The following is a 72089-nucleotide window of genomic DNA, read 5'->3' as shown; positions in this document are numbered from 1 at the left end:
TCACATGTAAAAGTGAATTAAACTTATGATGAATGAAAACTTCCAACGTTAGCAGGGATTTGTTCCCAATGAAGATGATTGTATATTGACTGTTAATATAAATGGAGCCTAGATTTAAGAATTTTTGACTGTTTGTTATTCCCACATCTATCATATAGGGCTTAAGTTATTAACTGTGAAGACTTGGTGTTTCCGAGTTAAAGCAGGAAAATAATTTGTACTGTTTCCTTGAAAAAAACATTGAAAACAAAAATTATATTTTGTAAGCAGGTTTTACCGTTTAAAACAACCTTAACCTGCTATACAAGGTTATAAAACTGTTTATCTTTAGACAGATGGTCAGTTTCTTATTTCTTGGGTGATGTTGTTTGGTTTACAATACAAAAAATCTGGGGACATTTTTGGTTGATTCATGGGCCCCATTTCGGAATCAATTGAAACTATTTCATATCCCTAAATTTTGAAGTTTATCCTGAAAATTTCCTTCCCAATTGGTAAATTTTCTTCCCAAAATGAGAGAAAAAAGGCCCCATTAAAAATTAACAAAAAATTATCCTGGTTTAGGAGTCACTTTGATTTACTCTACAGTGTTGGTCAAAAACCATACTTGTAAATATAGTGTAGTGTTTAAAAAAAAACCCAACAATAATGTATTGCAAGACTTTTTCTACTGAGTAATAAATTTTTGAATAGCGTGCTTATTTCAGACAAACTGTACTATATTTTTCTCAATATACAGAAATATGTTTACTTTCTCTCCATTAAACTAGTCCAACGCAGTATTTTTGTTACCTAAATTTTACAACAGCCTGTTCCTTTATGAATTTGGGAAATAAATTATTATTTGTATTGAATTTGGGAATATATTCAATAGTTTTTGGTCATTTTGGGAAAATCAGGCACTTTTTAGCTAGGGGAAACAGCCTGTACTTGGCAGTAAAACTGAGCAAAAAAAGTCACTAACGGGACATTTGCTGTATACAATGTATATTTACCTTCTCTCAGCTCACCCTTTCACCACTAAACCATAATGAACTCATCCAGATCAAAGCATGGAAGAGTTTACTTAAGTTACATAGGGGTGAAAGGGTTTAACTAGTCTAACGGGACACCATTTGCTGTCTGTTTGATACCGGTATACATTTTGCACCCCTTCTTGGTTTACAGGTATGGTACCCTGAAGTGCCGTATAGCTGGTGCTGCATCCATTGTTGCCAACTGGGCCTTGGTTACGGCATCTCTGCTCGCCTTCCTCTTCCTACAACGGCGATAGATGCTGATGGTGCAATATAACAAGCTGCATGGAATAAAATTCCTTTAAGTATATGAGTAATTCAGATCTATGTAAATGAATCTTTTGAAAAATACAATTTACAATACATCTATGCAGATAAAGTTCTAAGCTTAAACATGTACATACCAGGAACTGTACCAAATCGATATAACATTTCGTGTGAAAAAATAGAATTTCTAAATACTCAAAAGTTAGTAAAAGAAGTAAGTGTGTGATTGTATGTGTGAGCTATGGATCCTTTTCCATTGAGTCAAGTATATCTTTATACTAAAGAAGACAGATCTACTATGCAAATGTGATATTTTTAATGAAAATGTACATAGTCAAATTGTTAATTCTTGTATATTTTGTGTCACAGTACTGGTTCAATGTATGTTAACCCTTTCACCCCTATGTAACTTAAGTAAACTCTTCCATGCTTTGATCTGGTGGAGTCCATTACGGTCTACAGTGGTGAAAGGGTTAACCTGAAATCGTAGCTCAAAGCAACAATTCTTTTGACTTTTTTCATGATTTTTACCTTTCATTTCATTCTACTGTACTTTTTTATATCCTTTAAACAGTTCCATGGGAAATATAATTCAATACAATTGATTAATTTCTAAAACATTCAGAATGAAAAAAAGTGTAGATATTTTTATTGGCTGTTTGAATGATCACATGCAAATCTTTTAGATATTAGCTTTTTTCTTACAAACAAAGATGCTATATTTAAGCAGGTTCACTGTTCTGCATAAGAATGTGTTGTGATGTATGGAGAGGAGAGTCTTCAAGTTTGGTGTGAATGTTGAGGAGTGATGAACAAATGAAAATGTGAGACATAGACTGGTTATAATTACAATTTATATGTATATAAAGTAAATAATTTCATTGCAAATAACATAATCATTTAATGAGTGCTGAAAAAAGATTGATTATTGAGGATAACATGTATGTGTGTAAATATTAGTCTTTCAAAGTTCATACCTGCCCTTAACATATATGTCCTTATTCTTTGAGTGATCTACCTGGGAATTAATCTGAAAATACCATAATTGAAATATAAATAATTTGTTTGTTGTTTCAATAAGTATTTTCCTATCAAATTAAGTCATTTCTTTGTCTCTTATCTGTTCTTGCCATTTTTTAATGATTGTCTGTATCATAAAAAAGTGACCTTGTCTGAAGTACGAAAGATGTGCCATATTTCACACATTTTTACATACGTAATCAAGAATTATTTGGAGATTTTCTCAAACTTTACAGTGGATAGTAAATATATCGTAAACCGGTATCTAAAATAACGCATCAGCTTATAAATGTAGGGCTAGTCATTTTACATCTAACATTGTATATAATGTGCACATCTAATTTACATTGATGTATATATATCATGCCTTTTTTTCTACAACAAATCATTAATATTTTATCATTCAAGTCTTTGAATGAGGATTATTTTTTATCAAATGATTTTAATAAAAAATAATTGTCAGCATTTTTTTGTCGGGTTATTATTTCCTTGTATGCAAAACTGATGACATGGATAAAAAATAACAAGTTATCCCCCTTTGCAGTGTTCAATCATGTTTTGTAATATTTTATACATCAAATGGGAATTGTTGGAAAACTGACTTGTATGGCTACAAATAATGTTGAAATGAGTTTTATTCAATTTTTGTCCACACAGGGTTTCCAAAGTTGAACGGCTTGGGAGTACTTCTGAACAAGATTGAAGAAAAAAACGTTCTGGTATCCAGGCCAGGCACAAAGTCTTTGTGGCTTAAAAAGTCCTGATCTTCAATTTTCATAGCCGAATCGTCTGAAATTATTTCTTTTGGCAGCAGATGATTTAAATGCCTAGAGTAACAATACGACATTTTGATATAACAATGGTTATGATAGACAGGGTTTGAACAAACTAGAACCAGATGTTCGAAAGAATGTGGTGTCGCTGAACATCACAAATTAAACAGTTAGGCAATTCTGAAAACATTATCATGGCTCTTTCGTTTCCGTTACATCATTCATTGGGTGTGTTTGTATCCGAAAAATTCATTGGCAATTTAACTTTAACAGTCAGCTGGGTTTTGATATTTAGTTATTTTTTAAATTTTAAGAGCTATGAAGTGGTGATAATGAAAGTTACAACTTTGACAAAGGACCTTTTCATATATATAGACTATACCAGTCTGGCGAATAAGATTTTTGAAATTGTCAATTTTCCATTTCGGGCCCCGCACTGCCTGCCCCTTGGGGTTGAGGTAGTATTCCCAATTTTACAATTTGATAACCTTTCCCTTAAGGATGATTTCTTCTCTTCAAGTTTGTTTTGTGCTATCATTTTTGACGATTATACCAAGGTTGTTTGGTGGAATACGTTTAATAGTACAGTAATCTTTTTTTATTGTAAAAGTGTGTACAATGTAGGTGTATTTATGATACGGATGCAAGGACTTCGAGGGTTGTGTATGAGATATGGGCCTTGAAGTCCTCTAGAGCTGTGCTTTTTGTACTGCTAATACCGGAAGGTCATTGCACTTTGTGATGATATGATGAAAAATTTAGAATTGGTATGCATCCTTGGTAGCAGAAATGTGTCTGTTGATGTCTTGTTTTGGGGTGTTGGTTTGCACATGTCACTGGTGTCAGATGCTACATGATGGATGGTGTGTGATTTTGTAGAAGATTTATAATAAGTTTGAATGAAAGCTAAGAAGTCAACAAATCTTGATGCAGAACGCACGACGCCAGAAGAAAAGTGATCAGACGAGGGCTAAGACGACAAACAATGTTACGCAGAATAAATTGTCGGTATAACATTCAGAATTGCTGACAGGAAGGTTTAGCGGATTGAAAAATGTTTGTATCTAACGCGGAACCATGAGATATCGATAGGTAATTGTATCTAAAGCGGAACCATGAGATATCGATAGATAATTGTATCTAAAGCGGAACCCTGGGATATCGAAAGATATTTGTATCTAAAGCGGAACCCTGGGATAACGAAAGATGATTGTATCTAAAGCGGAACCCTTGGAATTTAATGATGATTGCGATCGGAGGAAATGTGCAGGCGAGCAGGATTCTATTTTTCAACGACAAAAGCTTAGGATTTTAAGAGGCATTATTGTTCATATATTTATTTGCTTTACATACAGCTGTAAGGGACTCATTACCAGTAGGTTAAGTGTCTTTCGAAATGTGCCTAAAAGATGCATAGAAGGCGAGCATGGTTACTTCCAAAATTTTGACAATCAGAAAATGCACCCAAAAACTAGAGAAGTCTGTAAGTACACACAAAGAAGCTAAAATAGATGGAGTGTATCATTATTTAAATTATTGATGTTCAGTACAAGTGCAGTTGTATCTATATATAGACGGTTAACAACTCAGCGGTATCTATGGACGGAAAACAGACGGTACCACTGCAAGTTACACAACAGGACCGTTTTCGTTTATCGCGATCCAAACATTTGAACCGATGGGACCAGAGCTGTTCATTTATATATAAATGAAATAAGGTCTGACCTAGTAATCTGATGCTGCTTTCAAATGAGCCTTGACAAAGCTTTGCAAGGCCTGAATTAACATGTAAAGGTCCGCCAGGATTTATACTCGAAAATGCGAGAGGTTTTGTCGGTATACACAAACCGGCGTTATGTGTATATAGCCGTGTTACAGTACAGCTGTATCTAGATTCGAGTCATATAACTTGTTCACCCTTGCCAGTCTAATGTCACCAGACAGAATACTATGCTGGGTGCATTGGGTATGGTTATTTCAGTGAGGTAGCACTCTGAAGTCGACATCAGATCTGTGCTATCACTAGGGGCAAATACACCATCATACTGCCTCCAACACAAACACACCCATGCAAGTATACACACGGATGCACATCCTTATATGATCTCAGCTTTTAATAGGATAACAAATTAAAACCGAAACAAAATCAAATACAGCAATATTTAGACAATTATCTGACTGCCTGTACAAAGCAGATGTATCTATAGACAAGAAACAACGCTGAACTTTGGATGGATCATTTTAGCTTAGTTGCATGAAGGTTAATTTCGAACTTCTGATATTTCCTACCCTGTAAATCTTTAGACCTAAAAAAAAGACGAACACTGTTGATAACGAAGCTTCATAACGCCATCATAGGGAAAACAAGAGGCCCAGAGAGCCTGTATTGCTCACCTGAATATTTAAGCAGTCATGGCAAAATATTCTCATTGAATATTATATTGCACTACAAATGTTTCCCTCACAAACTTTGTCTGCTCCATCTGTTGAAACTACCAGCCAAATATTATTATAAGATTCTATGCTTTTTGGTTCTTCTTCAGAAGTTACTTGACATATTTTCCCCTGAGACCTTGTAAGTAGGTCAATGTCATTTTCCTTCTCATACCTTGTTTGCTCTATCCCAAAAGGCTACCAGCCAAATCTTATGAATCCATTCCTTTTGGTTATTTAGAACAGATCCTTTAAAATGTTGTTGACCACAGTGACCTTTAAGGTAAGTTGAGGTCATTTTAATTCGTAAACTTTGGTGAACTCTATCCAAGGAAGCCACCAACCAAATCCATTTTATGCCTTCGATTATTCATAAGAAGTCGTTTGATGTTTTCGACATATTTGAGACCTGTGACCTTGAAAGAAGGTCACCGTCAAGGTCATTTTCATTCTCAAACTTTGTCGAGCTCAATCCCATGAAGCCACCAGCCAAATATGAAGATTCTATACCTTTTAGTTCTTTAGAAGAAGTCGTTTGAAGTGTTTGACACATTTGACCCCTGTGACCTTGAAAGTAGGTCAAGGTCATTTTCATTCTTAACTTTGTCGGGCTCTATCTCATGAAGCCAACAGTCAAATATGAAGATTCTATACCTTTTAGTTCTTCAGAAGAAGTCGTTGAAAGATTTTGACATATTTGACGGCTGTGACCTTGAAAAGTAGGTCAAAGTCATTTTCATTCTCAAACTTTGTCGGGGTCCATCCAAGGAAGGCACCAGCCACAAGATTCTATACTTTTTAATTCTACAGAAGAAGTCGTTTGAAGGTTTTAGGGCAAGTGAGCTTATGTCCTGGTGCGGCGTCCGTCGTTCGTCGTCCGTCCGTCGTCGTCCGTCAACTTTTCCTTTAAACAACTTCTTCTGAAGAACGGACAGGCCTAGAGTCATTATATTTGGCTGAAAGCTTTGTTGTTGGGGCCCGACAAAGTTTGAGAATTAAAATGACATTGACGTACTTTCAAGGTCACAGCCTTCAAATATGTCAAACACTTCAAACGACTTCTTTTGAAGAAATGAAAGCTATAGAATCTTTATATTTGGCTGGTGGCTTCCTGGGATAGAGCCCAACAAAGTTTGAAAACGAAAATGACCTTGACCTTCTTTCAAGGTCACAAGAGTCAGATATGTCTAATGCTTAAAACCACTTTTGAAGAACTGAAGGTTATAGAACCTACATTTTTAGCTGGTAGCTTCCTGGAAAAGACCCCAACAAAGTTGGGAATGAAAATGACCTTGACCTACTTTTAAGGTCACATGAGGCAGATATGTGAAATACTTCAAACGACTTCTTCTGAAGAACTGGAGGGTATAGAACCTTAATATTTAGTTGGTTATTTCCTGGAAAAGAGCCCAAAAAGGTTTGCGAATGAAAATGACCTTGACCTACTTTCAAGATCACAGGAGTCAGATATGTCTATTGCTTAGAGCAACTTCTTCTGAAGAACTCGAAGGTATAAAACCTTAATATTTGGCTGGTTATTTCCTGGGAAAAGTTTGCGAATGAAATTGACCTCGACTTAANCCCATGAAGCCACCAGCCAAATATGAAGATTCTATACCTTTTAGTTCTTTAGAAGAAGTCGTTTGAAGTGTTTGACACATTTGACCCCTGTGACCTTGAAAGTAGGTCAAGGTCATTTTCATTCTTAACTTTGTCGGGCTCTATCTCATGAAGCCAACAGTCAAATATGAAGATTCTATACCTTTTAGTTCTTCAGAAGAAGTCGTTGAAAGATTTTGACATATTTGACGGCTGTGACCTTGAAAAGTAGGTCAAAGTCATTTTCATTCTCAAACTTTGTCGGGGTCCATCCAAGGAAGGCACCAGCCACAAGATTCTATACTTTTTAATTCTACAGAAGAAGTCGTTTGAAGGTTTTAGGGCAAGTGAGCTTATGTCCTGGTGCGGCGTCCGTCGTTCGTCGTCCGTCCGTCGTCGTCCGTCAACTTTTCCTTTAAACAACTTCTTCTGAAGAACGGACAGGCCTAGAGTCATTATATTTGGCTGAAAGCTTTGTTGTTGGGGCCCGACAAAGTTTGAGAATTAAAATGACATTGACGTACTTTCAAGGTCACAGCCTTCAAATATGTCAAACACTTCAAACGACTTCTTTTGAAGAAATGAAAGCTATAGAATCTTTATATTTGGCTGGTGGCTTCCTGGGATAGAGCCCAACAAAGTTTGAAAACGAAAATGACCTTGACCTTCTTTCAAGGTCACAAGAGTCAGATATGTCTAATGCTTAAAACCACTTTTGAAGAACTGAAGGTTATAGAACCTACATTTTTAGCTGGTAGCTTCCTGGAAAAGACCCCAACAAAGTTGGGAATGAAAATGACCTTGACCTACTTTTAAGGTCACATGAGGCAGATATGTGAAATACTTCAAACGACTTCTTCTGAGGAACTGGAGGGTATAGAACCTTAATATTTAGTTGGTTATTTCCTGGAAAAGAGCCCAACAAGGTTTGCGAATGAAAATGACCTTGACCTACTTTCAAGGTCACAGGAGTCAGATATGTCTATTGCTTAGAGTAACTTCTTCTGAAGAACTGGAAGGTATAAAACCTTAATATTTGGCTGGTTATTTCCAGGGAAAAGTTTGCGAATGAAATTGACCTTGACTTAATTTCATGGTCACAGCGTTCAAATATGTCAAACGGTTCAAACTACTTCTTCTCAAGAATTAAAAGGCATAAAATTATAATATTTGGCTGGTAGTTTCAACAGATGGAGCCAACAAAGTTTGTGAGGGAAATAATTTTAGGGCAATATGATATTTAATGAGAATATTTTGCTATAACTGCTTAAATATTCAGGTGAGCGAATCAGGCCCTCTTGGGCCTCTTGTTGACATATTTGACCCCTGTGACCTTGAAAGTAGGTCAATGTAATTTTCAAACTTTGTCAGGCTCCTACCAACGAAGCTTTCAGCCAAATATCATGACTCGAGGCCCGTCCGTTTTTCAGAAGAAGTTGTTTAAAGGAAAAGTTGACGGACGACACCGGACGACGGACCATGACATAAGCTCACTTGCCCTTCGGTCAGGTGAGCTAATAAAAACATAAGATCGTCATAACGGAAAAAATATATTACTTCAGCAACAAAAATAAGTAACTGGGTCCATAATAGGTACAGCTCTTGCAATGTGGATGAAATTTTGTAAATACTTCAATGAATGTGGAGATAAAGCATATATGAAAACTCCACAGAAATACATACTATCTTAAATATGATCAGCACATTCCTCATTGTCACATATTTTTACAATATAATTAACATAACATAGCACTTCCACGCCATGCGATCGAAGCGGAGAGGCCCTACTTCCTCCCTCCCCCCCTCCGTTATGATTATCACGTGGTCATAGTGACTAAAAACCCTTGTATCTAGTGTCCGTAATCGAAAAGTAGGTTTCCAGCACGTGATATAGACTATACTGGTCCTCATGATAGTAAAATGGTATACGTAGTACTCTGAAACCAGGAATTTTTGTCCTGCTTAATAACCTAACAAGCGTCCTGTTTGAAAGTTATTATCGATAAGCAGACGATTCAAGACTCACTGTCTGCCACCATCCCAACGATATGAAGAATTACAAGTTAGTATCCGGACCCCGTCCTATATCCTGGTGTAGATCGGTGTGAGGGGGGTGAAGGTTGGTAAACTTTTCCTGGCCACTGTGATGTTGCCCCTGTGACGGTCTTCGCTGAACTGTATAATAGTCAACATTGTTTCAATGGCTTCCCGCCTCTTTACCACACGTTTGCACTGCGCATGTCTGCACGTGGGGATGTGCGCCTTCAGTCCCTGTGCATACAGATATATCTTCCTACATTTCGGATATCCCGGACATGACATCATACTGGGCATCTTTCTTCTCCAACAAGCTCCTACAACAGGTAAACGGGAACAATGATAGTATTAAAAATACCATTGACCTTTAAACTTTCAGAATGACTTAAACAAAAATCATGATATCGAGGTCACAAAACACGTTAACATCTTTGTTCTTTGGCCCCGCCATCTTTTCGTGGATGTAGTTGGCTTGCTGTAAGACTAATAGGGCCCGAGGATCGTAGGTAATTTGGATACGTAGAGTTACGTAATAAATTGGGATACGTAGACACTGTAGTGTAGCCTGTACGTTGAAAAACGTTGGGACTGTTTGAAAGATGGCGGTTGCCAAAACAAGTAGAAGGTGAGTCCTCAGAACTTGTTAGATTTTTCTACTTGAAAACTTTTTAGCGATCAACGGATGCACTGAAGCAAAAGATAATAGATCAAGAGTGTTATAAAATGCTAAAATTCCACTCCAGAAAAGTATCTTAGTGCAGTGTTTGTAAAGTGACGGGAGCCGGCAATCGGGACGTTCAGTCACCGACGAGTTTGAATTTACTAAAAAAAGCGGGTTCAAAAATTAATTCTGAGTTTTTATGGACCCATGATATAGGTTAAGAAGCCTTTAAAGAATAATAACAATCTGAACTTGTTGCAAAAATGTCATAGAAACAAGTAGAAATATGCATTTTAAAGAGGTGACCTATATTTATATTTGTGCTTGTTTGGACACTCCGTGACTGGATGCAAAGATGTAAAATTGTACGATGGAGACTGCATATTCGCACATAGCGATTGAGTGGTTGGTAATTCCATACTTAAATGGTTTTTTTTGTGTTTAGAATTGTAGATACAAAGAGACAAAGTTTACTAATAGAGCTGCACTACTCTTACGAATGTAGCTTTGGGGATGAAAATCCGCAGAATATCAATGACAATGTTCATGCTCAATCATGGAGAAAAAAACCCATTGAAAATTCGAAGTATAAAACCTGATCCTTCTTCATTCGCCTCATTAGTCTTTGATGAAAGTGCTTCATATGTTCTTAATATTGACCCAACGCCAGCTGTACTGTCAAAGGTATCGCTTAAGGACATGTCAGCAAAGCTTGTTTCCAATTCCTCATCCTGATTGTGCGGTGACAACACAGCTTGCTTTGAGTCAATATTAAGAGCACTTAATCGATTATTTTGGGGAATGATATTACAATTATGCGTCGATTACCTATTTTTTGCTTAAGAAGGATCAAGTTTTGTACTTCGAATTTTCAATAAGGTTTTTTCCATGAATAAGCATGAACGGTCAATGATATTCTGCAGATATCATCCCCAAGACTTCATTCGTAACAGTAATGCAGCTCCAGTAGTAAACTTTGTTTTTTTGTATCTGCAATTATAAAGACAAACAAACATGTAAGTGATGGAAGTCCCAACCGCTCAATCGCTATGTGCGAATATGCAGTCCCCATCGTACAATTTTACAACTTTGCATCCAATATCACTAGCGTACACAGTCGTAAGCTACGGAGTGTCCAAACCACACAAATATAAATCTAGGTCAACTCTTAAAAATGCATATTTCTACTTGTTTATCGGATTTGTTTGCAACCAGGTTGGATTATGATTAATCTTTAAATGCTTCTTAACCTATATCTTGGGTCCATAAAAACTCAGAGTAAATTCAAACTTGTCGTCGACTGAACGTCCCGATAGCCAGCTACCGTCACCTTACAACCACTGTACTTTAATATAGATGCTTTTCTGGAGTGGAGTTTTAGTATTCTATAACACTCTTATCTAATATCTTTTGCTTCAGTGCACCCGTTGATCGCTAACAAGTTTTCAAGTAGAAAAATCGAACATGTTCTGAGGACTCACCTTCTACTTGTTTTGGCAGCCGCCATCTTTCAAACAGTCCCAACTTTTTTCAACGTACATGCTACACTACAGCGGTAGAGTAACGTAATAAATTGGGATATATTGCATATAAAGTAAATTGGAATACGCAGAAGTTCGTAGGGTATCCAATTGGAATACGTATCTAGTATATATATCGGAGTAATTGTACGATTGTACCATGTAATTGCGATATATGACACTATAATAAACAAAATTTGACTTGACTTGTAAACTAGAATACGTAAAGTATCGTAGTTAATTGGGATAGTTTCTAGAGGTACAGTAAGTTTCATGGAAAATTAGAAAACGTAAAGTAGTAATTAAGACAGATAACATACTGTTGTAAATATCGATGCGATATAATCGGAGCACGGATTCAGACACTATGCCGCATATAGGAAAGCATTATCCCGAACCAGTTATTGTTGCGACAAACAGAACAGTATACCACTTAGTACTTGATATTAGTTTTGTTGAATATCAATGAGAATATGTCCGACAACATTGCTACTGTTATATTACGATAAGGACACGTAAAAAGTTAAAGCACATACAATACAAATTATAAAAAAAACTTACCATGTTGGGTGAGTTAATAAATTAATGACTATATCCTAATAAAGCCCTGTTAATTACTGCTGTCTAGTGGCTACCGCAGTAGTACTTGGCATTATGGCCGATTAATGGCGACTAAATTATATCTTTGTTGTCAGGCTGTCGTTACCCGCATTATACCATAACGCGACATCAATTAAATATTTGGTAATTTTATATGATCATTCTAATTGATTTTAGTGATATCAAACTGTATAAAGTCAGATAAGAACTCACCCTTTGTGCTAGTCGAGGTAGGTCCTGACCCAGAGGCGTACTTTTCCAATCTAATAAACTAACGTTAACACACAAGACCGCTGATATTTATATACGCTATTCATATATATAATATACACATACATGCATACGTGTATAGATTTTTCCGTATGTCAACATGATTGTATTGATTTTCCCCCCTAATTTTTATAATTAAAATATAATCCATTGAGTGTTACAAAGGTGTGATATCGATAAAGGCTGGTTGTGAATGGTTGTTTAAAATACCGTGTTGTGCTGGTTGGTTAGTTTTAAATGCGTCTCTACAACGCGTTAAATATGGGCGGGTACAAAGTGTCGACTGGAGTCGTAACAAATTCACAGTCACATCTGATTAGGAGCAAATGTGTACACTGACCAAACGACTTGGAAACAGTAAGGCCCCACAAAACAAATATTAAACATACATAAATATATGTGTTTCAGTATATTGACAGAGAAGTAATAACGACAGTGCAGACAAAGATATTTGTCAAATGTTCAGGGCGATCCGCCCCTTTATGAAGACAGGAAGATGAAAATATATATCAGTTTAATGTTTGTGCAATTTTTCAGTATATTGATATACGCATTCCTCATATTTCTACTACTGAATTACCTCTTTTCATCCCATTTCTTCCTCCCTGTTACAACCAGGAGCAGTAATGAAAGTAAACTACTTTTTAAACCGATATTGTGAAATGGTGACAAATCATACAGATCGTCTCACCGCTAACTAGAATGCCGTTAGTTTTAGGTTTAATTCCGTCAAGTGGTGACCCTCAAAAAAACCCTGAGGTGGTCAGCAAGCAATCCTAAGGGAGTCTCTACCATAGAAAAAGAACTTAATTTTGCGTTTTTGCTATGTTTCAATAAGCTTGAGCTCGATGCAACAGATGTGTTACTAGCCCCCATGGAAGGTCAGTACCAGACCATGCAATTACTACTAGCGACCACCATTCGTTGTTCGACTTTCATGCTCCAAGTTTATATCGGTAAACATAACTGTTTATCACAACTACTTGATATATCATAATATATTTAATACAGGTATGTATGTACGTATGTACTCGCTCACTGACCAGGTTAACTCAATATTCTATGTAAACAATGTGACCTGGTAAACTAATTAAACATTATATAGGGAAGCTTTATCTCTACCGAAATAATATTACAGTATGATCGATAATCGACTTCCGCTGTTTTTGGGTCCAATTTCCGTTTATATTAAAACCTGTCTTATTGGTCACCTGTCTATATCGACCGTTTTGTTATACTGGATCAGCGACCGGTCCATTTCTCCTGAAATCGGTCTAAAAGCGACAACTGTTTCTGCTAAAACTAATTCTGTTAAATTAACTTATAATATACAATATACGGTTGTTTATTATGCACGATAAGTTTAGATTTGTTAACAGGTTTATTCATCTTAACGATGATTGCTGGTATTTATCTGCAATTTTTATAACGAACAACGTTTTCTTCAGTGGAACCTCGTTAATCCGGCCTGGGACAAACCGAAAAGAATTCCTTTTCCGGATGTTCATATCTATTTTAGAGTGACATAGAAAACGAAACCGACTATTGTACAAATTTGTGTATAATCACAGTGTTTTGTACAATCTTCCGACAACTACATTTATTCAAACAAAACGGTCATTGCTGATGATTGCTGTCCGGAAACCAGTTTACGGACAAAACAATTTCTTTTGTAACATTAGTATTTTAATTCTATTTAATCAATTTATGTGTTTCTCCTTCGTATCGGGTAGGATATTATATTTAATAACAATCACATTGAGGTGGGTAGAATTAATTACATGTGTCATAACTCGTAAATATTCACTTCAAATGGACAAATTAAGTCATTGTTAAATAAAACTAGCATTTGTATCCATTGGCCTTATTCTCAAATCGACACTTGCATATAAATTATATGTTATCGCTAGGTCTGATACACACGTATTGAAATGTATGATCCGTTATTGTAACTTATCTCGGGTTCTGTCAGACCAAGCAAGAACTAGTAGTCTAAACGCTTCTGTTTACCAGCCCAGCACGTAATCCACGGATTATCGTTTAGTTAGGTCAAGATAAACCCGAACGATGGTCTTATTGCCAATTTCAATACGTACTTATAAGGAAGCAAAATTTATACGCGTAAGTGATCTTATAAATATATTTAATTCGCATTTGATAACGACGAGGTTGATTAAACATCACCTGCTCGGGCCGATCGACAGAGGACGGCCAGACCCTGGTCGATTGATCAAAGTTTAAGATATACCCCTGTCTCATACGGTACTAGCGTTAAAAGTCCCCCGTACCAATACACAGTTTGTATACAGGCTTACAAGTTTAAATTGAAACAGGCGATATTTTGTTGCAGATAAAGAAGCCAAGTTTAAACAAATAATATTGAAATACTGTGAACACATTAAATTTGTGTGGATAGTTGGAATCTGATTTTCTGTCATGTGTTCCCACGGAATTACACAAACAAGTACATCTTAATGACATTGATTTCCCGGAGGATTAAAAGTCAACTGATATTTCCACAAGATAATATAAAATAACAGCATTATTTCTGCTAAATGGTATTTAACATGAACAAATATCTTCGTAGTTCACACGAAAACCTCTTATGCAGTTTACACGAAAACCTCTATGTAGTTTACACGAAAACCTATGCAATTTACACGAAAACCTCTATGTGTGTTCAATTTATTTTCCTCTGAGTATTGTTTTCACTTGTGAGCAACTCAATAACATCGTACCCCAGCTCCAAACACCATTCATACTCCTCGGTGATTTTAATGGTCATAATAGCCTGTGGGGCTCTCCGAACACAGACAAGAGAGGAAGACGTATTGAGGATTTTATAGATAAAAACAACTTGTGCCTTTTTAACAACAATACCCCTACCTATTTACACCATGCTACAGGCTCTCGTACCCACATTGATCTGCCATTATGCCATCCTTTAATTCTACTTGATTATGAGTGGAAGGTGAATAATGTTCTTTGTGGGAGTGACCACTTCTCAATTGTTCTTAAGAATATTGGGTCTCCTCTTGATGATCTTCTACCTCTATGGAATATGCACAAAGCAGATTGGGCCCAATTCCAACACATGTGCAACGAGAAGCTTACCACAGAAAAAAATACTAACCTCGACGACCCAATCAAAACTTTTACCGAAACACTGACTTCTATTACCAAAAAGACAATTCCAAAATACGCTCCAAAACCTACGAAGTTCCTTTTATCAGATGAATCTTTTAAATCACGCAGTAATCGGGCAGCTGCTCCAAGACGCTACTTGAATTGCCCAACTGCTTCAAACTACAGTGATTTTAAAATTTGGCGGGCAAAGGCTCGGTGATCAATTAAAATTGACAAGAGAAACAGTTGGAGAAAATATGTATCCAAGGTATCATCAAACACGTCCTCCAAAAGAGTATGGGATATGATTCGGAAAATAATTCGGGAAAAAGAAAAAGTGAACATCCTCTCACCTCATTAATACAAACAACATGTTTTCGTCTAAGTCTGAAATTGTGATGCATTTGTCATTCAAGAATAAAAGGAAGAAAAGAAACGGCTAAATTTCAAATCATCGAACAAAGAATGTTACAATAAACCATTTACCCTACCAGAACTTGTTGATTCGCTTGGAAAATCATATTCCTATGCTATCCAGATGATATTCCATATCAATTTCTCAAACACCTACCGGACTCGTCACTAAGATGCTTTCTTTACATATTCAACCAAGTTTACGCTTCCGGAAAGATTCCCGATTCGTGGAAGAACTCCACAATTATACCTATCCCAAAACCGGAAACGGATGCCACTGACACAAACAACTATCGTCCTATTTCTCTGACTAGTTGTGTATGTAAAACTTTAGAACGAATGATAAACACAAGACTAGTTTGGTTTCTTGAGGCCAACGAGATAATATCCCCTCTTCAAAGTGGTTTTAGAAACAGAATAGGGACAAATGGCCATCTCATCAGACTCGAGACATTCATTCAAGAGGCTTTCGCCAAGAAGGAACACTTTGTTGCCGTGTTCTTTGATCTTGAGAAGGCCTATGATACGACATGGCAGTATGGCATCATGAACGATCTTCACGACCTTGGCGTACGTGCAAACCTCTCCAATTTTATATCTAATTACCTATCAGATAGACACTTCAAAGTCCGTGTTGGTTCAACTTTTTCTGAAACGTCTAACCAGGAACTGGGAGTCACACAGGGTGGAATCCTACCAGTCACCTTGTTTGGTCTTAAAATCAATGATATAGTCAAATGTCTTGGTCAGTCAACAGAAGGGTCGTTATTCGTGGATGGCTTCTTGATATGTTACAGATCTAAGAACATGAACACGATAGAACGAAAACTTCAACAGAATTTAAACAAACTACAAAATTGGGCAGACGAAAACGGCTTCAAATTCTCTAAATCCAAAACTGTGTGCATGCATTTCTGTCAAAAACGAAAAGCACACTATGACCCAAATCCTACACTCGATGGCACTAGAATTCCTGTTGTTGAACAGACTAAATTTATCAGATTTGTTTTGATTCGAAACTCTTTCATACCACATACATGTATAAAGTATCTGAATAATAAGTGTTCCAATGAGTTAAACATTATACGAGTCCTTTCTCATACTGATTGGGGAGCGGACCGTGAAATGCTTTTGCGCCTATACATATCACTTATTCGAACAAAACTTCTGGATTATGGTTCTATGGTATACGGGTCGGCGCGCAGTTCTTACCTGCAGATGCTAGACCCAATCCATAACCAAGGGCTAGAGCTTTTCGAACAACACCTGTACGTGGAAGCGAACCATCCCTTTATGACAGAAGGAAAAAACTTGCATTACAGTTTGCATCTAAATTAAAATCAAACCCTAAAAATCCTGTTTTTTACCAAGTATTCAACCCAAAATACCAAAACATATTTACGCAAAACCCAAAACTTCTGCCAACATTTGGTATCCGAATTTCAAATTTCCTGCAAGAACTCAACATAAAGTTGACCGTCATAGCTGAATTTAACATATCTGATGTTCCTCCATGGACCATACAAACACCTGATTTTCACTTCACATTACACGAGCGAGGGAAATCCAGTGTGATACCCGAAGAACACAAATCCTTCTTTCGGGAATGAATTTCGGATTTCCCTTCTCATACACAACTTTACACCGATGGTTCCAAAGAAGGTGTGAAAGTGGCAGCAGCCTGCTGTACTGCTAATTCTTGCACTTCAGTTCGACTACCAGACGGTGCCTCCATCTTTTCTGCCGAAGCATGAGCCATTGGTTTGGCCCTCGACCATATCGATGAACACCGCATTAAAAAGGCAATCATTTGTTCAGACTCTCTATCTGTCCTACAGAGTTTACAGTTACGAGATCCTAAAAACACACTCGTACAAAACCTTGCTTTTCGAATATCTCGTATCTTAAAAAAATCTAAAATAACTTTATTTGGATTCCGAGCCATGTCGGAATTAAAGTCAACGAATTTGTTGACAGGGAAGCATAAAATGCGTTAAATCTCGAACAAACAAATATCAAACTACCATATACATATTATAAACCGGCAACACACTTTTTGAAGTACAACCGAAACTTAAATCATCTGTTCCCAGTCGGAAAGATCGTAGAGAGGAAGTTGTTCTCTCTCGGCTACGTACTGGGCACACATATCCTACTCATTCGTACCAGATCCACCTTCATACCACTACATTTACAGTGGAACATATTTTGATATAATGTTCCGATTTCAAAAACATTCGTGATAACTACTTTCGAGTCCCGGATATGAAAACTCTTTTCAGTTCCGTGGACTCGAAGGCATTATTTAACTATTTGAAAAACATGGGTCTATTCTATAGACTCTGATGTCTTTTAACCCACCTTACCCCCTTTGACGTTATATATATCACATAGTCCATATCATCTATTCGTTATCTCTTGTTATTCTAACCCCCTTTTTATTTTAATTATCTACACATACAATGCGAATACTTTTAAAAATGAACATTTTTTTCTGATTTTATCTTCGCCACTCACATGTTTGTTTAAAAAAAAAATCAACATGGCCCTCAATGACCAAAGCAGTCGATGGGCCGTTAAACACAAACAAAAGTCGTTTTGAATAATACTTACTCCCACTTAGGTTTCATTGAAGCAGGTGTCTCTCAGGGTTCGATTCTTGGACCTCTTTTTTTTTTTATCTATTTTAATGATATTGCTTGTTAATGATATATGTTTATGAGTCAACCGCTCGTCTTTTTGCAGACGATACTTCCTTGTTATAATCATCCTCTTCGTGTCTAGAAATCCAAACGGTTCTGAATAGAGATCTCGAGTCTCTTAATGCATAGGTCCCAAACTTGGTTAGTAATATTCAATCCAGAAAAAAACTTAGGTAATTTTTGTTTCAAACTCGGTTGAAATTAATGAAGATTTAGATTTAGAATTTAATGGCGAATGTTTAAATTTTACTGATCATCATAAACATTCAGGTGTTATTTTTAATTCAATGGCAAAATGGGGGGATCATATTCGTGCAATATATACTGCAGTTATGAAAAAAAGTCATCGTCTTACGTAGACTCAAATACTTATTGAATCGAGATAATCTTTTAAAGATTTATAAATCCTTTATTTTACCAGTTTTAGAAAATGCTTGTGAATTGTGGGATGGTCGTACAACTTATGAAACAGAAATGTTAGAGAAAGCCCAAAGAGAAGCTATTCGTAGATTTACTTTTTGAATCTGGTCTAGAAACTCTTTCGAATCGAAGAAAACGCAGGAAACTCCAACTTTTGTATAAGATGCACAATAAATTAACTCCGGACTATTTAAATGATCTATTGCCGTCTACCATTGCAGAAAATAACCGTTACACCCTTAGAAACAATAAAGATTATAGAATTCTTCCTTTCAGGCTTTCTCTAACAAATTCATCTTTTATACCTTCAACTCTTCGCATTTGGAATTCATTTGACCTTTCAGTACGATCATTGACTTCTTTTAAAAACTTGTTAACTTCAAACGTACTATCTCCTCCGCCAATCTACTTTGATTTCGGTGAACGTAAATTAAATATTTTGCATACAAAACTTAGATATCAGTGTAGTCCACTGAAATAAGATCTTTATAGGGTACATCTTCTTGATAGGCCAGTTTGTAATTGTGGCCATCCCTGTGAAAATGCCTTTCACTTTTTTGTGAGTGCTTACTTTTTAACGACGAAAGACGCATCCTGTTCCAAAATTTGAATGCCTTGCATGTTGATTTTGATTTAGAATTACTTTTGTTTAGTAATACTCAACTTTCGGTAGAATTAAGTACAAAAGTTTTTAGACAAGTGCATCATTACATCAAATCCAGCGATAGGTTTTGATAATTATAATCATCATTCCTTATTTTTATTTGTAAGTTGTTATATATGTTTATGAAATTGCATTTCATTATTTTGCCTGATCTCTTTGTTACATTGATCTTGTTCATTATAAAATTACTATACTCGGCTGCATGTCATGAAATTTTGTATAATTTATTCAAAAGCGGATTCTTTTCACAGTTTACACGATTTCTTTTCTAGGTAACCCCCCAAATTCCCCCCCCCCCCTCCACACCCTTCCTCCTCCATCCTATCCTCCTCCCGTTCCCCCAAAACATATACATTGTATTAACCATATGTATCTAGGAGAGGACTTTATTTATAACATGTTGTCCAATCTATTTGTATGTACAATAAAATATGTTTAAACTTAAACACAAACAAACAAACAAATATGTAGTTAACACGAAAACCTTTGTAGTTTACACGGAAACTATGTAGATTCCACGAACACATCTATGTAGTTTACACGAAAATCTCTGTGTAGTTTATACGAACAAAATCTGGATTCCATACTCTCTCAATAACTCATAAACTTCTCAGTGTATTTCACGTGAAAACTACCTAGTAGTTCACACAAACTAAACCCACCTAGTTCATACGAAACCCCTGAGAATCTGGAAGTGATTTAGGGTCCGGTGTTTAGTTATGAACACCCATCGGAAAGATAAGGAAACCAAAGACAATGCTATACAGAAAAATCATATTATTGCCCAAGATAACTCCAATTAAAGTACTGGATAGAGAGAGAAACATTTGTTCAAGTGTCGCATAAAGGAAGCAGTATGGATACGCCCCAGCGGACCTGCTCTGAATCGAGACGAGGGGGCTCGTAGACGCACTGGCAATTCGTATGATGAAAGTGACAGAGTACATTACTTTAAAACCAACATGTACTTGACATTCTTTAAACTACACAAGGCAGATACGAAAAGGAAACGGTCAATCTGGAGAGTACCAGCGACACTTGATCAATAAAGTCCTACAAAGACCAATGTAGACAGGATGCAATGAAGGCTTTACACACTCTAATGTTAAATTGATTGCTTTACACACACCAATGTCACATGATCAAATTGTAGTCTAATACATGCCAATGTCAAAATATCAAATGATAAGTCAAACAGGCTAATGTCATATGATCAAATTGAAGTCTAATATACGCCAATGTCACATGATCAAATTGTAGTCCAATACATGCCAATGTCACATGATCAAATTGTAGTCTTACACACGCCAATGTCACAAGATCAAATTGTAGTCTTACACACGCCAATGTTACAAGATCAAATGATAGTCAAACACGCCAATGTCATGTGATCAAATTAAAGTATTATACACGCCAATGTCACATGATCAAGTTTAAGTCTTATACACGTCGATGTCACAAGATCAAATTGTAGTCTTGCACACGCCAATGTCACAAGGTCAAATTGTTGTCTTAAACACGCCAATGTCATGTGATCAAATTAAAGTATTATACACGCCAATGTCACATGATCAAGTTTAAGTCTTATACACGTCGATGTCACAAGATCAAATTGTAGTCTTGCACACGCCAATGTCACAAGGTCAAATTGTTGTCTTAAACACGCCAATGTCATGTGATCAAATTAAAGTATTATACACGCCAATGTCACATGATCAAGTTTAAGTCTTATACACGTCGATGTCACAAGATCAAATTGTAGTCTTGCACACGCCAATGTCACAAGGTCAAATTGTTGTCTTACACACGCCAATGTCACAAGATCAAATGTTAGTCAAACACGCCAATGTCACATGATCAAATTAAAGAATTATACATGCCAATGTCACATGTTCAAATTAAAGAATCATACACGCCAATGTCACGTGATCAAATTCAAGTATTATACACGTCAATGTCACATGATCAAATTGAAGTCCAATATACGCCAATGTCACATGATCAAATTGAAATCTTACACACGCCAATGTCACATGATCAAATAGTAGTCTTACACATGCCCAAATTGTAGTCTTACCCATGCCAGGTTTATATTGTAGTTGAAATGAATAGCCATTCAACTGATATGTCCATTGAAACTGTTACAATTTAATCTTTTTCATTTACCGGCAAGCTTATTGTAATATAGCAGAATGATTGTAACTGCAGAACTTCCAGGAAGTTGTTTATGGGATGAATGCCATGAAGAATGCAAAGTATACAGAGTTAAACTGCCTTTAAAATTGAAAATCTCAGATGATAAACATATATTTGACAGCATGCCAATGTGAATGTTATAATCAGTTAAAGTAATGTTCACATGATCAAAGAAAACAAAATCTGTTTTGTATGTATTCTGTTGGATTTAATGTATTTGGAGACTTAACATTTTGTAAACTGTATACAACATACACACCCACAGTAGCATCGACTCCTGGATATGACAGAAAAGTGTTACATAATGTGCATTACTTTACCTGCACTGTAATGATGTACAGTGGAGAATTAATTTACTCTGCATAGAATACTTTTGTCAGCATAAACTTTGTTGCCATATTCTACTGGCAATAGACCCTCAGTTGTTGTGCCTCAAGGTAGTGAAAGCGGTATGGGCACTATCACATATTTAACCTGAATACAAAGATATTTCGGGATGTATATCATAATCCTTGAAAATTTTGTAGTCTCTTTTATCCAGCAACATTAAAGCTCGAGAAAGGTCTCATCAACAGTCAAATATAGCAGCAGATGCTAACAAAATATTATTATCAGATAACAGTGGCAGATAAAGGTGAAATTCAAAGGCTTAAGGGAATGCCCACAGCCTGTCAGTTTCCTTTAAAACACATGTTTTTTGCACATTTTTCTCATTAGGTAACCTTGCAGGCTTCTTTTAAAACCCCACGGTCAATAATCTCTTTAATAGTACAGCATAATGAATGACTTCACAGGTGTTAAGTTTTCGCCAATATTCACATTCTGATTAAAATCAGCTTTATCATCAACACCAGTAAGTCTAACACAGGAGCTGAAAGAAAAGTCTGAGACACAAAGTAGCCTGGAAAATACTTTTGCAAAATAACATAAAAAACTGAGTTTAGTTGATCCAGTCTCATATAGCACTAAATGTACCGGTAATTGAAATGATTTTATGTTAACCACATAAGTAAGTCAAAGATGAGTCGCCAGGATTAAAGAATTGCATTAAAACATCTATTATTCCTCAATCAAATAAATATATAAACCATAAACAAGAACAAATGGAATAACCTCTATTAGATCACGTCCTCCTATAGAACATCGTATATAAACATCACACACGAGATTACACTCACATTCCATATAAAGGATCACGTGTCACAGAATTTATAGATGATCCCACACAGGATATTAACTATGCAATCTGCCTCACTTTATACTGTATACCAGGACATTTTCGCCTTTCGACCGTAAAATCCATTATTGCCCAATATTAAATTTGTCCATCACATTTGATTACTGTGTATGTTGTTTACAAATGTTCGCTATAATAATATGTTCACCTTCATTACAGAGGGAGAAAAGGTGAACATTTTTCGATATACAGTAATGCTTTTACCTGCATAAATAGCACAATTTATTCCCCACTGTTTTAACTTGTCCGCGGTTAGCTCCCTTTGTTTACCTCTATTGCAACCTTGCTTCACTGAAATGGGTGAGAGCATTATAAGTCCAACACATCAGCTTACACAGTAGCCAATATACTGGTAAAGATTCTATCACGTCTATCTAACAGATATTATAGTAAATGGGTTAAAATCTTCAGTGATTTCAAAACACTCTGTTCCAGCTTTTAAAATCTTATTCTTTGTGAGATAATCATGTTTTGGGGTTCCGATTCATTACTTGGACGGCGAGGTTGTCATGGGGTCACAACCACGTACTATATAGTCTGCTGGAGGCTGGTTGTAAATCTGATTGTATAGATAATCTCCAGAAAGTTCTGTGTCATTCTTAGCTAGTTCTGCTGCGGCTTCCACTTCTTTGCGTACCTCAGTATCTATTTTCTGTAAAAGCAAAATGATATACTTAATATAAACTTTATTTATTTTACAACAATTATGAAACAAGTTTTTACAACTTCTACTAATCACTCTTTTTGGCCCAGATGCAAGTACGGAGGGTCTTACTGTGAGAGGAAACCAGAGTACCCGGATAAAACCCACGTGGTCGGGCAGGTGACCCCATACCTTTTCACGTCCAATCAGGGAATCGAACCCTGGCCACTTTGGTGAGAGGCAAATGCGCTATCTGACCACCCTATACTCATAAAATTACTAGACATTTACAAGACATTTACAACATCAGCTTTACTGCTTTGGGTTTTCAAAACTCAGATTAATATCTGATAACACATTTCTCCTGGCACTGACAACCTGAAAAGTTGTAGGAGTGTCTTACTGAATCAAAATCTCACATGATTTATCAATGGTTATGTTTCTTAACTAACTTTCTGATAAAGTTTCCTTCCTTGTTTACCTTAAGTTCATCAGCAGTAGCCAGGTTGGATGATAGTAGCTTTTCCTTGAATGTGGTGATGGGGTCTTTCTTCTCGCGTACTTCTTTCACCTCCTCTCGACTACGGTAGCTGTGAAGGAGACAACATGTTATAATATCGGTACACTGTTCTGTCAACATGTAGTTGGAACCATAGGGTTATATCTGCCACTATGCTGTTCTGATCATATTACTACATGTATATCTGCAACCATGTAGAAAGGACTACGTTACTGTATTTGTGATTAAGTAGTTAGGACCATGTTAATACTATCTGCAACCATGTACATGTATATGAAAAGGAGTTAGGACCATGTTAATACCATCTGCAACCCTGTACATGTATATGAAAAGGAGTTAGGACCATGTTAATACCATCTGCAACCCTGTACATGTATATGAAAAGGAGTTAGGACCATGTTAATACCATCTGCAACCCTGTACATGTATATGAAAAGGAGTTAGCAGTGGCGGATCCAGAGGGGTTTTCTGGGCTTCAGGAAACCCCCCCCCCCTGAGAATTTTCTTTAAAAATCATGTATTTTCACCATTTTCCTCAATTTTTCCCCATGTGGAAACCCCCCCAGGAAATTTGGAAACCCCCCCAGATAGGTCTCTGGATCCGCCACTGGTTAGGACCATGTTAATACTATCTGCAACCCTGTACATGAATATGAAAAGGAGTTAGGACCATGTTAATACTATCTGCAGCCATGTACATGTATATGAAAAGGAGTTAGGACCATGTTAATACCATCTGCAACCCTGTACATGTATATGAAAAGGAGTTAGCAGTGGCGGATCCAGAGGGGTTTTCTGGGCTTCAGGAAACCCCCCCACCCCGAGAATTTTCTTTAAAAATCATGTATTTTCACCATTTTCCTCAATTTTTCCCCATGTGGAAACCCCCCCAGGAAATTTGGAAACCCCCCCAGATAGGTCTCTGGATCCGCCACTGGTTAGGACCATGTTAATACTATCTGCAACCCTGTACATGTATATGAAATGGAGTTAGGACCATGTTAATACTATCTGCAACCATGTGCATGTATATGAAAAGGAGTTAGGACCATGTTAATACTATCTGCAACGATGTACATGTATATGAAAAGGAGTTAGGACCATGCTAATACTATCTGCAACCATGTACATGTATATGACAAGGAGTTAGGACCATGTTAATATTATCTGCAACCATGTACATGTATATGAACAGGAGTTAGGACCATGTTAATACTATCTGACATCATGTAGCTATGACCATGTTACTATATCCCACATCATGGATTTACGACCATGCAACTTTTTTTTATCACCATATAGCTATTATAGGTTAAAACATTTGAATATCTCTCCCTTCATGTCATCACGACAGTTTTGAAGCCTCACCCTCCCACCCTCACCTTCTTTTGAAAAATTCCTGGATCCACCTGATTCATGTCAACAACTTAACCATAGAACTGGGTTTCTCTCTAAATTATAATATAACATAATTAGATCAAAATATGTGTTGGTAAAATATATTTATGATCTGTTTACAAATACTGTAGATCAATTTTCTATGGGTACCTCCAGACTTCCATTAAAACAGGAGAAACAGAACCCAAGCACTGATTTCAACAGCAATTATTTCAAGCAAAAGTTGCTAAGATTAACAAATGAACAAGTCCTGACTCCGTGCCCCCAACTTGCGTTGTCCTCGAACCTACCTTGTGCCTGGGTCGCTCATACTGTGACCACTGTATCTGTATGTGGCTACTTCCAGTAGGATAGGGCCGTTCTTCAATACGTAGTCCTTACAGAACTTCATTGCCTCACGAACAGCAAGCACATCCATACCGTCGCACTGAATGTCACAAAAACATTACTTTCAAATGTTGTTTTTTAACAAACTAAAATCAATAAATCTAGTATGTATTAACATTTAATACCTGAACTACAGTCATTTTGAAATGCAAACAGACTTCTGAAAATCACTGTAGCAAAATCTGTATTTCTATGTAGGATAATATAATGAAAAATGACTGTATGCAAACTTACAAAATACTGACTGCTGTCGTTTTAATATTACCTGCCTTTGAGATTAAACTCACAGGAAAGGTTGGAGGAGTTATCTCCCATGACTCAACTTCAAACAGAAAAATACCAATTCTACTGTAGTTGTCTCCCTTGAGATTAATTACAGCGAAGTTCAGGATAGAAGAGTTATCATTCATAGTCAACCACATGAGAAATCGGTTAAAATATTGTCCACTTGAAAGGTATGGTTTCTATAGAAATCGTTATGGAATACATTAATCCTTAGAATACTCTGACAGGCTCTTCTGTAATACTTTGTCCTTTCCCATCCAATTTTCACACCCACCTTTATGCCCGGTACGTAGTCGCCGCGGGTGTAGTAATCGATGCTGGCCGAGGCTCGTTCAGCACTGGTGCCCATGCCATAGCCATTGTTCTCACACACAAACACACATGGCAGGTTCCACAGTTTGGCCATGTTGAATGTTTCAAAGAGCTGTCCTTGATTGGCTGCTCCGTCTCCATACAGAGTCACACATATGTTCTTCTCTTTTCGGTACTTCATTGCAAAGGCAATTCCCGCACCAAGTGGAACCTAAATATACAAAAATTATGGAATGCCAGTCGAGTATCTTCTGGGATGGATTTACAAATACAATTGACCAAAGGATAGAATTGTGAATGCTGCAATATCTGACGGTTGGCAATGACAAATATCTACAATAAAGGCTAAAGTATGATTTTATTTATTACAGATCAGACGCATCACTTGGTACAACATCACCATCATACATACAAAATTTCTTCAGATTTTTTACCCAGACATAAACTACAAACATACACAAAATTAATTGACTGTTTCACCAGAGAATTCCTGTTTTATGATTGATTTCTCCCAAGAAATCACATCAATAACAAAAGAGAACTGTCCGAACCCCTCACAGATTTTATTTCAAAATAATGTGATACCTGTAAGTACTTTTTGAAAATTTAAAGATGTTGTACACATGATGTAATTTGGCATATATTTCAGTACTGTTTCATTTATTTTATTACCAGTAAATCCTTGTTGTAATATACTGCACCCATGTGTTCATAGACATTTTGGCACTATAGAGAGGTTTGACTATAAATTGAAGGAAGCTTATAAGGGAGTTCTTAATAAAAAGAGAAAAAGGGACCTTGAAATATGTTGGCAATAAATGACAAAGCAAATGCAACGAGTGGCGTTATAACGAGTTTTAATGTATGCAAATTTATACCTGTTAACCATTATCTGAAGAAGAGAATGAGATATTTTTTCTTGTTTTATGATGGACATTTTTACCATATTTAAGCCAAAGATCTGTTTTTTTGAACAAAATATGTCTGTTTTATTTATATGCATATTTGTTGGGACTTATTTAACCTTTAACCCAGAGGTGAAGGTCACAGTGACATTAAGTACACCCTCAGTGAGTGACATAGGTTTACTTCCAAGTTTTAATCAAGATATCTTCAACAGTTAAACAATCTACTGCCTAGACAAGATTTAACATAAAATACTCCCCTCTTATCTGTTAAATATTTGTATGAAAGATATTCTCACCTGAGCACCAACAATTCCATTTCCTCCGTAGAAGTTTTTACCATACATGTGCATTGATCCTCCTTTACCCATGGAACAGCCAGACTTCTTGCCTGAAACACAGGATGTAAGCAGTAAATGTATATATATATCTTAGTGTGAGTTGCACTATAGGGGACATGCATACTCTGGTGAAAAGGTCAACCAGAGGTAAGCATTTTGTCAAAGTGTATGATCGATAAATTCGGACTGAAATGGCTGAAATTTCACATCCTTCATCAAATGGAAATCTACTGACTTGTATCCCTCCGGTTAGATATACATTCCGACCAATAGAAAATGATAAACTGCACAAATCACAGAGATCAAAATTAATATTTTAAATAATTAAAAAGAATTGAAATTAAGAAATTTACATCATATGTTAACAGATTATGGAAAGCTCTTTACGCTATAGGGTCTCAATCATCCAGCCTACTTTTATTCCAGCTTTAAGTGTCTGGATAGTGGATAGTGAAACAGCCTGACTGGGGTAGAATAGAAGAACAAATTGTTAACTTATTCACCCCTAAAGACACATTTGAAATCTTCCATTTTAAAGGTTGGAATAGTGCATTATGACATTTCAGGGGTAAATGAGTTAAAATGGTAGCATTTAATGGATCAGAAGTCACACTATTATAGAGCTTGGACTGTGAAGCGTTGCCCTATATTGAGTGTCCTACCAGTGAGCTCTGCCAGGACTCCCAGTATTGATACACCACGAATGTATGACCACCCGTGAGCTCTGTAAGCCGTGATGACTGCATCTTCAGGAGTCATGGACGCTTCCATACCAACACAGCATGCCTCCTGTAACAAACATTATTTCAATCAGAAACCAAGCAAGAGCACTGCATTGGAGTATTTTACACCCGCTATCACATGTTGTGGAGATTTGGGTTTACTAATATCAAAGAAAGTATGAACAATGAAAATTTAATTGAACACACCATACAAATGGTCTGTTTCACAACAGCTGCTCATGTGACATGTAAATAAATGTCCCCTTGTTCATAAAATCACTTATGTTGGAAAATCTAGATTTAATCTACAATATCAGTTTCACATGTTTACATGGGGCCTGTTAGTTTATGCGGAACAAACCAGTTTGTCTATTTTCAAATGTTACGTTATCGGGTATAAATCCTGGTGGACATGCAAATGTTTAAATAAAATGCAGGCCTTGCAATGCTTTATAAGGCTGGTCTGAAAGCAGCATCCGATTACTAGGTCCGATCTTCTATCATGAATGAACAACTCTGGACAAACTTGTTCATCTGTTTGGATCATGATAAACAAAAGTGTATATATACATCTGCCTGTCCAGTGTAGATCAAGTACTTGACCCTCCAAGCATATCTACTTGAAATAGACACATGTTTATATCTAGCTGTCCAGAGTTGAGGGGACATGTTTAAACCAGTAGATACCTGTCCAGAGTTAAGGGGACATGTTTAAACCAGTAGATACCTGTCCAGAGTAGAGGTGACAGAAGCCACGGACTTGCTTGGCTTTGTACATATTGCCTGCTGTTGTCTCCATTCTCCGGATGGTCTGCATCTCCCTATAAAACTGAATGGCTTCCTCCCTGGTGGTGGAAACCTCTGTGGCTGGACCCATGTCCAGTTTGTGTAGGTCAAAATCCTGTAACAGAAAATAAACATGAATTCACTGTCACTCACATCTTACTATCATGATTGTCACACCATGGACCTTGGGTAAAGATTACTGTTATGGCATTGCTTGTGTGTCAAGTACAGTTTTAATTGTTTTTTTTTGCACATGTTTTAGTTTAGTTAAGGGATGTATTGGGGCAAGAACCAAAATTGTATAAAAATTGGACCTTTAATTTGAAGCTTTTGAAAAGTATATGCTTAAAGTTGAAACATACTGGTCTCAAAATGACCATAATTATATAAACATCTACATTTCATGCTGTAACTTTTATATGTAATAATATAAATAATATGAAAGATTGAGCAAAAACATCTAGATTTCAGTCATTTAGTGATCTAGTTGTAGTTACACCATCTTTCCTATTCTTCGTGCTGATCTTCCTTGATGCAGCATTAGTGAATGCAGTTGGGTATCCATGGTAGATTCCTACTACAATCCACGTTGGTTCTCCCCTTCTCCGCTCGGAGACCTGATTTTTTATAATACAGTGGATTCCTGTCCCACTGAACTACGTTTTTTTGTATTAACAGTAACATCCCCTTACTTTCATTTGGATATAACTGTAGCGCAGTTGGATCAGGACACACTTCCATTGACCAGATAGCTCAATTGGTTAGAGCGATAGTATAACAATCTAAAGTCCAGTGTTCAAACAATGTTCTTTCGCGGGATTTGTTTTAATTTTTATGTTTATTTCATCTTTATTATTTTTCAAATAGTCCCACAAGGTATAATTTTATTTTCAGAAATAACTTTTCAAAGCAATAGCTATGCTGGAAAAATCAGTTTTGGATGGGTAGTGACAATTTCTGGGAGTGGTGTGGGGATCCTTAATCTCACTTCTCATTTGTCAGATACTAAGTAGAACCTGACAAAAAAAGAAGAAGATGTGTCTTCCTGATGTTTTTCAGCTGTTAAAACCAGGAGGAGACCATATTCAAATGTCCACGTGAAGTGGTTCAACGAAAAACATTGTTTAATGAAGATACTTTGTGACTGATTATGTTTGTTTCTTTATCGACAATGAAATAATCACATTTTATTCATAAGTTTTAATAAGATTCACAACTAAAACAACTGATGAATATCAGCAGTGCCTTTAGAAGGAACCTTTTTTTCCTGGTCGATCAAGCAAGTACCCTGGGTAATCATATTTAGATTCAGTCATTCAGCACTTGCTGTTGTTTTAGAATAACAAAAATATTTGACAAAGGAAATTCATCCGAAATACACATTTTTTAAGAAAACATTTAACGCTGTTAACTGGATTCTTTGTTAGTAAAAATTTAAACCTGGAAACCAACCTTTGTTGTAAATGTTGCAGAGGCTGCTGTTGAATATTTGCCATTGCACAGGGCTGCACCACACTTCCACTGTAAAACAAAGAACTGGATTAAAACACATCTATCAGGAGAATAGTGTATTTCAAACTTTATGGTTTTATCCTGTAACATCAGCATATTAAATCTTTTTCATAATTGTTGTAACAGTATTCTATATATATGATGTCAGAAATTTTAAAAGTAGGTTCTGGTCTCTGCCTCACCATCTGACCTTTATTTGATATCTATTATGTTTTGTTTAGAACGTTTCTGGTGTAATGTTCATTAATACTAATATTAGATATATAATATTAGATAGGTCGGAAAAGGTTTGCATGTTTTTCTTAAAATTTAACGACAGCAGCAAGACATTAATATAATGCTGTCTGGAAATCGCAACAAAACAGTACTGTTACCTATAATATGAATATTATATCCTTTTAATTCTTTGTCTCAAAATAGAAATACATTAATGGTGCTTCTAACTCAACACTTCCTTTCTGTTAGCTACCCTTGTTATGATCGTATCGAGGTACACATTTTTGATCTTAAGGATCTGAAAGATACATTTATAAATACTGATAACTAGCTAAAACAAAATGCAAACAACAAATTTTGCTTGGCAGACCTATTGTTTGACTTTTTTATTCATGCAATAACATCCATAATTTTCTACAAAATAAAAGAAGAACAATGAAATTGACAATCTTTTCATCATTAATAATAAAATTAAAAAAAGAGAAGTGACAAGCACAACAAATAATATAATGTTCATTATATTTCAAAGAATAAATTTTGAAATGCTATCAAGATCAGAACAGTGCAACAGTGTTTGAAAGATATATAAAAAAGGGATTTTGAAAATGGCAGCAGATAATAGCAGCAATATCACAGCCATGAAAAGATGCCAGCAGATTTAACTGAATAAAGCAACTGGAAATGTAGTCATATAGCGACTGAAATAGATGCAACTTTTAAGGCCAAAAATAAATTAAGAAAACCCAATACATGTTTCTCATTCATACGTAGTCCCAACATTTTTTGAGCTGTCCCTGCAGTTTTTATTGACATTTTCTGGGAAATTAGTCATAGACAAATTTGTTTTCACATGTGGGTGAGGGATCATATCACCATAAGGGTACTGTAAACTGCTAACTGGACTATACAAAATTGTGTTTTTTTTAGCAAATTCAGTATGCCATTACAGGTTCCCAAATATTTGAAATGTCTTGAATATTAGATGCCATGTCCAAAAGGCCCATGGTTAATGTACTTTCTAATCCCTTAAGTTGTACGGTTCCAAGTGTGTATCCTTCCTCTCAATACTAATTTCCGTGATCTGCAAACCGTGAAACCTTGTACAATGTACTATGTAATCGTAAGAATGATGAGAGAATTTACTCGGACAAATACTGAAAGTAACATTGTTTTCATAGCAAAGTCTGAACAGATTGATAATACTATCCTCTTATCAAAAATTGGCCTGACCCATTTAATTTTTCTGTGCTGTTACACAGCTCCCCCATTGCAATATTTAAATTTATATTGATAAAATAAGGCATGTCATGTACTATATACCATTGACAGGGATGCTACATTTCCAGTTACATATTTAACATAAAAAGCAACCGAGGATAGTTTTACAACATCTACATATGTGATGTATTGATGTTCTCACAATCCTTTGTAATAGGGAGGTCTGTTTATTTTTCATTCCAATATTTGTCTGAACCAATGTTGACCTGTTCCGATCCACATCTGTCCCAATTGCCTGGGAAGTTTTAAGTGTCTGATCACCCTTGGTAGGCTTAATGGTGTTACCCGGCCTGAGAGAGTAACTCATAAAACTGACAGATGCCCCATGATGTGTCACAAAAAGTGTGTACCTTATCTGAAATTGACAATGTCATACGAAAGGTGACGTTAAAATGAAGGTTGAAGAAACATTGATTAAATACAAGAAAATCAATATGCAACAAGACATAATAATGATAATAACACCAGTTATAACACCTGTGTTAGTCTGCAATGATGTCTATGAACGAAACATCCATTTGCCAGGTGTATATACCGTCTGCAATATACACGAAAAACAATAAGATCCATCAACGCATCACACAAACATGAGCCAAAAAGTGTACAAAAAAGGTTTGTCTTACTGCTTTAGTAACCGCTGACGGGGAAAGGGTCCCCAACGATCTAAATGGTAGCATGGTTTGACAGAGGTCAATGAAAATATCGTCAAACGGAAGTCAAATGGACGAACTGGGAAGATAACTCTTGATAACGGTAAAATTTACATTTAGGTAGCACTCTAGTAAGCCGATACATCTATTTTACAGAGGCCTGGCATTTACTTCATTATTAGTTACAGGGTGAATATTTGAACGCATCATGTTGATCAGGGAGTATACTAAGACGTTTAAGGGGTTTAGATCAAACTTGCTAAAATACCACTGACCCGAAATTGTGACTAAGAGAGCGATTCTATTTAAACTGAAATCGCCATACCGGTTGTAGGAGAGACCGGGGCAAGTTCGGCCTCGGAGTAAGTCCAGCAACCCCTGATATTTGAGCAAATATTTACAACTTTGAGGATCTTAACAGTTCATGTATCGGGGCGAGTCATTCAAGCCAAAAGTGAGGAAAACTCCATCATAAAATTACTAAAACGGAGAAATTAAGTTACTTTTGCGCGGATAGAAAAGAAATCTTTCCAGAAACTAGTTTTGCAAACTTTCTGTTAACTGAATCGCTACTTATTTATATGTCATACTTGTAGCACACTGACAGCTTCACATGAAGGTATAACATGAAAACCGTGTTTTGGTTCCGATACCGGGACAGGTTCCGTCAGCGAATGCATGTCGTGGAAAGTCGTAAAATTGGCGGGAAAATATGACGTTGCATGTTTTCTGACGTAATAATTATGGTGATTCCAATGGGGCCGGACTTACCCAGACTGCCTGTCCACGATTTGTCGCCAAAAGTGGCGGATGCTCGGTCTTAAAATCTTCCGACATAAAACGTTAAGTAATTCTTCAAATACGGATGTGCTTGCTCTTCTATTATTATCTTATTAAAGGCATGGACTCTGCCTTCCAAATAGTTAAACAAACAATTCAACAAATGGACAGAACGTGCTCCGGTTTCCTGTTTGCAACTTAGACTTAACTTGGTCTAGGTGGTGACTTGGTTAATTGAGACACATTACAACACACACTGGAACGAGTGTCAACATCTTACAGGAACATCAGGAAATAATTTGAACATGCTAAATTAGAGATAACTTAACGTGCTTCATTGTGAAGTTCAAAAGATTTATTATTCTGCTAGCCTATTATTTTTGTAAAAAGCAAAGATGATGCAAAAAGTGACTTGAACAACTTGTCCAGATTCTGCCTACAACACGTGTGATGTATTTATCCCACCCAGGGTCAAATGGTTACCGATAAGGAAGTTATTATCCCGAAAAAATCAGATTACGCTTCCGACGCTAGTGAAGGCTTGGCTAAGAGCTTTCCTATCCAAATGAGACTAGTTATGATCCTCGACACAAGACTAAAAATATTAATGTACATTTAATAATACAATGCTCATATGTCTTACCACATCTCTAGCTGATAAATGATGAATTTCAAATTTATAATTATGCAAAAGTTCCTGTGGAGCTCAATGATGATCCAATTGATTTAAATTTGGCGAAGTCTTTGCACTCTCTCGTAAATTATTCCATATATTCACTACTCGTTGCGAGAAGCACTTTTATCTGAGACAAATCCTTGCCCGACCGTTGTGGATTTTTTTTCGAGTTTCCTCTTTCCAACTATCCCATGGCTTTAGTATGCTGTTGTTTCCCGATCCGTTTCCCGGACACCTTCCAGCATTCTTATGTCCTTGAATTTGAATTGTGACCAAACATAGCTGGCAAAGTCCAGGTGGGACCCCCTGCAGAATCGGGGATTCGTTTTTGCGCCCTCTACTTAGGGACACAAAAGCGACCAAAATAAATCTGCTGCACCCATTGCAACATTTGGGATATTCATCTTTCTTTCTACTTCTAACTACCTTTTCCCCCCTAGCGCCTAGGTTGGCAATACTTAACTTCTGGCTTTAACATCGAGGAAGCCAATGGGTTCTACCCCCAGGCCGGGACATACCAAAGCCCTTAAAAATGGTAGTTGTTATTCCCTTCTTAACGATCAGCATTGAGGGTAATGGCAACAACCGGTTCACCCGTTGTCAGTATAACGTGACCGGGCGGAATGCTGTGCTTGATGCCTTCGGTATGGTATTTCAGTGATATAGCACTATAAAGTCGGCATCATATCCGCGCTATTACAAGGAGGCAAGTACCCCAACATACCATGTCTCCAGCATACATACACACTTGCACGCTTACACAACACACATGGAGACACGTCCTTAAATGACCTTAGATGTTAATAGGACGTTAAACAAAATAAAACCAAACCAAACCAATCCTTACCAATGCTAATTATAAACTGGCAAACATATGTTTGCATCCATGTACTTGAATCTCCTCAGCATGGCAAACATGGAACCGACCTTTAGTTTATTTGATAATAATAATAAACTTTATTTATTGAGGATAAACAACCTGTTTAGCAAAGCTAATCTTCCACAGGGTCCTCTGTTAGTAAAAGGGTTAGTTAATATCATGATATAATAGAAAACAAATGAGCATTCAAATTATTATCAGAGTAAGCATAGGCATAAAAGTAGTTGAGCTTATTAAATTACTATAATTTGACTAAATATATATACAATTAAAGGGTCATTTACACTTTTCATTAAAATTATCACAGAAGCAAAGATACACTATTCTAAGCTGAACCAATATGGTATTCAGTAAAAGACCAAATGTCTAAATTACATATATGCTAATGTGGCGAAAACTAAAAATTGACAGCATACACGCATACACGTTGATGATCTTCAACTGAGAGGTTAGACTCTAATATGTGACGCCGATACCTTTCACCGATTCTGTTTGTGACAAGATTACTCTATTGATGGAATATGATTTTGATTCTTCCTTCGTAGATTTTCCAATATGCATGCGCTTGCACTTTTTGTGGGTGTGGTTCTTCCATACTGTCCAAATCATGTGTAGCATTGACTAGTTCTCTTCCTTCTCAATGATTTTGAATATTCAGATTCAGATCTGACGCCCAAGACACCAAGTGCAGTATTCAATCCGATCCCGTTATACTAAGAACGGGTTAACCAGAGGTTCGATCAGCCGAAGTAGTGAACGTTTAGTAGGGAATAATTATGTAGGCAAAATGGCCATATGTTGCAGTCAACGTTTACGTTTTTTCTACATCTACCTGATACTTTTTAATGTGAAGCTTTCTTACTTCATATTTTTGTAGTGATTATTGAAATACGTAACGAAATGGATACCTCTGCTGGTATATGGCGGACAATCAGTCTCCGAGGTTGGACCAAAGGTACTAGCCTCGTCTGTCAATACACCCATACTATTATCAGTTTATATTATAGATGTATTGACAGACGAGGCTAGTACCTGTGTTTGGACATAAGCTGTATCTGGAATCATTCTGACTGGGTTTACATCAAGCATGAGATTTCTGCGTTAACTTGTTTGTTTTATATTCCGTCTTTGCGTATTGCAGAGTTATCTTCTCTTGGGAACAGGTATTGATTGTTACGTCATTGGTTTGTGCGAGAAAATAACGTCGTTTTCTCAAATGTTGATGACGTTACTTTCACCAACAAGTGACGTAACAATCAATACCTGCTCTCAAGAGAAGATAACTCTGCAATACGCCAAGACGGAATATGTGCCTCCTAATGCACTGTATTTTAGTGATTATATTTTGAGTTGGTTTATTTTTATGTTGTAGTTTGTACTGTATAACATAGTTATCTCTCTTAACATGTATGGTTCATGTACACTCATCTGCATATTTTTTATACATAGTGACATACCATTAATATAAAGATAATCAACATGAAAGAGTGAAGTACAGGTCTTTGTGATATCCCAGATTTTATAGGTTCGGTAGAGGAGATATTGCTGGATTTCACTTTCTTAGCTATATCATATCGGATTTTAAACTAATGCAGGTATGGCGACGATCAGAAAAAATGTAGTACACGTGTTTAAAACACAAATACATACGTATGTGATAAAAGGGAATTAAATTCGTCTTCGTTTCATATAAGATTATCAAACTTGTCCCAAAATAAACTGATGGTTTCTTTATACTGGTAATCTCATACCAAATGAAGATCATTATGGATCTATGTTTGTAAAATCTTACACAAATTAAATATGTATCCTTTGTGATTTCGTTTAGTTTTATTGGGGTTTAGCGTCTTATCAACTAAGGTCCATTTAAGGACGCGTCCCGATGTGTGTAAATGCATGTACATGTATGTGTACCGTTATGTTAGCGCATATGCCTCCCTGAGATGCCTCCGGATCTGACACCAAAAGCACCCAGTGCAGTATTTCACCCTATCGTATCACAATTACAGCAGGCTAACCAGTTCGATTACCCTGAATAGTGAACGATTAGCAGGGAATAACAACCAGCATTATTAAGGACTTTGGTATGTCCCGAACTGGGGACAGAATCCATTGACTTGATTGCAAATCGTGTATTTTTGTTCTTCTTCCTGCCAATGACAAGTCTTCAAAATTGAGGTTTTAATGACATACGCTGGTTAAAAATGGTGGAATTGAACTTTTTGGTTAATTTCTCGGGTTAAAAATATGTACAGGGATAACAGAGTTTACAGCAAGGTTTGGAGCGTGCTTACTAGGATGGCTGATAGAAATTCATCCACAGTATTGGCCGAGACAATAGAGGCAGGTAGAGAATCCCATTCGGTAACTGTGCATTGGAAAAATGAGTATTTATAGGAGTCTTCTAACAAAGACGAAGCGTTTATTTTCAGTGTGTAATGTTCGTGTTATGCAACATACATGTAAGTAGTTTACTTAAAAAAGAAATGAAGATACCAATACTATATATCTTCACTGCATTTATACGAAATGTTTTATCTTAACACGTGAAGATATCACTTTTAGCATTGTCCAATCAGAACGGTTCTTTTTATTTACTGTACAGATTTTCAGTTTCACCTTCAGATGAAGCGACGGCAGAATAAGTGGTGTTTTGGTTCACCTTTGCAACATTCAGCATGATATTTACATAACTACAGAAGTGACATCGTTTTTGTTTGGAAATCCTACCAGATAATAGGAGCAAAACTGCAGAGTTACGGTGAATAGTCCACTCTAGTCCACTCAAAATGGCACTCGGCTTGTTGTCAAGTTTGACGTTATTAGAACTTGGCGTCAAATATTGCCCTTCAAATTCCCGCTTTTCTTTGATGCAGCAATATTTGCATAGTGTTACTTTAAAAAAATGTAATCAATATTAAAATAGATAAAAATTTCCCGTTGAATGCATATTTTTTTTCACTTGTATGGCGATATTTTCATTCTTGCTTCGATTTTGCACTTGTGAAATATATATACATGTATATTCTGCCATACTTATGAAATATATATCGTATTCAACGGTGAACCATTGGATCTTCTCCCTCTCTATGTTTATTGTATACCTTATTAGTTAAAGTGATTTCTTGACGAGACGAGCGCGTACCCCTTCTCGTAGTTTGCTGTTGTTACTCTCTGTAAGATATTATAAGATATACCTTTGTATAAGTCATTTTACCTCCAAACATTACACAATATTCACGTTTGGTTCTGGCACTCAATCAGTTGGACGTATACTTATTTTTTGCGTGGGTGCACACCGTCGATACACGCGATACATTTTCAATGCATTCTCTGTAGCACATATAGGAAGTATCCTTCTGCTTGATAGATGTGGAATCACAAAATTGCAACCGGAATACATGCACAGTAGTGGAATATTAAAATAAAGTAGTTTGTTAGTTTAATTTAATACTAATTCATTTCTCTAATCAGGTTCAAACGATCGTACACCTAATGTTTGATGAAGGATAAATATCTTATTTAGCAATTTATAAATAAATCAAACCTTTCTGAGTTTTTAACATGATTTAAAGACGTTTTTGCAAGTTAAACAGTAATATCCAAGCGATCATTATTTTGTTGTGTAATTGTCACAAACACACGCAAACCTTGTTCTTACAAATGCAGAAAAAAACCTTAGATTCCAAGATAGTATATGATCAATTATATCTCTAAATGGTCGATGTATCAGATGGACGCCTGGCGTGGGGATGAATACGTTAAACTGATGTAACAAATATATCTTGGCAGAAACCGGATACAAAAATCAATTGCGAAAAGATGTCGCCTATTTAGTCATTGTAAAACGTTATGACTCATTATCTAAAGTTGAAAAGCTGAATGATTCGTAATTGTGTGTACAATATAATATTTAGAAACAATATGTTGAACTATAGGTAAAACAGGTGTTTTGTCTAAGCAGAGTAATAAAATACACGCACCTCAACAAAGTAAAGGTAACATTTAAATAGCTGAAGCTTGATACAGTCAGTCCCAGATGTTACCTACTTTTATATCAACCCGCATCGTTTAGAGGTAATAGTGTAGGTCAATGATGAGTATATAAAGTATATACATGAAATTGAACTAACTGTAAAAAAATTCATTGATACCACTCATGCAAAACTTTCCTTCTTCCTGTTGGTAAACCTTGCTATGTGTAAGTCTTAGCTTTCAGATATACAGACTGATTTTATTGATACAAAGAATCGATATATACATTCTGAGATGACTTACTTATACATATACCATACTTTAAGTCACGTGACCGGTCGTCAGTGTTGGCTACAACAGGAAGTAAACCATACGTATGTGTGTGTATATATATGCTTGTGTACATAGGTTTATTGCATTAGCTGTATAGCATCGGACCTACATACCAGTGTACATTCGGAAAAGTACATATAGCATTAACAGTTGATTCAACATGCCAGGCCAAAACGGACAACTGGATTTACACAACAAACAAGGTAAGCAAATCATCAATGTTTTCAGATGGTATTATATTGTTTTCTCTAATTTACAGCAAGTACACAAGGTTCATACATACACATGTTTTATATTTTGTTTATGAAACTGAACAATTTGCAGATCTATTTTTCTAAACATATATTACTCCAAACAAAATATGTAAACAATAAATAATATTAGCCATAACAACAGGCATAATAAACACATCCTCCGTTGCATTTTACAGAGTTGCAGATGTTCGATATTTGAGTACTTGAAAAGTGTCTCAAAGAAGAGATATTCTAAACATACCTGTACCTTAAAGTTTTCTGTTTTAAGGTAGTATACAATGCTTTGTATTGTGTTTGTGACACTGAACAATTTGCATATTTATTTTTCTAAACACATACTACTCCTAACAAAATATGCAAACAATAATTTGTTTTTAATTTTTATTTTGAGAATAGCAATGTGATGTTTATTTAGATTTATGAGTTATGAAGATTTTATACTATAGAAAAGTTTTCATCCTGAAAATTAAAAAAAAGTGTTTTCTTACAAATTACAACCGTTTATAACATGGAAACCCAATTTATTATTTTTGAGCCTCCTATCAGTGGAAAAACTACTGATAGTTACTGAAACATCGCTAGGTATTTGTCGTCCACTGGCTGCTACGCTGTGTTATACACTTGTTGCTTCACTTCGCATCACCTGTCAAAATGTCATTGATGGGGTGTGACCTGCATATGTGTTAGTGAATCGTCACGTTAGCTTATAATATCAAATAAAACATACAATACAATTGACATTGACGTGCTCTCTCAAGTCTCCGTATGCTCCACTTGGGCGATGAAGCAGGGTTACGATACATACCCTGACATTCCTGGGTAGCTGTGATAGTATATAGTGTTTACTTTTGTTCCTACGGCTGTAGTAACGATTTTAGTCTTATTTGGATTGTAACTGGAGACGATAATTGTAACCTAGTTCCTCTGGATTGTAAGTAACGTCCTTTCTAGAAGTGAGCTAATAACTCGGGAAGATAATGAATTCATTTCAAGGTAAGTTTGGGTTGTAAACATTTGGCAACTTAAAACGAAAACATCAAAATATAATTATAAATAACATGTGTCTACAGAATAGCTTATATTATATTTCAACATATTTGGTGATCAATAAGCAGGTTTGAACAACAGGCATATCTAAGTAATCTGCAGTTTGTTGGAAAACAATCGATACCAGTTCACTTGATATGAATTATATTGTAATTGACAGAATGATCTTATTATAATATTACAATGTCACAAAGTTGGACAAAATTATAATATATACATAAGCTTTAACATACATCTGTATTATATATTCGGGAAGAACACATCAGAAGGTATTGAACCTGCATGAGTATAATGTGTTACCGTCTGAAAGTCGATTTACCCTGTACGCGTCTTGCCTATGAAAGCACATTCCATAAACATCACTGTCAAAAACATAAGAAATATACACTGCGAGGTGTGTAATCGATTGGACGTGTCAATCACTCTGCGCCCATAACAAGGCCAGGACACCAATCACCTGTCTACCTGTCACTGAGCTAATGGACATATGACCAGTCCACAACACTGGTCAAACCTTGTCGTGGTCAGAAACGTCAGTTAGACACCTATAACGGTGATAGGTCATCCCCTACTTAGTAGAGAGACTGGGATGTTATTGTATTAAGTCAGAAGTCCGTTTAGTTTTTTTAGCAGTGTTGACAGTTTGTAAATTCCCACAGTCATCACCGGTATTGAGGTATCGATTACAATGTAGGCCAATCTAAAGTAGTGTCGTGCATGGGTATGTCTCTTGACAGCCAGCAACGCTAAATTTAACGAAAATCCCTATATTTCTACCTAACTTGAAATAAGCTCAGCTCACTTTCAATAGGAGCTATGTTAAATCTGTGCCTTGTTAAGTTAAATATGAATTCATTTATTCCTGACAGAGACGACTTTGAGCAGATGTTAAAAAGAAGAATCTATTATACATTCAGTAAAAAGCAGACAGCTTAAAATACACATGTCTTTTAGTGCGTGTGACATCTGTAATAAGCCTTGTGTATTTCAACAACAGTGATATAATTGTTATCCCTACCACTCAATGGGGAAACCCACTTTCTAATCTGTATACCTGTATTTTCCCCTGGGGAGATTTAGAGTTGTAAACATGATTTACACACATGTAACGGGGTTTTAAAAAATTACTCTGGGGAAATCTCTACAAGGAAGCTATATTGTATATACTTAAGGAAACATGACAAAGGCTTGCTTTCAGGTGTAAAATAAATAACTTTTTGCTTTCATACAGTTATACAAATACAGGTAACTCTAGCAGTCATTATGTAATTGATATCAGTAAGGAAGTAGATATATACGTATTTGTTCTCATGCGAAATAATTCTTATTTAATAAAAAGATTTGACAACTGGAACTACAAAATCCCTTCTCATAGTAGAGTACTTTGTTGTTTCGTTGATGTTAATATTGATACAAAGAAATATCTTTGCAGTGCCGATAACGATAATTTGACATAAATGTAACGAAACCATGACCTTGCTCCGGATATCATGAATTCCGTGATAATTGTTCACTGCTAACGGACAAAAGTACAACACAGGGTTTTCAAAGATGCATGTTGATGAAGACTATGGACATGGTTTATGTTCGCCATCAGGATCTTGCAGGTTAATATGCTATGTCTTTATGTGATATGAAGGTCGAGGCTTTTGACTATACTCATTAGAGTGCCTTGTGGTTTTGTTGTCAATACTCGAGGTCTCGATGTGAGGATGTGACATTACTTGGATTTGGCCTAGAATCATGTGGCAGGTGCCGTCGATGAAGCAGAAGACGCCTACCCTTCTGGAACGCCTGGTCTGGTTCTCATTGTGATTTCAAGGGTCTTTATTTAATTCCTTCCTTTGCTCATATTTTGTCCTAATTTTATCGATTTAGAGTTCTAATTATGTTTTATTTTATATTTCGATATTCTCCTGTATCAGTGACTTTCGTTCTAAATACATTTACTCTTCGCGTTGTTACGGATAACGCCAAACTTAAGGTTACTTATTCAGATAACTTCAAGTTAATATCTGTCATTTTCTATGGCTATTTTCCATCCAAAATATAGATATTAGGCATTATAATCGGCATAATAAACACATACTCCGTTGCATTTTACCGAATTGCAGTTGTTCGATATTCGAGTACCTGATAAGTGTCTCAAAATAGAGGTAGTGTAAACAGAATTGTATCTTAAAGATTTCTCTGTTTCCAGATATGTAGTTGTTTCCAGTTGGTAACTAAGAAAGGCCTTTTGGTAGATCATGTCAATAATATGTACGTTATGTACACTAGAGACAGGTACAAGGTGTAGTAAAGCTCTAATGGAGGCCCCCGGGACACCTCAGGAACACTTCGAGAGTAACGAGTTTTCACTTCACCTGGTATGACGTTATTCCGGTATCAGATTATGGACCAAAGAAAAACAATAATGGTTTAAACTTCCTTTTAACTCGGTTCTCATATATGTGTAGCTAAGATTATGTAGATCATTGGAATTTCGTTTGATCATTTAAGTGTTCCTAAAGAAAACATTAAAATGTTTCCTTCATTATTTAAGCATCACGTAAGTCAATGTCTTCAGCGCGGTTCGACCAAGTAATTCAACACCATGCACTTTAGTCAAATGGAGCTTGTGAGATCGAAAAGGTTGAGTGGACACTAGCCTCGAGTCCGTTTTTTCCATAAGAACGACTTGACTGCGAGGTTAATTATCGTGTCTTGTTATCGCGGGTGAACTTCTCCTTAGGGCATTGGGGCATTGAAGATTGATACACATCTGCCTAAATAATGGGCAAATGTTTAAACTAACACAGGTAGTTTCACTTTCTTATAGCCCAGGTCATCAAGTGAATTGTTCGGAGGTCAGTTACGATTTACACCTCTTTTCCTTTACATTACTTATCCCGGGCACTTCCGATGGTCACATCGTCGTTTAAACGGAAATAAGCTCATTAGAAATCAAGCTCGAGAACTTCTACTTAAGGCGATGCTCTAAGTGACCGACTGTACCGGAAACGTCCCTCTACATTATTTGTTTATTTATCATACGGCGACTACTTTCCTAACTATGAAATAATGATAAAAAGAAAAAACAGAAGAAGAGAATAACGAAGTGTCAATAAAACTGTTACTAGTATTCGAACTCGAAATAATAAAACTTGGATAGCATTTAAAATTGAATAGAAATATTTTCACGGAGACTGTTGATGGAATAAGGAGAATAACGAGTTCCAGAAGGGTAATCGTCCTCTGCTTTATCGACGACACCTGCCACGTAAGTCTAGGTCAATTAGGTCACGCCCTCATAGCGAGAATCGGGGCTTAGGTAATATAACAAAAAAGTCACACTTATGAGGAGGATAACGTATCGATCACCATATCACTAAAAGAATTAACAATGAGAAAAAAGTTGGTGACCACAAAATCTGCCCACACTTTTCATCAACCTGCCTCTCTGGTTACTCTGTTGTAAGTTTTTCCTTCAACAGTTAATATCTAACATAGAAATCATGATGTGGAGCAAGTTCTTTAACTAAGAAACATGGATTTTGTTTTTATAAATGATAAGTTTGATTTTGTTACAAAGTTGATTTTACACATTTCAAACGTATAGATATGTTTTGAATACCACTCACTAAGCTCCGATAAGCTTGACAATGTTTATCAAAATAATATTCAATCAGGTAAATCAAACACACATTCCCTGTGTATTCGTAAGGCAGCATTTATCACTAACTCGCTGATATCCTACATTGTAGCAATCTATATTAAGATTATGTAAAATGCAAGATACGTTAAAGTCTGCATCATTAGTGGGGTAGAAGTATCGTCCCTAGAGCAAATATCTATTTTGACGCTAAACCTTGAACAAAACATAACATACACTGTACAGTTGTGGTACGTGTTGTTTCTCTGTTTCTCCGACTCCGACAAAGGCTACATTATTCAAATTACTCAACGCACTAATTGTTCTGCAAGAAAGATATAGGCTACGCCAATCTGTACAATACAGCAAGGTTCGATTCCTTTCAAAAACCACATAATAATTCGCTGTAGCTTGCTATTCAGACGAACAATAAGGAATATTCTTTCTTTTAAATGGTAATAACACATTGTCGATATTTGTAGATAATCTCACCTCGTCTAATTTAAAACCTCATTCACATGCAGATTTGTTTGAATGACTGTGAGGTCTTTGAAATCGATATTTGAATCCGGACAGGTTTCAATCCCCATCCACATCCACTTATCCATTGTTGACAGATAGCGATGCGGTAAACACCCCTTTGATGTCGATGGACTATGAACTGTATAAAGTACAGACTTTTACTATATGACTTAGGAAGCGTGCAATGGAATGCTGAACGATGTCATGTATGACCAAATTAGCAGATATTTATCACTTCCATCACGACATGTCAGAGAAAGATGCCTCTTGTTATGTATCCTTGGATTATTACATTCTTAGGGGTAACAACTTAATATAAATACAATGATGCCATGGTCATAATATCTACCGGATGGGTTTGAAAGACGAACAGAAGACACACGCGTGACATGGTATACGATACAGTCCAAATAATTGAACCACTATGCACCATACAGCTGTTTCGTCCTTAAAGGACTCATCGGTGATTTTAAGGGCTGAAAATGTGGATACATGTATCAAATGATATCCTAAACGTTATTCTAGGGATTCCAATTTTTTGCGACTTTATGATAAACATTTCTTTTCCGTGAAATAAACAGCATCTCTGTCCGCAAAATAAACAGCATTTATAATTAATCCATACCGTAGCGCTGTGTGTCATGACAATAGACCTGGAACAACACGTTTCACCATTTGATAAATTGTGCAAAAATAGCCACCGCGGAGAAACGATTTTGCAGTCATTATAGAACTTAATGTAAGAAATATAAAAGCAAAAGATGAAAATAAGTTACCTCTATAAGTCATGTCAATTGGGTTGTGCAAGTTATTTGTATTTTGAAATTAGATGATCAATAACCAATTTTGCTAATTTTTCAAGAAGTAACTACGTTTTATACTTGAAATTTTGCATTTTCGCTGTTATATGTACTTATGTTAGGAATATGTGCGAGTCTTGATATTTATGGCAAAGATATACATGATGTGTACCACTACATGTATACATGTTTTATGGATATAACTTTGTACCTGAGTTCAAGTAAGTTACACACATGCTATTTTACCTTGGGGGCAGTTTTGATAAAGTGATCCTGTCAAAATCGGCTTCCTATATATACAATTTTTGCACAGTATATGCTGTGTGACCCGTTAAGACCATACATTTATATTTAGTAACTTCTATCTGAATATGATGCATTAACTTATATTGGACAATTCTGAAAGTAAAAAAGCTTTAATTTATTACATGTTAAACGTAGCATACGATTTTAAGTCATATCTAAGCTACACATGCATCCATTACAAGACCATGCTTTGTAACAGAGACGATGGTTGTTAGAGCTACTTCCGTATCGCCAGTGGTAGATCCACAAATATCCACCTGATCTCATCACACATGCATTATATCTGTAATGCGTCTCCATCTCAAATGTAAGCATTTGCCGGGAATGTCATTTAAATAACTGCATATACAAGACTTTATTTCGCTTGATTTTTTTTCTTCTGTAAAGCTAACTAGAAATATTTTACAGTCTCATCGTGCGTATAGCTAATTCACCTCTACATATTAACACTGGACTTGCGCAGTCTTTTATTTGGTAAAGTTCAAATGTGACTTTAAGGATGAAGGGGTTAAAGAATACGCCGTTAGGAAATACACTTATAGTATTAAATCATAAGCTATTTGTTAAAGAGTTCCACGTTTAAAATACTGTATACCGGGAAACTTTCGCCCCGTCAAACTTATGCCGTTTGCCATTAAAATCAATATTCCTCCCGTGTTTTTTCATACAAAAATCGAGATAAACTGTCCGTTTTCTTTCTAGGCGGTGAACTACTTTCTGACCTTTAATATTGAATGCGTCAACGTAGTAACATGCGACTTTTCCCCCCATATATGTGTATACAAACGACATTTATATAGCTCCTTCTCGTCGAGAGAAGGAGAGTACTGATATAGGCGTAGCCTGTTATTTAATCCCATTTACTTTCGTCTTGAATAAAATTTATTGAACTGAAATAAAACACCTTTCATAATTTACAAACATACGACACTACAAAAATTTAATTTAGAGTATTATAGATATGTTTATTATAGAAAAAAAACCCACACAAAACCGTCTATGGTATTGGTCACGTACAATACAAATTAATATAAATGTCGGCGGAAAATATGAATGAAACAACGACCAGCTTCCGACACAATGGAACTAGATATATCCGGCATTATTTCTGTCGACTGAGTCACGGCTGAGTGAATAATAGCCAGTGTTGTTTGTCATGTACATCGCTTCGCATGCCTTATATGGACAGAGGTTGACTAATACAAGGATGTGTCCGGACCGGAGTCACATTTTAGATTGGTCAGGCACGAATTTATTTTCCTTCGTGTGTTACTATCACGATATAACACATCATTATATCACTGAATCAGGAAAACGATTCAAGTACAAAAAATGCAAACTTACAAAATGTATGGTCCCCAAAACGTTTAAATTTTCCTGTTAAACTTGAGCAAATAAATACGACTTGGAAGCAACATGTTGACAGTTTTCATACAACACTGTGTGTCTCCATATTCCTTTTTTTCGTATTGCAGAGTTATCTGCTCTTGTGAGCAGGTATTGATTGTTACGTCATTTGTTTGTGAGAGTAACGTCATCAATGTTTGAGAAAACGAAGTAATTTTCTCACACAAACCATGACGTAACAATCAATACCTGCTCACAAGAGAAGATAACTCTGCAATACGTAAAGACGGAATAGTCACATCATTTAGATGATTCCCTGCCAAAACTGTATGTATTTACTGTGTAATCAAAGGCTAAATCATTACGAGGTTTTCCGTGTATGGAAATACATAATAGTGCATTTTTTTAAACTTTGAATTTTATAAGTATTTGATAAATTTGCGACATGCTCTCATTTCAGAAAGAAACTCGTTAAATGGCTTTAAAATCACCAACATTAACAAATAAACCAGATTTTAACTGTAATATAAAACAGAAGTTGGTATTTTGTTACTTAATGTGAATATTTTAGCATCGAATCAACATTTATATAAAGGTACAATGTACTGTGTGTTTCATCGAATTGAAATAATACAATAACATTGGGATGAACACAAAGTTGCACGGCATGTTATGTGTGAAAGCTACACACTTAATCGTTTCTGATTAAAAGAATAAAAACATGATTTTTATTATCTATTTAGTATTGAATAACGAACAAGGTGGCGATCAACCGATTCCTAGTAATCAATAAAAGCCTACGATAGAATAAAGTAACCCAACATCAATTTGTAATTATACAACACAAATCCGTAGACTATATAGTGTTATTTTAAGTGAGTCAAACAATAGCGTCCCTTATGATGTCGTTAGCCATAACATGACAAGCATATATATTTCTTACGGAGCTGTAAACTACCGTCACTTTTATATCTTATCAATCACATTGACTTGCTTGTAATAAAATACAACATATGGGTTACTTTGTCAATCACAGCTGATTATTGAGACATGAGATGACACCATGGTGTTCCCGACAGTTTTATGGTCGTCTTTTGTCGTCTGCTGTGTTTTATGTTAGGGCAGCGTTACGCTGACCGGGTCACGTGTTATATCATAGCGTTGTCATTTTGAACGAATCTTGTTACTTTTTCGCCTTCTTATTTAAACACATTATTTTACAGAATCAAATAATTATTACCAGCATATGCGATAATTGTCTCATTTGAGAATGGTTTCATTATATTAATATTATTCATACAATTTATACTATACATATTCTTTATCTTTTTATATTTACAGGTGGGAAATTATTTGGACAACTTAAAAGCAAGCAAGATGAGGAACTAACATCGATAAATCAGGTGTGGTGACTAAGACTACTGCTGTTAGTTTACATCTAACGAAACCTGCACCAATTCTCAAAAATGATTGTCACATCACAGTTGTCTGTTATGTCTCTGATCAGTTGGGCATCATATTCCTCTTTCAAAATATCTGCTAGACGCCTGGAACCGTATTCATGAAACCGTTTTCATGCTCAAGCATGGATTCTGTGCTCAACCAACTTTCTTGTAACTTACTTAAATCATGTCAAATGATCAAAAAGTCAAATGTAAACATTGAAAACAGTATAAGGCTTTAAGTCTCTTCACCCCCCCCCCCCCCAAATCATTTACAAAGTAAGATTTAATTATTAATTTAAAACCGGAACAAGTGTCAAGAATTCGGGCCTTGATTTTGAAATTAATATCACTGCATCTCCACATAAGGTTATAACTGAAATCCAGCTCAAACTTGAAAACGGAGACAACAAAATGTCAGCAAAATTAAATACTTTACATGGAATTTCTAAATATTTCTTTAACAACGAAAATGGATGTCACAACAATAGAAAAAACATTCCTCTTTACAAAAACAATATGATGCACAGAGTATTTTCAATTTATTTAAATACGTATATTTATTATTTTCCAATATTATATTAACACGAAGAGAGCTTTTTGAGAAGCATCTAATGCTATTCGTTTACCTATTCGTTTACCTAAATACAAGCAGTACAAGGCGATTTATGTAAGCAATTGTTCGAATGTACCATTTGCCATTTACAGCGCGTTTAACAAAATAGCTGAAACTAAGTAGTTTATTTCGTACTTTCAGACCTACCTAGATGATGATGCGTTACAGGAGATAGAAGAGTTACCTGAACAACTCAACAAGTACAAAGGTAACACTTAACCATCATGTGACGTCATATCAGTAACAATATGCTGTAATGTTTTATGTTCGAGATTAAAACTCATGGAAATATTAAAAGCAAACAAGTACACGTAGTCCTGCGAAAATAAAGGTCTTTGTGGGGCCCAAATTTCGTGTTTTCCCGACAAAACACCATTTCTTAGATACATGAATTTGTAGACTATGAGTACCCACTCAAACGTAGAATTGCTTTATATCGAACTTGTAACTACTTCGTTGACCTCTGAACTAAGGAATGAAGATTACCTACGAAATAAACGAAATTACAAACCCCACGAAAATTAGAGATTTCTCAGTTATCTATGGTAGACAAATACTAATATGGGAAGTATTAAACACAGAACATACGATTGATGTGATAGATCAAACTTGTCTGAAAAGAAAAGAAAGTACTTTGTTATCGGCTAAAAGTACACAGATTAACAGTAACTAGAACTGAGGAGGATGGTCATCTGTTATATAAAATCTGTTTTACATGGTATTGTGTATTATAATTTTTATTTATAATGTTCATAATAAATCAAATTACTATGTATTGATTAATATATATATAAAATTGAAATTGGATTATAACACAATTGCCATTCAGCTATTTAAGCAAAGGCGGTATAACATAAAGAGGATCTCACAAGTTGCTAACGAATTTTTTGGCAATTTTATAAATATCTTTCCAAAAGGCGTATATTTATATTCATTATGCGTACGGATTTATTCGACAGATCAATTCATGGAGTTTGATTTGGACAACTCTGGCGATATTGGTAAGTATCAAACAGAAATTTAAGCATCAACTTTATTTCATTATAAATAAAAGCATATCAGTTTAAAGCGCGTTCGTTTGTAACTGGTTGATACAAGTTGTACATAATAAAACAATTGTTAACTGTGTCATTGCAGTCGATCTATGTATTTTGTGTAGTATTTCATAATATCTATAGTTTCTAGTGTCTGTAGTTTCAATAATAATTCCAAGCGTAGATTTTTCTACCTAGATATTACTATAATTTTGTATATTTTGGTGTATGAATGGCCAAACAATGCATAATAAATATGATATTTAATTTTATTTGAAAAAATCTTAATAATTGTTAATGAATGATAACTTGTGTGCTGTATCAATAAATTGCATTTTATGGAATCCAACTAAGGATGCTCTGTATATCTATAAACTTGTTTAACTTGTTTAAACTTTGGATACACGCAGGTTTGATGGTATATATTGCTATCTATTAATTTCATTAATGATAATTAGACATTATGGAGCTGAAGCAGATGATGGAGAAGCTGAATTGCGCTAAGACTCATCTGGAGCTGAAGAAGATGATAGCAGAGGTGGACACGACTGGATCAGGAACTATTTCGTACAAAGAGTTCCTCGATATGATGTTGGGTACAAAATCAACTGTCCTCAAACTGTAAGTCGGTTGTTGATCATAACAGTTATCCTGTTAGAGCCGAACGTGAGTTTTGATCGTATAAAAACACCCTGGTGAACATTATGTCTCCATTTCTATCTACAATATCTCCTTATTTAATTGATATGCCACCATCCATCATTTTAAACTTAAATGATGATCAATTATTTCCGTTAAAACTGGCATGGAGAGATATACTCGTATGAAATAACACTTAGTTTGTTAAAAAATAAAACACCGAGGGTATATTTACTACAATTTCTGTTGTTTTCATACTGAATTGACCAATAAAAGTGAAGGGTTTAGAGTGGAAAATAACAATAAAAGGACATTGTGACCTCACTGATTCCGGGATGTTTTCTTATTGTGACGTCACAATACTGATTTACTTGGCAGTTAATCTGTTCAATGATGTCATTATCATCATTGAGAAAAAACTTAAGAAACTAGATATTTGTTTCTTGATGAAAAATAGTTTTATTCACTCGTAGTTTGAATATTTCTTTTGTTATATTTCTTACTCGTTCTATACTCGTGAAAAATAAAAAAAAACTTTGAATAGAACTGTAATTAATAAAAAATAGATTATTCTCTATATATGTCATTATGTAACTATTTGACGGGTTTTTTTGAGTGGGGAATGTGATGATATTTCTTCTTTGTTCTGATGTATCCCTAGTTGTATTATTGATTAGTGTTAAGATTATAAATTTATATAGTGTTATTCAGTTGCTAATTTTTTCGTTTGTAACGGAACATTTTTAAAGACTATAAATCAGTATGTACTGAAAAAAATGGTTCTAAGATATAATTTTATTTTTGTTTTTAACATGCATGTTTACACATAATCATGATCACAAAATTAATTATGTATGTGTTAGTGGCCATTTTTCCCGGGAAATTGTAAGATTTCGACAAAAGGCTATTTAAATATAAGTCGTCCTAGCCAGGAAAACATTACAAATGTTCAAACAATAAATGTGGATACATATCACAGTAAAAGTAATCCAAGGGGAATAACTTCCCTTTTTATTAAGGCACTCAATAAGTCCATTGTTCAAGCGCGAAAGAGATTTAAAAAGCGACGGCATATTATTGTTAGAAATGTAATATTTATATACTGCATAAAGTAAAATTTCGATGCAGTTTAATTTTCGCCCTTTTCGCCCTCCGTTATTAGGGCAAATTTATCAAAATAGCGAATATAACGAAACAGCATAATAAACAAAATAATATAATGTGAAGGGCGAACATTGATTTAACAGGCAAAAGAAAAAAGCTTTACTGGGTGAAAATCTCCAGGTATACGGTATATATTTTTATTTGCAGCATTTTGAAATTCGAAGAAAAGATGCGCGAGAAGGAAAGGCCTAAAGGACTACCTCCCAAACGTGATCTGAGCAGTCTGCCATGAACATACCATCATACTGAGTTAAAACTGATATAGATGGGGACTTTTTGGAACGTAATGGTCGAAGTTGTGTCAGACAGTGTGTGAGGTTGTGTAACTAGTTAAATGAAAGCTAGTAGAGGATGAATTAGAGATAAAAGGATGACTCCGGCATGAATGACGGCGCGTTTTCTTTTTTATTTGTTCCTTTCATTGTTTAACAACTAAAAATGCCATATATGTATTTGTATCACAATATTATACATGTATTTGTCCATTTGAAATGAAGGCCTTTAAATAAGTAGCTCTTTAACGTCTTCCAAGATATAAAGGAAATAAGGCCACAGAGATTTGATATATTGTCAATTGAAACTGTGATGTCTATCATTTTTTTGGTGGGAAAAAATAGTTCTTGTTCATAGTGTACAATTATCAATTAATCGTCATATATAACAAATGGTACAGTTTGTTAATTGAGCAAGACATTAACTTTACATTCCAGTAAGTAAGTCACAGTTACAGACCAGTACTTAGAGTGTTAATTGTTTTTACTATCATTGTCCGATTCTTTCATCACCTCCGTTAAACACTTGCATTCATAATCATTGTTAATTTTATGTTCGATATAGCTATGCAATGACTTATTAAAGTGCAATTACTACATCGGATTGTTACATTTGTTGTATTTCTTAATCGATTTTATAGTGGTTTCGAATAGACAATCAAGGATGCGAAAAAGAAATGCATGAAATAATGTTCCTTTATATATTGTTGAAATGAACGATTTCAAGATTTAATATACGTTGCCACCAAAAGAATGAATAATACGAATTACACTCTCATTACACGACAAAATTTAAAAACAATTTCATAGGTTGTGATTGAGATATATTATATGGTGCCGACATGTTTCTAAATTCTACGAACAGGAAAAAATAAATAAACAGAAGCAGCATATCAGAGCATTATTTTCATCCTCATTGTTTATTATTTTAAAATATTTGTTTTCCACTCAATTTTGATATTTCGGAGCAAGATTGACTTACTTTCCTTATCGTTTTGATTAAAGTATGTCTAACATTCGTCACAAAAGTACGATATGTACGGCTATAGTATTGCACTTCTACAAAAGCCCATTCCGCCCGATGAATTCTAAGCTGTACTAGAGCCAAGCACGTTTATGTTTGACGAGTCTGCTGTTTATTAACGGGTCTATATATTACACGAACAGTGTTGTTTATAGACTTTACACTCGTGAACAAATTACACTTTACATTTAATTATCGAACCGATTACTCGTAGATGTATATAGACTGGTAGGTGAAAGTTGTTGCACTAGGTGTTAAATTCATGGTAGCGTCTGCGATTGGCACATGTTAAAATTAAAATTTGTTGGTTTAGTATTATGGTATTTATCTTAAAATATTATTTTACTACTGATAGTATGCCTCAAAACTGATTGAAAATAAGACCATAACGCTATATATATGTTTCAAACAGAAAATGTTGCAGCGGGACCAATGGTTAACAAACCATTTTTTTTTTATTAAGATTAGGTAAAACAGAAAATCACAAAAAACGAAAGCGTCAAAACACAAATAAAAAATTAGATTTCAGAGCCAAATATGAATAGTCCACAGGCTCTTCATCACGGTCATCAGGGCCTTGGTGTTCGAATGTTTAAGGCGTCTGACCGTCAACGATAAGTAGTCCTACACCTCTGGGTCACCAGTTCGTGGACTACGTGAGGCACTCGTCAAGTACTAATCGCAGGTCTGATTATTTTTGCCGGGTACTCCGGTTTCCTCCACTACCAAAATCTGACTCGTCCATACATGACCATAGCTGTTAATAGGACGTAAAGCCCAAACAAACCAAACCAATTACAGTTATAAAACAAAATAAAAGTTTAACTAATGCCGTGACTAAACTATTTACAAAGTACGCTAGTAAAACAATATGCACGAATATCGTTTTTGATGGTATTTAAAATATTGCTTTCTATTAAGACCGTCGCGTTGTACTGATTCAGCATTAAAAACGTTTTTAATATTTTACCCGGATATATGAAGACCCATCAATGCAAATATGCACCAAGCTAAAATTAATAAAACGCATAAATAATTCCGTTGGAAAGCAATAAATTAACATATTTACTTTGTTTGGTGGTGGTCTATTTAGAATTTCAGTTAGAACGCGATAATTGAAATAAGGTCAATTCATTTTTAAACGGAAGTGGTACAGAAAAGATTCTTACGACAGGATTCTTGAATAATTATCCAGGACATTGCTTCAATGTAAATAAAAACACAGAAATTCTGTATAAAAATATAGAAATTTTATTCGCAATAACCATGTTTAAATTAACAGTTGAGTCATTATAAAACATAAACATATATAATCCAGACAATATCAAGTGAAAAAGTAATCCAATTTGAGTCATGAATTTGTAATCTATTTATGTAGACAAGTTAACCATTTAATTATTTCACAATAGCATTTGCAAACTAGCATGCACGTTCGGTAAAAACACCGAAAAAACATGATGATGATGGGCACATCAGGATATTCAAATGACATAAAGCTAAGTAGTGATTTGTGTATCAGATTGTTCGGATGATGACATCTTGTCATCTGTCATTCCTGTTAAGTTATGAGCAACTCTACGCTACAAGTACAACACAATAAATTATAAAAAACGAGAAAAATGAATAAATAAAGCTGATCAACAGCTGAAAAAATTAAGTTATGGATTTCTAAGAAATACTACTAAATATGATATCATTCACTCGTACTCGTTACAAAAAAAGCGGTTTAAGTTTTGTACATTTTAAATACTGATCCTTGATAATTAATATTTAATGGGTGATAAAGTCTCTGTTGCTACTTATTTAAGCCGGAGACAGTTGGTTATCGGATCTTCGGGGTTCCATATGACAATCGCACGGGTCTATCTTGCAGTAACCTTGGTGACACATACGTTCACACCATTCCTTATATCCTGCCACACGTCGGTAAAGACCTCGCACTTCACACACGGGTACAAGGACTTCTGTGTCTGGATCAATACACCTGCATGTATCGATTGGACAGAATCCCCTGTAACCGTTGGCAATGCAATATTGATCTACCTTCTCTGCAATTTCCTCTTTTTTGAAGTCGAACCGACCGTGATAACGACAGTTGAAACATAATTTCGGCTCATCCATTGGCATAGACGCTGTGGTCGTTTCCGGAGAAGTTATGAATGGGTTCAGTGTAGAAGTTGTAATGTCTTCCGTGGTTGTTGACCTTTCAGTTGTTGTACTTTGTCCAGTTGTCATTGTCTGGTCGGTTTTTATTGATTCTACAGTTGTTGTAGCTTGTTCGGTTGTGGAAACGTCTTTTGTAGTCATTGGCTGTTCGGTTGTGGTATGTTTTTCGGTTGTGGTAGCTTCTTCCGATATTGTTTTCTCAGATGTAGAAGCAGGTTCAGTGGTTGTAGCTTCTTCCGATGTTGTTTTCTCAGTTGTAGAAGCAGGTTCAGTGGTTGTAGATTCTGCCGTTGTTGTTTTCTTAGATGTAGAAGCAGGTTCAGTGGTTGTAGCTTCTTCCGATGTTGTTTTCTCAGTTGTAGGAGCAGGTTCAGTGGTTGTAGATTCTGCCGTTGTTGTTTTCTCAGATGTAGGAGCAGGTTCAGTGGTTGTAACTTCTGCCGATGTTGTTTTCTCAGTTGTAGGAGCAGGTTCGGTTGTTGTCCATTCGGTGGTCATATCTTCAACAACTGAAATAATAAAGACGTTGATTTAAAACATGAATGACTGATAAATGAACAAATAAACAAAAAAACAACATAAATAAAGCAAACGATACAATCCGCTTATAGATGATTATGTTAAAAACAAAAAAATTAGGTGTGATTGTCAACTTATTGTATTATAACTATATTGAGAAATATGAAATATTGTTATAACATTATAATCTTTCAACATACCTGGTGGAAGAGTGATTTCATCTAGAAGACAGGCAAAGAATCTCCTTGTTGGCTCTATCACATTGCTCATATATCTGAGGACCGACACAGCTTGTTCGCGTGAACAGTGGTTACTAGCGGCGTTAACGAAACAATATGTGGTAGTCTGCAGCAAGCTGAAATAACAAAAGGACTATATAGGTATTGCCAGGAACATATTTTAAAAGAAAATCGATGTGATCGATAACTTGGATTGTCTGTGCTAATCTATATCAACAAAGACAATAAACATGTTTTTGGAAATCAACGTATGTATACATACCTGCACAGTCGTTGGGATTCCAGGAATAAATCCGGACTAAATGCTATTATTGAAACGAGGGAGCTGATTTCCTGTGTTGGTTCCATGAGGCATGCTTGTGTGTTAGTGACAATATCGGGTTCGGCGAAACATTCAGCCGTTTGCAGGAAGGCTATAAAAACATAAAGGAAAGGTTCTCATACATGCAAATTTAACACCCCTACTTAATTTACATAGATTGTTTTCCAGTAATATCATTAATAAATCCAGTGGTGTTATGACTCATATTTGAGACTATTTATAACGATCAAAACTATAGAATTATATACTCAAATTGAATGTCAGTCTTTTGTAGTTTTATTGAAAGGGGTTACTGTTACTGCGGGTTGTACACGGGTGAACTACAACAGGCAAGGTATTTTGTGTAATTTTCATTTTATATTAAATTGTTATGTAAACTTAATCGAACGCCTATGTTTATATTATAATTAAGTATTGTTGAGTGTACAAATAAAGGTTACCTTGTTTTCCTGATCCACAGACATAGTTAAAAGTATGTCGCAGGGAGGTGTATTGTAATAAGTGTGCTCCAGTGCAACCTTGGGTTTCTACCTCCAGACAAGTGTCTAACGCGCCAACTGACCTGTAGAACAAGAACAAGACTCTGCATAAGCAATCTGTATACAGGATAAAGGATTGTAATAGTTTGATTTCCTGCAAACAAAGACACAGTAAACATTTATATTGTGGCTTTAAAAGATCTTTGAGACAGAGACAAACTAATACTTACATGCACAACTCCTCCAGTTCAATAGAAGATAGCTGGGGAAACACTCCAGTGGTTGACGCTTCCAGCATCTGAGAGTAGAAAGGCGACGCCCCTATAGAGTTAACAATACACTGAGCAATAACGGTATTATCACAACTGATTTCGGATCCTATATCCATCTCAAAAGTTGTTGGTTCCATGATTGAACTGGTCGTTGACTCCATGGTTGTGCTGGTTATGGGTTCCATGGTTGTGCTTTTCGTGGGTTTCATGGTTGAAGTGGTTGTGGGTTCCATGGTTGTGCTGGGTGTTTGTTCCATGGTTGTGCTTGTCGTAGGTTCCATAGTTGTGCTGGTCGATGGTTCAAATGTTGTGTTAGTTGCGGGTTCCATAGTTGTGCTGGTCGATGGTTCAACGGTTGTGCTGGTTGTGTGTTCCAAAGTTGCGCTGGTTGTGAGTTCCATGGTTGTGCTGGTCGAGGGTTCCATGGTTGTGGATTCCATGGTTGTTGGTTCCATGGTTGTTGGTTCCATGGTTGTTGGCTCCATGGTTGTTGGTTCCATGGTTGTTGGCTCCATGGTTGTTGGTTCCATAGTTGTTGGTTCCATGGTTGTTGGTTCCATAGTTGTTGGCTCCATGGTTGTTGGTTCCATGGTTGTTGGTTCCATGGTTGTTGGCTCCGTGGTTGTTGGTTCCATGGTTGTTGGTTCCATGGTTGTTGGTTCCTTGGTTGTGGTAGTTGTGGGTTCCATGGTTGTGCTTGTCGTGAGTTTCAAGGTTGAAGTGGTTTTCGGTTCCATGGTTGTGCTGGTTTTTGATTCCATGGTCGGTTCCATAGTTGTACTGGTCCTTGGTTCCATGGTAAAACTGGTAGTTGGTGTTTCACTGGCAACACTAGTTGTCAGTTCCATACTAGAACTAGTGGCTGATTCCATGGCGGAGCTAGTTGCTACTTTCATAGGAGCATTAGTTGTTAGTTCTGTTGTGGTACTAGTTGTGGTTAACTCAGCAGAATTTTCCTGAGCAGTGGAGAATGTTGATGCAATAATCTTTGGTGTTGTTACATCTGTGGACGATCCGACTATGGGTGCAGTAGATGGTTCAAAGACGGTTGTAGTTGTTTCTGTGAAACTAGTACCAAATACAACTGGTGTCGTCTCCGGAAATGATGCAGACTCCGGCTCAGATTCTGGTGTCGTGTTCCTGGATTCTGGTTCAGAGGGGACGATTGACTGATTTAGAGTAGGTTTCGAAGACACAGTGGGCAGAGTGTTAGGTTCAGTAGGTATACCTGCTACTTGAGAAGGAGTTGTCTGGGATTCTCTGACTGGCGGTTGCTCTGAGGTTAAAAAAGGATAATTCACAACCTTTTTTTTTTCATCACCTTACACTTTCAGTTAACGCTTTCTTTGTTGGATATGTTATTCATGATTTAGTTACGCATGTCGGTTTTGTTACTTTATAAACCCTATATCAATATTTGGAGATTTTTTGTGGAACAATGTGACTATGGATACATGCATATAAACATGCTTATTTCATACTGTTGGTCAATTTACAAGTAAGGCTTTATTGTTTGGTATATCACTCTGTGTCTCATCCGGTGACATTGTAAGATATGGATAATCTGTTTTTTAGATTTTACAATTATTAAGTTACCTGTCAATATTTGTTGAGTCTGACAGCTGAGAAGATCCTGTACCGGTCCTGTCAGTGTCGTCATGTATGCCGTCATATACTCACTGGCCCGTGAACCACAATTCGCAGCCGCGGAACTGGTCACACATGGCTGGACACCACCCAGAAGGCTAAATTTCCAGAAAACTTTGTTAGATTGAATGTTAACAAATATGAGTGAGAAGATAAAAATACCTGATTAAGATACTTTCGTCTTAGCAGTATTCAAACAGTTTTTTTCATCTTATATCATCTTCATCAATAGGAAAAACACTTTTACCTTTTTCATACCATGCTTTTTTATTTACTTTATAAATTAAGTACATCTATCAAGTTATAAAATGATTGAAATGGAAAAAAGAGGAAATGGCATGAAATGGCATTATGGCTCAGGAATTAGTGCATTTGACCATTTGGGCAATGAAGTGGATTGAGTGCGTATCGATGCAAATAACTGCAACATACAATAACTAATGCCCATCACATTATATAACGAGTTCTTAGAAATCTTACCTGCATGTTTCTGATATCCTTTCACTACTCTGTAGAGTCTCAGAAATAGAAAAGTCATAAAGGTCCAAACAGGATATCGTCTCGCTCATGAAGGATGGGTCAGATAGACACAGGTTGTTCGCGAAAAACTCTGAAGATTGAATTCATTTAGATGTTAATGCACGCCATTTGTATCCCAAGCTGTTTGTCATGTCGAACTGTCTTAAATGAATGAGAGCGTATAAATAGCAGATAATCGAAAGAAAACACTTTTACCTTTTTCCTATCATTCTAATGTTTAAACATTTAATCAATAAAAAATATCGGAGTTTGTTTCAGTTGTAATTTAACATAATGACTATCCTAATTGTTATAAATTAATAAGAAACTATAGCTTACCATCTTTGGTATTGCATATGAAAGCTGTGGAAGACATTATCAACTCGAACGGGAGAGCTTGCTCTCTGGGACAATCTGCAAGGCCGTTTCCAACACATTCACCAAGTTCAGTGGTTATACTGCAAATAAATTGAAACAACTTAGATTATATTTAATGCGTAACGAAGCGTATAAATATCAAAAAAAGTATCTCTTGAGTTTGATTTTAATGTTAATTTAACCGAGTATACGAATTTGTCCATTTTAGTTATTGAAAATTGAAAATGTAACAAAAAAACTATTAAATATTTTATTAATATATTCTATACAAACATTATTTATATTTTTATGAAAACATTAAAGAAATAATGTGCAATGCATGAATTTAATTTTGAGAAAAGACGGGTAATTTTTTAGTTACAAAGATAACTACTTACTTGCAGAGTGTTGCTAACTCGTCTGACGTAACATTGGGTAGTTGACCTCGTGATGAATGGTTAATAAAATCGTGAAATGAAGGCCATTCCGTTAAAGCAGATTGAAGACAAGTGCCAAGTAATTGTAAATCACATGCTTGACCGAAAGCTGTTACTGAAGTATAAAAAGAAACAAAAATCGTTATTTCAGAGAAAACTGACTGGAAATCTTTCTGAAGTTAATGAAAACTGATAACATTCTTTTGAATTTGAATTAATTATTTACATTTTTACAATAAGCTTAAGAATTAAAAAGACTTACAAGATTTTGATGTGAAAATCATTTTATTTCCTATTCATTTTGTATCTAATGGACCCTTTTTAAAAAATAAAACACGCAATAAATTGTATACGGCAAAAACTGTAATTACAGTTTGTAGTTGACAAATAATGTTTAAAGTACGACGATCAGCAATTAATTTAAATTTTAACTCGCTATAATTTCAACAATAATTATAATTAAAAACAATATCTATACTCACTAACTCAACGTGCCAACGTTAAATCGTTTAAACAAACAATAAACCTAAACTATATTTAGATATTATTATAGCAAGCAATTCACATTTTCTCAATCTTGATATAGTAGGAACAAGAAATAATCAAATTCTCTATTTCAGAAACTTACCTATGAGTGTAGCAGAAACAACGATACTTAGTATAACCTTCATTTTCCCCTCACTGTTTGTTTGCTGTCTTTCGTTTGACTGAATTTCTAAAAACTAGATTGTCTTATATACACTTCGAGACCGTGTTAGGGCATGGCAGGTGACATAATTAATTATTCCACAAACACCACTTAACCCACCTACGAAGGTATGATGTCACGTATTAAGGTGCTCGTCTCTCTAGGCACGGAACCGCCCCCTCCCTGTCTTAGGTCCAACACCTTGCTTTGTTTGTGTAAAATCACGTGATACATGACGAGGACACTAAAACAATGTCCTCAGTGACACCGCTGATCTATCATTGTAAAAAAACAAAATTTATTATCTGTTAGGTAACATGTTTTGTAATAGTTGATATGAATTAACTCAGTTCTTATTCCGCGTCCTAGCGTAGAGAAAATACAACACATAGGAACGGGTAATATACTAATGGAGGTACTTCATCATAGACTTAGTTAAATTCATTCATAAATAATACGTGATTATAATTCATAAGCAGGGAGCTCGATTAAAAGTATTTCAGAAAACAGAGTCAGCGTTCTTTTTAACAGTGAAATGTCTCAAAACCAAGAAAGCATAACCTGGCCGTAAACTATACTAATGAGACAAAAAGATCAATAAAAAGTGTACTTTTGTACATGTAAACATCAAAACATATATGTTTTTGTAATAAAACAACGATATATGTGTTTTTTTTGTAATTAAACATACATCAATAGATCTTTTGTTGACGATTTCATAAAATGATCGATGTTCAATCAAATAAAAAATTGACACAGATACATGAACTTTCAATCATTCTCAATCAAATACTATGTTTTTTTTTTTTATATATTTCGAAGTTGACATTGACAACAACAATTTGCAAGTTCAATATAATGTTTCTTTCTAACAGTGATTAATTTCTCTAATCTGTTTTGTTACACGAGAGATTTGGTAATGGATTGAAACATTGTAGTTCAAGTATTGATAATTGAGATAAACAATGATATAGATGCTAGATAAGAAAAAATGATATAAAACTGAACAATAGAAAAACGTTTTTTGCACAAAAATATTACTAATATTTGTGTTAAATATTAAGTACGAAACCTATCGAATGAAGATTGGAGGTGAAGATCTTAAGTGCATACGTAATATGATATTTGGCAAATTTGTAGATATTCAAACAAATATTTACTTATAGAAACAAAGGAACCTTTCAATTCTCCTTATTTCACACGTTTGAGGTAGGAAAATGTGAAAATGAAATACGAAAGTAAAGTGGTTTGGAGAGGGTACCCGAATAAAAAATACTTGTTGTTCAAAGTAAAAAATATTGTTAAATATCCCAAAATAAAATTGATATTAAGTTAACGCCATCTTGAAAGGATGGTTTAGTACATATGCTGGAACTGAATTTGGTGACTTTTTATTTTATTTTGTTATGGTCATCATATTTGTTTATAAGGCGTTTTCATATGATTTAATTTATTTTCATATGATATTAACATCAATCAATTTCCTTTCAATTTTTTTTTTTTTTTTTTTTTTTGGGGGGGGGGGGGGGGGGGGAATTGAGACAAACGCGAGTACAGTGCTTATCTCTGTCACGTGAGAGATTCTGAAAAAATTGGATTCTTATCATTGGAGAGATAAGGCACTGGACTTTGACTTGTGAAGACTTCGGACTGAAACAATGATAAATGATTTATGATGAAAAGAAAGAAAGAAAGAGATACAAAAAAACGAACAAATCAGATTTTTTTCATAGGAAATTTTGTGTGCTTTTTTCAATATTTCCAAAGTCAATTCATGTTAAAATGAAATGAAACATGATCGTAAAGCGGTTATTGGTGTGATTGTTAATGAATGTAACAGAATAGGAAAGCACAGCACCTGAACGAATTTCGAAAGAGGCGAAAACCCTGAGTAAAGGTCTATTTGTTATTTGACTACAGACTTTATTGACAAAAGAAACACCCTGCATAGCATTTTATTGTCTTCATCAAGCTTTGGAAAGGATAAACATTGTTAAAAAAGCAGATAAAGTAAATTTGGTTTTAGTTATATGAAATTAACGTTGGGTAGGTCCTTTTGAAACATGTTTTGTTAAAAAGTGTACTTATTGCTTTAACACAAAGTGTATTGGAAAGATTCGGATATTATGTTAAATGTAAATTCTTCACGTAAAATTGAAAAAAAAAATCCACTAGCATCATTTTGAAAAACAAAATCTTCATTAAATTGAATGAATTGCGGGAAATTTCACAACGGTGCTTAGTCCACATTTGAAGATTGACACTGACAAAATGTATCTATTAAACTTAATGTAGGTAAAGCTACCTTTTTATATTAACATACGAACTATATTTTTCTTATTGAGTATTCATATTGATTAGACGAAGCTAAGACACATACACGGGACTGCGCTTTTAAATTTGGGAAAAGGTACTGCATACACAAAAAACAATTACACTGCACCATACAGTAGTTTCGTCCTTCTAGGACTCATCGGTGATGCTAGGGATCAAACGGTAGACAGCCAATTTGGTCTAAACTATTGTTGGAACAGATCTAGAAGGGGTAGTGTTTTAACCCCTTTAATTATATGAATTTCAAAAACTAGAGTAATTATGGTTAATATCAAAATTAATAACGGGTAAATAGTGTATATAATATTAAGAACCGTTTCACCACTCAAATGTGCTAACTGTGGCCATCAAACCTTGGGGACTAAACAATCAACCATTCAAGACAGCCAACCTGTATCTAGGGAGATGAACCCAATACATACACATGGGACTGCGCCTTTAGAATTTGGTTTTAGAAACAGCATGTCAAAAAATTAGTTACATTATACCATATAGCTGTTTCGTTCACCAAGGTATTCTAGTGTAAATGCATGAAATCCATGGCCGATATAGATTATTTGTTGCAAAAATGTGTCACGTTTTATGGACTTTTTTGCAAAAATCTTCATTCTTATTATCTTTATACCATACTAATGAATGACCTCAGTATGAAGGATTTTGTTGCAATTACTCTGTTGGTGAAAATATGCATTACTTTGTCCATATATTTGATCGGTATATATTTTCTTCTTTATCGCTTATTATAAGGACTATATAATATGTAATATTTGACAAAAAAAAACAATATATAATGGGTACAAACTTATTATACTTAGAATTTTATTTTTGTTAAAATTGACGGGATCGATTCCTTATGACAAATGCACAGTACAATACATAAAAAAGTGTTTTTCTCGATTTTTCATATTTAAATCCATTAAATAACTGTTTACCCGATAGATCAAGACATGTCTGAATGATAATATATCACTTCTGTGAATCTTGTGGTGTGCCGTTTGGTTTAATGACGTACTGCATTAATCTGCTAGTCACACTCCTTAAGTCCAAATGCACGTAAAAGATGCACAAGTCAGTTTTGCTTGACAAGGTTGTTATTTTGTTGTTGTTGCAATTAAATAAGTAATGAATCAATGGAAAACAAAAATCATATCAGCTCAAAAATAATAACGTCCCCGTTTATTTTCTATTCAAATGAGGTCCTTTAGACATTAAGTCCTACATAATTGAAAGAAAAATAACATCAAAATATGACCTCTCCCCTCTCAAATTTTCGACATGTTTTCTTTTTATACAAATTCAACGTTTTTCTTGAAATCAATTGAATCGTTAAGCAAAAAAATAACTTAATAACTGTGAAACTAATAAAACAAAATGCCTTATTTGGGTAATGTTTTTGTTTGCCTTACGATTCAATGAACATGGGTTTGCGTTAGTGTAAGCTATGCTATAAATGACAGCCTATCTGGCATGCAACAATGTTTATTAGGTTGACCTAGTTTTGACTACTACAGACGGCACCTACACAGCACAGACAACAAATTATACAGATTATGGCTGACGTCATGTTAACGTCCAAGCTCGTCCAGCCAATACACGAACGGTAAAGAATAAACAATTTTTTATGTGGTTCAAATGTAAAAAAAAATGCATACGTACCAATGACCAAGTATTTCAGAATATACACATTTATATTATGACATGTAATTAAAGAGAGTAACTGTCACCGGGTCGGCTTGTTAATATGATCCAAATCACACGTGGACAAGAAGGGGACTGACACGAGCGTTCTATTGTTTTGTTAAGAGTATTAGGGATAGGTCAAATATGTCTTGATCTCATTAATGTATTACCATAGTGATGTTAGTCTATAGTTTTTTTAACAAAAATATTTGATACATTCTTGTGCTTCGATATGATCTCGAAAATAAATTCTTTCTTTCTTTCTTTCCTATTCAATATAGTAAGTGCGGTCAAATGTGACAAACTAAGTCTATAATAGAATTTCTTTATAATTTGTTTGTCAACGCAAGAATAAATCCATCACAGATAGCAAAAAAGGCTTTGCTTCTTTAAAGGTGAGCGTCTCTTGCTTCTTTAAAGGTGAGCGTGTCTTGCTTCTTTAAAGGTGAGCGTGCGTCTCTTGCTTCTTTAAAGGTGAGCGTCTCTTGCTTGTTGCAGCTAAGACCACGGTGTCTTCTTGTAATTCAATTACATGTGCATCAATCGTCACAACGAAGACACGGGATTAAAACATTTTGTTCGCTCACGTAGATAAGAGAAAAAAACAGAACAAAAAATATAAAAAAATATTGTGCTGCAGTAACCACAGCATATGTAGCTTGTGTTCTTCAGTGTTCCTTATAAGCACAGAAGAAAATCACTGATTCTCCAAGGGCGTCATTTAGGTCGCCTCATATGATCATGTAGTGATATAGAGAACATGTCTAGTATTTTCCCGAACATGCAGCAGTTCAACCTTCAGATGCCAAGGACAAATTCGAACTGCAAAAACCCTTCCATTTTCTGAAGTTAGTGTGTAAAGAATTACCTCTTATAAATTTGGGAAAAGATACAGTATGCCAAAAATGAGTTACACAGTCCCAAAACATAAAGTTTGAAACCTTAATTGTTCTAGATACTTTAAAAAACTCCAGGTGAGGTGAAACCCTTAACTTTATGAATTTCTAAAATCAAAGGAGTACTGGTTAATTTGTAATAATTGGATAATGAGTAAAGTATCTATATCATGAATCCCGCCACTACTCATAAATATATTTCTGTGGCTACCAATGTTACGGCAAATCTCGGGGACTAAAATATCCACTAGCAGTGTCTACCACCTTGTATCTTGTAAGATGAATGTAAGATACCAACACACATGTGATTGTACCTTCCATTGTTTGAAATTACATGAACTGAGTGTTGAGGTTCATGCATATATACTTGAACTGGGTGGACGTGTATATATAGGAACTGTTCATTGCTACAGGGTTATATTCTGTAGTTTGATTAATTTTGTCAACAAAATAGTGGAACTTTTGAGTTTTGTTTATGCTTGTATAGTTGTGAGACTTTGGCTGATTATTGGAGCCATTCATGGATTTGTGTCATTAGCCACACTCTGATTTAGTGATGGTGTTGTCTGATGACATTTAAATGTACTTATATATTTATTACATTTATACATAATATGTAAATAAATTTGTTGAATGTGATTGAATTGTTTTATCATGGATGCGGATACAGCCCATTCGAATACTTCGTTTCTTGACACTATTAGTTTAATACTTCGTCTCTTGACACTATTAGTTTAATATTATTCAGAAATAGAAACAGCAGAAGGAATAAAATACATTTTTGTGCAAACCATATTTCAAAATATATTATAATGCAATTATGGAAAAATGATTCAACCATAAGTTTATTGATCGAATGACAAATTAGGTATTACAATTCGTGCCTCTTGAAACAGACAAGCCTTTGTTTATGCATGGTTTACATGTTTACTCATTGTGGTTTTCATGGAAGGTGATATCGAGGATTTCCTGTGAGTCAGGTTGTTTAATCAGTTCAATTGTTTTCAGGATGTCCAGTGCAAATACACTGGAACGGCATACAGCTTTCAATGATAAACGAGTGTTTTTTTTTTTTTTTTTTTACATGTTGTTAGTATAATACACAGGCGAAAAATCTGAGCATGTATCTGATACTTATTAATAAATATTGGTCAATCACAGCGAATTAAAAAATAACATGACACAATGAAATATCAAGTATCCATATTTATTAGTAATAGATATACGGGGTAAGGAAGAAGATTTTAATACAAACAATTTTCATTGTAATTTAATTAACTTGCAATGTATGCAAACTACAATGCAGTGTTAACCGCTTCATATTCCATAAATTGCATACTTTACTTGAAATCACTTAATTAATTGTAAGCCATTTGATTAACTCCAATCACAGAAATTACTGGATTTTTTTTTACTGCAAATCACGTTATTTATTATATAACTTACCTAATTTACCTACTGTAAATAACTTGATTACATTATTTTGCCTCAAACGAACTATTCGCTGAGAAATGAATTAGCCAAAGTTTTAATTTCATCTTGCTTAATTAGATCTCAATTAATGTTTAAGATATATTCGAATCGCAAATTGACGCAAAATATATATTTTTTCGTAATTCAAGTCACACAAAGGCGATACAGTCACAACTGACCGTCTATACGGGAAAACCAACCACAGATAGGAAACATTCTTGTAGGCACAGAGGTGTCAGGACTAGGTGTTGAAATATATAGTTATATTTGCATTGTAATATTAAAGTGATGAACACCTCCACAGAATTACTATTATTAATCCTTTTTTCATATGTATTTCCCACTCTGATCTCAATAATCGTGCGTTACTCCTTAAAATGAGATTTTTTTTCTGTCTGGCAATTAATTTATCTCTCCTTAATGATTAAGCGTGAGTATATGTAAATAATATTTCCGTTTAATCATTTGCATATTTATGCAAATTCTACATATATGCAAATGTATAAGGATATAAATATATATATATAAAATGATAAAAGCTGAAGCAACCTTTTTCCAGGTAACAAAAGATTTAGGAGTAATTAAAAATTGACAAAAATGATTAACAACTTTAGTGTCACAAGAGACATATATTAACGAAATGCAATCAAATTAAAATTGCACCAACTTTACTATCCATGATGAACCCTTGTTAATGACACTACGCGTATGTGCTGATATTTGTCTAGGACAGTGTTATTACAATTATCAACTTTTTGAGAAAGAGAAGTGCAATATTTATTGTATACAAAAGGAGACGCGAATATTATTTTTGGAGTGGATAGATCATCGTATTTAGCCGTAGAAATGTCAAAAATCATTTATTACACGACTATCAAATGTCCTGGGCTCCGATTGACCCAGTACCGATTATGTCGGTCAAATCGTTTGTTATATTTACCCCAGGCACTAGGAATGATGCAAGTCATTAATACATTAATAGAACAGGTGAGGGAACAAATTTTATTCACGATTATCTCCTTGTTAAAACACACCTTTGTTTTGATGGCTACCTATCAATCATCCATACTGTTTGGCGGAAGATACAGAACATAAAAAACAGTATGTGCTTCAAACAGGAATAATTTGGACAACTTCTCTCATACAAATACTCGTTAAAAACAGAGAAAAAATATTATTTTGTCAAAGATAATGTTCGGCATTTACATGTTTCATTTCATTGAAATCAGAATCAAATTAACTTTGAAGCATATTTTGAAAAAGAAATTAAATGAGTTGGATTCATTTTTCAAAATGAAACATTCAATTGATAACGAATCCATCAAATTGAAAACATATTTAGTTTGTTGTGAATCCATCAAACTGAAAATATATTTAGTTGATAAAAGAATGGAAAACACCGTTGCACTGTAATATTCTCAAGAGTTATCAACTGCTGTTCAAGCTCCAAAGCGACCTCGATACCTTTTTTTCCATTTTCCATTAATCTTATATCTTTGTAAACATTACACGGCTAAAAAGCAATTATATAATTATGAAAGCAATCTGCTACTATGTTTGCTTATACAAAACACAATAGTTTACATCAATATATATAATAGCGTAAGTTCATGATATCAAAACATTATTGTACACATATGCCTTTATCTGCTTCATTTACTGATGTAATTAACAAGAGAATATACCGCAAAATTCTTTTTTGTTGTCTGCTTAAACATTTAATCATATATACTTAATCGCATTATGGCGACATTAAAAATGTTACATATATGAGGCCGCGGTGGCTAAGTGGTTAAGACGTCTGACATTCTGCTATCATGCACTAGCCCTCTATCACTGGGTCGTGGGTTCGTGGGGCAGTCGCCAGGTACTGGCCGCCGGTCGGTGGTTTTCTCCGGGAACTCCGGCTTTCCTCCACCAACAATATCTGGCACGTCCTAAATGACCATAGCTGTTGACAGGATGTAAAACGTAAACAAACCAAACCAAACCAAAGTTTACAATATAATGATTTCGAAGTAATTTTTATTCTTCCTAAAATACTGCTTTCATTTCCGGATCTTTAAAGGTTAAAATATCTTTCGTCTAGTTTTAATGTGTTCCAGTTTCAAGTTGTTATTTTTCGTATATGCTATACTATTCCTATCATGTCACTAGCTTTAAATACCCTCAGTCACACAAACGTACTCATTCGAGGATACTAAATGGCGTTTTCTTTAAATTAGTTTCTGCAAGCTCTCATCTTCTGGTGAATTGAATATGGTGTTATGAAATCCAAACTTAACATTTAATTGAAACTGTTCGAATGATTCTAAGTAATCTATAACAATATGACCACCCTGACACACCATATATTGTTTCATATCACATGCTGTTCTATCACTCTAAAAACATTGGTACTGGTTTGACCCAAACAAGCATGGTATCTTTTGATCAACTGATTTACATTTATATATGCTCATTGACCTGACTTAATTATGCTTTGTCTAAAGAATACTATCTAATGTTTTGAGAAATCGCTGACACAGAAATATGCAATTCTGTTTCTTGTAAAAACAAGTTTATCTATATTCCCTAACGGCCATACCACCAATTCGCTCTACAACACCCTATCTCCTTTGAAATTAACAAATATTTAAAGAATTATGCGCTCCTCGCTACTTTTTATCCATTTTGATTCCAAAAGAACCTTTCTGACCCAACTGCATTCTGAACTAGCTGATCTTTTTTTGAGGTTACCATGGTTGCATATTTTGAGGCTAGACTGCCAAGTGCATCTGAGAAATTGGCCGATTTCAAAACAAATTTTCCGACAATTTTGTACCGTTCATATCAGTAATTATATATTTCAAAATGATTAAGAGGGTAACTAGTTATGTATCAATTAGAATTTAAAAAAAAAAAGTTATGTTGAATTAGTTATAGATTCTTATGAAGATGCTATTTGTTTTTAATGTTTGATCGCAACTTTCCCTTTCTTGCTAGTAGCATCCCTGTCTCCCACCTTCATTTCGCAGTTGATTTGATATTCAAAAGCTTACTCCGAATATTAGGATTTCTTTGATAGATGTCGACTTCATGATAACGGACAAACTTAAAACACAGGGTTTGCAAAGAAGCACTTGAGGTTGATGAAGAATTTATATTGTATATGTTTTTAAATATGCCCATGAGTGTGCCTTGTTATTTCGTGGCCATTTCCCCGAGTCCGGCCTTGAGGACGTGACATTACTTGGGTTTAACCTAGATTTTCACGGTGGGTCGTCATGGATGAAGTAGAAGAATTTTTAAAACACCTTCTTAACAAAGGTAGTAACACAGAGTAACTAACAACCACAAGAGGACAGAAAGAATACGCAGAAGTTACAGGTGAACATTAAAAATCATTCTTGGTAATATTGCCTACTATTTCGACCATTACACTTTTGCATTTGCGTGTGATGCCTTAGATCCTGTGGCTGTACGACCACTTCACCTCGGGGTTCCTCTACGACTTCAGCTGAATTTAGTTAATTTGCAATAAAATATACACACATCGCTATATATTCGTTTAAACAGGATTATTTGATTAATGCTCTGAAGACGAATAAACATCCCCTCCACACTGAAGCCATTTTGGTCTCTATGGAGTAGGCCTATAACATATAGATAGAATATATGTTTAAGCAAAGTTTAACCAGAAATATTATAGAAAAAAATCCTGATTCGATTTCGTTTTGTCTTTATTATGATTTCGTAAATGTTTAACTTCCTACCTCATGAGAAAGAAGAGTTCCAAAGTAGCTTTTTGTTTTTGACAATCATGACGCATAAAATAGAGTTTAAGAAAGAAACACTGAATATTTATAACATAGATCTATAACGTGCTTCACTCAAGAAAATACACCATAAAGAAGGTATTTATATTACAAAAATAAGTGGCCCAGTTGATTTAACAGTTGAATTTTGAGCTAGAAAACTTGACTCGAAATTCGTCTTTGACTTTTCTGTTGCTGTGAATCAGTCAATGACTGAATGAGATCAGCATCTCCGATGTTTGTAGATGATACAATTTCTTAAATGATATGACTGTATACATGTCTTTTTGCATAGCCAAGTGTTCTAAAAAAGATGTTATATGTTCCAAATGGCAAATTTCTGCAACAATGTTTTGACGAATGCTTCTTCTAGTAGATAGGAAGCTTCCAAGTTCAGCCATCTGCTTCCGTTATTGGGTTGGACGTCTCTTTTCAGTCTCCCTGAACATATATCTGCCCTATAAACAAGGAAAGCAGAAAAATGCAAATCAATGACGAAAAGAGCTGTCTATGCTCCAGCATACTTTCCATGTCACCCTATATATGCAGGTCCAGTACACTGCCGATTGAGCTATATAGCTATAAAGACCTATATAGCTATATATATAC

At 35.2% G+C, this 72089-nt stretch overlaps 5 protein-coding genes across 6 annotated transcripts in view; 3 read left to right on the top strand and 2 right to left on the bottom strand.

The window, feature by feature from the left end:
- Positions 1 to 2352, top strand: part of LOC110451256 — a 17007-nt gene extending 14655 nt beyond the window's left edge. The window contains exon 7 of the mRNA XM_021499174.1: positions 1168 to 2352. Coding sequence (XP_021354849.1) covers positions 1168 to 1273 — 106 coding nt within the window. The 3' untranslated portion in view covers positions 1274 to 2352. The remainder of the gene's footprint in view (positions 1 to 1167) is intronic.
- Positions 2353 to 21907: 19555 nt separating this feature from the next.
- Positions 21908 to 33009, bottom strand: LOC110451255 (pyruvate dehydrogenase E1 component subunit alpha, mitochondrial-like). The gene is made up of 9 exons (XM_021499173.1): positions 32884 to 33009; positions 30707 to 30775; positions 29196 to 29369; positions 28409 to 28535; positions 27705 to 27796; positions 26463 to 26711; positions 25807 to 25943; positions 24080 to 24188; positions 21908 to 23607 (listed from the first exon to the last, which is right to left on the bottom strand). The coding sequence occupies exons 1-9, from the start codon at positions 32935 to 32937 to the stop codon at positions 23443 to 23445; spliced, it is 1176 nt and encodes a 391-aa protein (XP_021354848.1). The 5' UTR covers positions 32938 to 33009; the 3' UTR covers positions 21908 to 23442.
- Positions 33010 to 39475: 6466 nt separating this feature from the next.
- On the top strand, positions 39476 to 53230 carry LOC110451254 (allograft inflammatory factor 1-like). 2 transcript variants are annotated; one of them, XM_021499171.1, is made up of 6 exons: positions 39476 to 39757; positions 48806 to 48867; positions 49664 to 49730; positions 50482 to 50523; positions 51015 to 51177; positions 52507 to 53230. In XM_021499171.1, exons 1-6 carry the CDS (start codon positions 39715 to 39717, stop codon positions 52589 to 52591), a joined length of 462 nt encoding a protein of 153 aa, XP_021354846.1. In that variant the 5' UTR covers positions 39476 to 39714; the 3' UTR covers positions 52592 to 53230. The 2 variants fall into 2 exon arrangements, with proteins under 2 accessions (XP_021354846.1, XP_021354847.1); XM_021499172.1 differs by lacking the exon at positions 39476 to 39757 and adding an exon at positions 40587 to 40801.
- A 1660-nt stretch (positions 53231 to 54890) lies between these two features.
- Positions 54891 to 58148, bottom strand: LOC110451253 (mucin-5AC-like). The gene is made up of 5 exons (XM_021499170.1): positions 57611 to 58148; positions 57342 to 57463; positions 56842 to 56992; positions 56541 to 56695; positions 54891 to 56330 (listed from the first exon to the last, which is right to left on the bottom strand). Exons 1-5 carry the CDS (start codon positions 58135 to 58137, stop codon positions 55459 to 55461), a joined length of 1827 nt encoding a protein of 608 aa, XP_021354845.1. The 5' UTR covers positions 58138 to 58148; the 3' UTR covers positions 54891 to 55458.
- Positions 58149 to 71456: 13308 nt separating this feature from the next.
- Positions 71457 to 72089, top strand: part of LOC110451262 (bcl-2 homologous antagonist/killer-like) — an 8056-nt gene continuing 7423 nt past the window's right edge. Inside the window, exon 1 of the mRNA XM_021499181.1 lies at positions 71457 to 71579. The gene's annotated coding sequence lies outside the window, so the exon portion shown is untranslated. The remainder of the gene's footprint in view (positions 71580 to 72089) is intronic.

Source organism: Mizuhopecten yessoensis, unplaced genomic scaffold, assembly GCF_002113885.1.
Source record: "Mizuhopecten yessoensis strain PY_sf001 unplaced genomic scaffold, ASM211388v2 scaffold5893, whole genome shotgun sequence".
Taxonomy (NCBI): Eukaryota; Metazoa; Mollusca; class Bivalvia; order Pectinida; family Pectinidae; genus Mizuhopecten; species Mizuhopecten yessoensis.
Note: the sequence above shows the minus strand (reverse complement) of the source record. Positions and strands in the feature narration are given on the sequence as shown.

Bases quoted from the DNA above. Each gene is read 5' to 3' on its own strand.
- LOC110451253 (XM_021499170.1), bottom strand. From the start codon at position 58,137: ATGGAGCCAACAACCATGGAACCAACAACCATGGAACCAACAACCATG. The intron at 57,464-57,610 runs GTAAGTATTAGT...CTTGTTCTACAG, and splicing joins GAACTGGAGGAGTTGTGCAT to GTCAGTTGGCGCGTTAGACA. The intron at 56,696-56,841 runs GTATGTATACAT...TTGTTATTTCAG, and splicing joins GAATCCCAACGACTGTGCAG to CTTGCTGCAGACTACCACAT.
- LOC110451254 (XM_021499171.1), top strand. From the start codon at position 39,715: ATGCCAGGCCAAAACGGACAACTGGATTTACACAACAAACAAG. The intron at 49,731-50,481 runs GTAACACTTAAC...TTTATTCGACAG, and splicing joins ACAACTCAACAAGTACAAAG to ATCAATTCATGGAGTTTGAT. The intron at 51,178-52,506 runs GTAAGTCGGTTG...TTTTATTTGCAG, and splicing joins AAATCAACTGTCCTCAAACT to CATTTTGAAATTCGAAGAAA.
- LOC110451255 (XM_021499173.1), bottom strand. From the start codon at position 32,937: ATGCTACCATTTAGATCGTTGGGGACCCTTTCCCCGTCAGCGGTTACT. The intron at 30,776-32,883 runs GTAAGACAAACC...TTTGTTTTACAG, and splicing joins CGTCAGCGGTTACTAAAGCA to TGGAAGTGTGGTGCAGCCCT. The intron at 27,797-28,408 runs GTAGGACACTCA...CCTGTGTTTCAG, and splicing joins AGTCCTGGCAGAGCTCACTG to GCAAGAAGTCTGGCTGTTCC.